This window comes from Episyrphus balteatus, chromosome 4 (genome assembly GCF_945859705.1).
Source record: "Episyrphus balteatus chromosome 4, idEpiBalt1.1, whole genome shotgun sequence".
Taxonomy (NCBI): Eukaryota; Metazoa; Arthropoda; class Insecta; order Diptera; family Syrphidae; genus Episyrphus; species Episyrphus balteatus.
The window spans coordinates 76552001-76624089 of NC_079137.1; the positions used below are offsets into that span (position 1 = coordinate 76552001).

At 30.6% G+C, this 72089-nt stretch overlaps 1 protein-coding gene across 1 annotated transcript; it reads right to left on the reverse strand.

Annotated features, from left to right (window-relative positions):
• Positions 1–17614: 17614 nt before the first annotated feature.
• Positions 17615–23001, reverse strand: LOC129918967 (toll-like receptor 6). Its single transcript, XM_055999734.1, has one exon. It carries the CDS (start codon positions 22155–22157, stop codon positions 17757–17759), a length of 4401 nt encoding a protein of 1466 aa, XP_055855709.1. The 5' UTR covers positions 22158–23001; the 3' UTR covers positions 17615–17756.
• Between the last annotated feature and the right edge of the window lie 49088 nt (positions 23002–72089).

Below are 72089 nucleotides of genomic sequence, written 5' to 3' on the forward strand. Positions count from 1 at the left end.
AAAATAAACTATTAGAGATACAAAGATCTTCTATAGCTTATTTGAAAGATAATTACCTAAAAATAAATAAATTTGAAGGATTTTTAAAAATTCTATCTTTTATTAGGGTAAAAAGGGGTAAAACATTATTTCAAAAAATTGGATATTTTCTAAACGCGACAATGTAAAGAGTTGAATTTTTTTAATCAATAGGTTCTATCTTTTGATCTGAAGCAAATACAAGTTTGATTTAACTTTATTGAGCATCCTGATGATGTTACCTTTCATTTAGTATATCACACATAACTGTACATTCACTACAAGCAACACAATGTTAAATTAAAAAACTTGCGAAATACCTCAAAACACCTGTGGAGATGTGTTGATCATGAACAGCCACCAGTGTGGGAAGTACCGTAATCTCAGTTTGGAATTTCGACATGGTTGGCTTTAAAAAATTCTAACTTTTTTTCTAGGCATCGCAGAAATAAGATTGAAACATCATATGAAAGGTGAAGTTATAAGCTTTTACATGACATAAAATTTTTTATGGGTTGTCTAAAAAAAATTGATTCAATAGCGTGAGAACATAAAATTATATGTTTTTTTTTGCTTTTTTTGATGAAAATTGATCGAGTTCAAAAAATTCTAGCTCTTTTTGGAGATGCCTAATAGACATGATCGATATACCTATATATTTTGAGCTGAAGCAATAAGCTTTTAGGTGGTATAAAATTTATTATAGGTTGTTATATCAAAAAAATGAATTTTTTGTGATGGAAATGATTTTTTCACTTTTTTCACAAGAAATGATTGTTTTTAATAAATTATTTTAATACTTTTTGCGCATTGTAAAAATTTAAAGATGGTTTTATTATTTAGGCTTTTTAATGGTAGGTATAATTTTTTGTGAGCTTTTAAAATAAAAAAATTAATATAAAAAAAAGAATAGAAAAGAAAAAAGGTAATTTTTTTTAGCTTTTTCTTGTAAATTATGATTGTTTGAAATAAATAAACGCTTCAATTGTCTCATTTTAAAAGCACACAACCTGTTTTCTTACGACGTTATCACGTAAAATCATCGTCCGTAAACCGGCCTTACAGACAACCTCTTTTTAGCTGCGTATGGGGTTCTCTATGAAAAAAACATAAGTTGTCAGAAATTCCATTTTTACGTCCAATTAAGAAATTTCTTAACATCATTTCCTTTATTTATTTTGTACCTACTGATTCAAAAGAACGATAAGCTGTGTAGTGTGTACTTCTTCTTCAGCGATGTAGATATGGTTCATGTCGAGGAGTAAACATTTCTAACTTTTCTGTATTCTATCTAGTAATTAACTTTCTAATAACGGCAAATTCCTGTATTTCAATCCAATTTTAATTCATCAAGTTTCCTTTTTAAGAGTCAATGCAGGCATTTAAATGTCCTAGAATATTTTAAAATTTTAAATAGATTTTTCTCCTCTAAAAATCTCTGATAAAACCCTCATATCTTTAAATTTAAAGGCTTAATAATAATTATGCGTTTGACACTGCATATAATTATCTCAAAAACTCATATTATTTCCTATTGTATTTCTGTATAGGCAGGGTAATCATCTCTCGTTTATGATGAAGAGAAATCTATAATTTCAACTATCAAAAACCAATTACTCGGAATGACACGAAGAGAACTAAAGCGTCCCGCTGATTCTTTAGATTACAAAGCTATACAACAAAGTTCCCCCATATATAACTCGGTTAAAGGTATTTAATACCAAAAATAACAATAACCCCCACCGTTTACCATCATCACTTATATGCTATTAACTGTCACAAAAAGAAATAATAATTCTGAAATATAATTTCGAAAATTCTCAATTTTAATATCCTTTTTTGTAATAATTCTATCGATTTACTAATTGTTCACCCTATAAGACAGACTAGAGACCATACATTCCAACAATAACAACAATAAAATAGAAGAAACATAAATAAAAAGGGTTGCCCTTTGCTAGATTTCTTTCTATTGTCACGCGTTCAACATTGACACTTTCTCATTTTTGTTGAAAAAAAAAAAAAAAAAAAAATAGAAGAATTATTATTATTTTACGATGATGGTGATGGTGGCGGTGACAGAGTGACAGTGTGACGGTGATAATGGTTATTTTTGTCACATTCATGCTTTTAGAACATTGCGCCGTTTTATATTGTTGTTGTTATTGTTAGCCCTTCCCTCCAATCCATCCATGGGGACAACCCTGTTTTAATGAATTGAATTGGTTTCGGTCGCGTTTGGTCGGTGTATATTTTCTTATGTTAGCACAGAGGGGTTCCCTTTTTTTCTATTGTTAATGCAGGATGAAAAGGATTTTCCATTTTCGGAAACAAATAAAAGGGTTTTTTTTTCTCCTTCTTCCTCCAGCATATTGATTGATAAACGAGTACATCTACTATATGGGTTTGCCTATGTTATATTAATGACGGCGATGATGGTTGCGATGAAAAGACCAAATGGATACTCTTTTTGTCATTTTCTTTGCATAAGAATTAACAGAATATTTAGATTTTCATAAATGATTGATTGATTGCATTTAGAGGGTTCAAAGGGATCTTCATTTGTCTGCGGAGTTTGATTTGAAAGAATTCTCAAGATGAAAAGGAAGGAAACGGAAAAGAAGACTTGTGCTTCCTTCTAAATGTCTTCTTTGTAGAAATGGTTGCTTTTGAAGAATAAAAAAACCGTCAATAGCTATTTCACATAATAGGTACCGTATATAATTCTTGATGCAATGACATCATCACAGACTTTGGTTTGAAAATATCAATGATTTTTTGGAGAATTTTATTTTTTAATATCTTATTTTTAAAGAATATCTACCATACAACGTTTTCAAGGTATTGCAATTTTTCTTGAAAACGGCTCTAACGATTTTGATTAATTTGGTATACCTGCAGAATAATGTTGGGTGTTTTCATAAACGTCGGAAATCTGCGTCAGTCCAATCGTCTTTCTGCTTTGCTGCATTAATGAACACACCAATTCTGCAGAATGTTTGCAGGCCTGCGTTGCACTGTGGGGCAACTTGTATGGGAGACCGGAAAAAACTCAATTAAAACTAAACTACTGAACCAATTTTCATGAAATTTGCAGGAAAGGTAGCTAATAGCAAGACAAATCTACACCAATGACCACCCATTGCCACGCGCACTCAGAAAAAAATTATATTAAAAAATCAGAAATCAAGTTTTTGCAGCTGTAAATGACTTACTTCCAATCGCTTTTTTAGAAAAATCAAATTTTTTTGAGTTTATTTGAACATTTTATTAATAAATACTGTTTAAATTTTACATAAATCAAAAAAAAAAATCAAAAATTTTCAAAAAACGAAAAATGTCCAAAAACGGTAGGTATGGCATTTTTTTTCAAAATTTAACTTTCTTGCAAAACTTTTTTTTCCTTGGTTAGTTCTAAAATTTTAAAGCCTAAAGCCAAGCCTAAACTTTTCCTTCAATTAGCGGAACATTCCATCAAATCATTCCATCCTTTTTTTGGAAACAAGTGGAACTAAAGATAAGAGAATCTTCAAATAACCAGTTTTACTGTATTCCGATTCCGATAGTTATAAATAAAGTCAAAAAAGTGGCTTAGTGAAAAAAACATTTGTTTTAATAAGTAAATGTGCAATGCAGGTTTCATTAACACAAACTCCTGATCCCAACAGCGACTAAATTGGGAAAAACTTTAAAATTGTGGGTTTAAAATTTTTTTTTGCAATCTTATCAAAAATTTTGGGCTGTTTAGCAAAACGGACTTCACAATCAGATTCAGCATACCAAAATACATTTAGAAAGATTTGTCTGGCGAAAATAGCTGCATATTTCTTTTTTGACTTATTTTTTTTTTTTTTTTTGGTTTTTTGAATGACTTTTTCAGATTGAAATTGCTATAAAAACCGAATACGGACGTCTTCGGGTAAGATTTTTTTTTTAAACTAATGCTGAGATTCAATACTATCTAGGAAAACCTATCCGCCAACAGAGGCAGACGGAGGCAGTAGTTAAAACCTAATTTGAACCTAAAAAGTCACTAAAATTGAATGTTTTTTTGTCAAAAAAATTGTATTCAATTCTTTTTCGCTAAACTAATGTACCATATAGTTTGTCAATTTATTTTAAGCCTATTTACAAAAAAAATTGGTTCAAACCTTTAAATTTTAAGGAAAATAGATCATTTTGAAACTACTTGTATTTTTATCAGTTTTCACTGTTTTTCAACTTTGAGCGATAATCTACTGGACCACAATTTTTTTTTTGAAAAACAGTTTTCATTTTCTGATTCTTCAACTAATTTACTGTTAGAAACACGTGCAGTATCAAAATAAATCGTACTTCCGAAAGTTGGGTTTTTTCCGCCTTTTCCCCACTGTGCGTTGGTACAATTTTCAGCAGTCACTGAGTGTTCATAAACGTCAGAAAAAAAAAATATAAATTACCACAAAATGAGTTTTGTTTAAGCAAAAAAATATTTCTTTTTCAGTTCCCGAAAATATTGATTTTAATAACACGAAAAATTTGTAAACCGTGTTACATTAGGGTGGCTAAAAAAAAAATACTTTCTTCTAAAAAAAAAATTAATAAAAACACCGAGTAGTTCACATTTAAAACAAATTATCTATGGAAAAAATATTTTCAATTAGGGTGTCCAAGAAAGTTTTTTTATGCTTTTGAAAAAAAAAAAATGATTTTTAGTGCACAGAAAGTTTTCTAAGTGCGTTTTTATTAAATTCATGCCAAATTAATTAAATTGAATTTGGTTGAATTAAAAGCGTAAATGTTAAATATACCATTTTTCTGAGCCCCCTAATTCGAAAATACGTATCCAATTTCACATTATATTTCATAAACCATGTTTTACAAACTTTCTCTGCAGTGACAAATAATTTTTTTTTGTAATTAATAAAAAAAAAAATTTGAACCACCCTAATGGAAATTTTTTTTGTCTTCGATAATTTGGTCAAAACAATATCCACGTTGATTTTTTTGGAATTCTTCAAGCAACTGTAGAAGATAACATTTTTTAGAGCCACCCTAATATGAAAAAAATTAATATAGGTAAACTCACTATCTCAAAAAACACGACTTCGAAATTTTGTGTGTCATTAAAATTTAAATTTTTCGAAAAATGAAACCACCCTAATCAATATGTTTGCTTTTCATTTTTACTTGCGATATAGGTACTATAGGGCAAGTTTAGGATTCGTAAAAAAAATCGAACTCGAGATAACAATTTTACATGACATTACGATGATGGAGAATGCCAAAAAAGTGGGTCCGGCAATTCTGTCTGTCTGTCTGTCTGTCTGTCTGTCTGTCTGTCTGTCTGTCTGTCTGTCTGTCTGTCTGTCTGTCTGTCTGTCTGTCTGTCTGTCTGTCTGTCTGTCTGTCTGTCTGTCTGTCTGTCTGTCTGTCTGTCTGTCTGTCTGTCTGTCTGTCTGTCTGTCTGTCTGTCTGTCTGTCTGTCTGTCTGTCTGTCTGTCTGTCTGTCTGTCTGTCTGTCTGTCTGTCTGTCTGTCTGTCTGTCTGTCTGTCTGTCTGTCTGTCTGTCTGTCTGTCTGTCTGTCTGTCTGTCTGTCTGTCTGTCTGTCTGTCTGTCTGTCTGTCTGTCTGTCTGTCTGTCTGTCTGTCTGTCTGTCTGTCTGTCTGTCTGTCTGTCTGTCTGTCTGTCTGTCTGTCTGTCTGTCTGTCTGTCTGTCTGTCTGTCTGTCTGTCTGTCTGTCTGTCTGTCTGTCTGTCTGTCTGTCCGTCTGTCTCTATCTGGAGCTGCAGCCTAAACGAGTGAAGTGATTTTCTTCAAACTTGGTAGTTAGCAGTTTTTGGTGAAATTGAAATTTTTTTTTTATGACCAAAACTAACGGTACCTGCTATATAACGGAAATAGAGAAGTTAATTTTTTTCAAAAACGGCTCTAACGATTTTGATTAAAATTGTTGTGTGTAATACTACACATAAGGGCCAACTTTTTAAATAAAAAAAATATTTTTTGTACCGTTATTAACGGTACCTGTCATGGAACGGTTTTTTTCGTTTCTGAATATCTCGTACAAAATTAACCCGATTTAAATGAAAATTTTTATACAAAAGTGTGAAAGTAAAGATAATATTAAAATTTTAGAAAATTTTCAAAAAACGCATTTTTGGTTTTTTAAAAAATATTTCAAAATTTTTTTTTGAAAAATCAATTTTTTGAAAACGGATCAATGAAAAATTTTGAAATTTAGTTTTTATGTGTAAATTAATTATTTCTTCAAAATGGCATACCAACTTTTTTTTTTTGAAAAATGTTAAAAAAATTTTATATACCTATAAAAAATTATTTTTTTAAAAAACGGCTCCTACAATTTTCAAAATTTTTTTTCTAAAAATACCTTTTTATACGAGAAATAAAATGGCATATTTGTTTTTTTTTTTAAATATTTTAAAACGGAGTTTTATTAATTAGGTATAAAAACAGATTTAATTTTTTTATACTACTTCTGAAATTTCTTCAAAATATCGAATTTTAAATTTCTTGAATAAAAAGCTTTAACATTATAGTTACTTTAAGCATAAGAGCAAGTACGTGCGACCCCAGTCGTGCAATTTATTTTTAAAAACATTTACATTTATTAACAAAAAAAAATCGAATCAAGAGTCAAATTTTCATTGGTGTAACAATTTTTTCCCAGTTTTTGTGGTACTAATTCCGAATTTCATCATTTCTTGAAAAAAAAAAAACACCCTTTCACTCAAAATAATTATTTAATTTTTATAGATTCTTAATTCTTATACCAACCAAAACTATTTTACCAAGTTTTAAAAATTAATAAAATATAAGTTAGCTGTTATGATACCTTTCTCACACACAACTTAACCTATCAAAAAAACACCCTTTCACCCAAAATATTTTTAAAAACTTTATGAATCCTTTGTCATTGTTTTATCTTAAACCTTCATCCCAAATTTTGTCAGTGTAGCATGTTTTTCACATGGGTTTCAGTTATATTTAACCTGTTGAGGTAAAAAAAAACAAGCACCCTGGTTTTTAATCGGAAATAACTTTTCTTAGAGCAATCGTATTGACTTTATTTTTATGTCATTAGATTCAGCATCAAAAAATACCTTGAAAACATGTGTCATTGATGATATTCAACAAACAATTTTTTTCAGTATATTTTTGACCCCCCTCCCCCCTCCCTCTTGTCCGCGAAAAAAACACCCTTCCACCCAACTTTTTTTTATAGACTTTTTTTGTACTTGGTTCTTATCCCAAAAGCAAACTTTTTGCCAAGTTTCATGAGTGGAACAATTTTTTTTTATTTCTTGATTTTATGTACTATTTACCTGTACTATAAGCTTTTATTTTTTGGAATACATTTGCAATTAATTGAACAATTTGAAATCAATTATAAAACAAAAAATAAGAAATTTGGAGATTTTTTCCTGATATAATTCCTGATTTATATAATAAATATAGGCTGCTATTGTTTAATATTCCACAAAAAACCTTTGACTTATTTTTGACAGCCTTTATACAAAAAAAAAATATATCATGATTACTATAATTCGCAAGGAGTAGTTTATTGCTTTTTATCTTAAAAAGCGTTTTTTTTTTTGTTGCAGTACATTTTTGAAAATACTTACCTATAAAAGAACAATCGCATCTCCGTTTAGCAAATTTAATAAAAACTTTTTTTTCTTTTTTGTAACGTTCACGAAATGACAATTTTCCCTCAAAAAACTTTTATTTGAGTACCTATACATAACTATTTTTTTTTTTTTAATTAAAAATTCAATATAGTGAATTATTGTTGAGTTATTATAAACATTATGTTTTTGGATAGTGTCGATTTCGAATTCATTCCCAGAATGACGTTTGGAACATGTCTGATTGAACAAATTTTAAATAATATCCTTCAAAGTAAAAGTTATTAAATAATAATAATGCTAATCGATTTTATTAAAATTTGTAATTAAAAATTGATTTCTTTTGAATTTATCTTTATCAGATTTTCCTATATATGGAAAATCCTCTTCTAGGCTTTTATTCCTTTTTTTTTTTATTTATATATATTTTTTTAATTTATTATAAAAAAAATAATATTCCCTTTTGCTTTTATTAATAATAAAGTAACTCTGAGTTACATATTTATTTGATCCAAATTATTTTATATAAAGAAAATATAAAATTGTTCAAATATTTCATAAAATGTTCTGTGCACTCTGGCGTATACTTACTTTTTTTTCGTGTATATGGACAAAAATGAACCACAGCTTGCGGAACCAATATTTTCAATACAAATTACTTATTTGTTTTTATATTTAAAATTTTATAAGTCATCAACCAACGTATTTTATATTGGTTCGTCAACTTTCGAAAAAAAAAAATACGGAAACAGTGTTCAAAAATTTTAATAAAAAAAGTAAAACATCTCTCTGCCCTAGTAACGGTTTGTCACTCACAAAAATGTCGTCCTCGTTTATCCCATTTCATTTAATCATCAGGATGACAGCACGTTTCTACGTTTAAAAAAAAAATCGATAGCGGCTCATTGAACTCCATACAAACCACACACACGTGCGCCACATGTCCATGTCCACCCTCCAGTCTATATTATCCGAAGGATTGGGATAATTCTCTGCCCTATAGCCAAAGTATGCCATATTCACCGAAACATAAAATGATGAAATTTTAATTTTATTTATTTTAAAATTTAAATTGCACAAACATATGGAAATATTGTTAAACACAAGCCATTTGCAAATGGTGACGGTGAATGGGTAACGTGTATATAAATAGCAGCAATGGCAGCCAGCGGTGGCGGATATCCTTCAAAACAATGCCGCCATGTGGAATATTTTATTATTTGACAAAGGTGAACTATTTAAACATGTTTGTGGAATTATTTGTAATTTTTTTTCATTCAATATAAATAAATTGGTATATATTTTTTATTTTTGTAAATTGTTTGTATTTTTTTTGAAGTTATACTTCTTATGGGAGGGTGGGTATGAAAATTTACTTTTTGACAAGAATGTCAAAGGGATTATGACGCGATCACCCTGGGTAGCAGGGCTGTCGTTTCACCTTTAGAGTACGCAGTACTTTAGTATTTAAAAATGCAGTACGCCACAGTACGGCAAACATAAAACACACAACACGTAGCAAGTTACATGTTTCATGTGGCAAGTTGCATGTGGCAAGTTGTATGTGGCAAGTTGCATGTGGCAAGTTGCATGTGGCAAGTTGTATGTGGCAAGTTGCGTGTGGCAAGTTGCATGTGGCAAATTGCGTGTGGCAAGTTGCATGTGGCAAGTTACATGTGGCAAGTTGCCAGGGTTGCAAAAAGCTAACATTTCAGCTCAGTTCACAGCTCAGCTCAAATTTGAGCTAGGTACCATAGCTTAGCTCATTTGAGCTGAGCTGAAAGTGAGCTGAGCTGAAAGTGAGCGCCCCAACTTCCAACGCCTATATCTCGGAATTTTGAAAAAAATGAAAAAAAATGTTTTGATGCCAAAAGGTAGCGGGGACTCTAACCTACATTTGGGTACAACTTCCATCCCTGTAGGTACACGCGTTCTCAAACCAGGAGAACTTAAAGGTAAAAAAAAAGTTAAGCCCGATTCTGAAAAAATAGGCATGATGTGGCGGTTTAACATGCAAAGCGATTTTTTAAAAATCTGACAATGTGCAAAGCGTAACCCATGACACAAGCTATCATTTGGCATCACTCCCAAAAATTGCTCTCAAGCGGCTTAGCTTCCAGGAGCGTTCAAAGATTCGGGGATTTTTCGAAAAAAAAAATTTACCCCAACTTTCAAACACGATTTTCTCGGAATTTTGAAAAAAATCGAAAAACCGGATTATACCACTTTCGGGTAGCTGAGAATATAAGCTTTCATATGGCACCACTCCCCTGTCTCTAGATCATCTCGGAATTTTGAAAAAAATGAAAAAAATTTTTTTTATGCCAAAAGGTAGCGGGGACTCTAACCTACATTTGGGTACAACTTCCATCCCTGTAGGTACACGCGTTCTCAAACCAGGAGAACTTAAAGGTAAAAAAAAAGTTAAGCCCGATTCTGAAAAAAAAGGCATGATGTGGCGGTTTAACATGCAAAGCGATTTTTTAAAAATCTGATAATGTGCAAAGCGTAGGCCCATGACACAAGCTATCATTTGGCACCACTCCCAAAAATTGCTCTCAAGCAGTTTAGCTTCCAGGAGCGTTCAAAGATTCGGGGATTTTTCGAAAAAAAAATTTACCCCAACTTTCAAACGCGATTTTCTCGGAATTTTGAAAAAAGTCGTAAAACCGGATTGTACCTGATTTTTTTTATGATTAAAAAAGAAATATTTTACTAAAAAAATAGAAATATATTTACTATTAACCCTAGAAAGATAATCTACGTCTGTAAGACGTATGGCGTGTAAAGAACTGTTTTATCTAATTCAATTCAAATTTCTGGGTTTTTGTTAAATTGATTTGATTTATTATATCACTTCTTTAAAATAATCTAAGTAATGAGTTAAATAAATATGACAAAAAGTGTTAACATAAGACCAAAAATCTTTTTTAGAATCATACGTCTCTGAGACGTATATTATGATTATCTTTCTAGGGTTAAAAAAACAAGAGAAAGATCACGAAAAATTATCTGTTTTATTTATAAAAATATCCATGTGTTAAAATAATTCCATTAATAACTAGAACCAAACATCTTGAGCTATGGTGTTTTATAAAAGTTCAAAATATCTTCATATTTCATTATACTTTCCAAATAAAAATCAATGTATCCTCTCACCCATCACAGCTCAGCTCAGCTCACTTTACTTTAGCTCACCCAACAGCTCAGCTCAACCATCAGCTCAGCTCACTTTCAGCTCAGCTCAAATGAGCTGAGCTATGGTACATAGCTCAAAAGTCAGCTAGCTCAAAATTTGAGCTGAGCTGTGAGCTGAGCTCAGCTCACTTTTGAGCTTTGTAGCAACTCTGCAAGTTCCATATTGCTACTACTAGTGCTGAAGCACACACAATTCTCATAAAATAACCATATCGCACATTTTATGCTCAATTCATTTAGTTTCGTTAAGCGTATACCGTACGTTCTTAACCGCACAACATGTGTAAATTTCACAGAATAAATTGAAAACTACATGGACGCAAGGAGGATGAAAGAATTAATTTATTGTTCACTTGATAAAAATGTAAAAAAACGATGTGTGGATTAATTAATTTAATAATAGAAATTAAAAATATCAAATGAAATTCATTTACATATACTGAATGAGAAGTATAACTTCAGTCGCGTGTACATGTGTACACACACTCTTTTTTTTTTTTTGTATTTAATTTATTATCAAAATTATTTTGAGATAATTATTTATTTGATATAATTTATTTGTAGGGACAAAATTTATTAGTAAAACAATGTTTATTTTTTTTTTCTAGGAAAAAGGATTAAATAACAATTTTAAAAGGAGTAGAGGGAATTTTGAATTATTTAGAGGAGGAACACATCATAAATAATATTTGTTTTAGGTTTGAATAATTTATTTGGTTAATTATTTGGGGTTAAACATAATATTGCCGCATTTATTTATTATTATAGTCATGTTGTTTAGTTTGAATATATTGAAGAGGTGTTCGATTTAAGGATTTGCCGCATATTTTATGTGGGTACATGTTTTTTTGGTATATAAAATAGAGATAAGGTTCTAGAGGGATTTTAAATTGATTTAATAGCCATGGTTTAGCATAGTTTTAGAATTTATTTTTTTTTTTTTTGTAGGTATTGATTGTGGGTGTTTTGCGCTAAATTGCAGTTGATTTAGTAGATCTGAAACGTTTTATAACTGCAGATTTTGAAATTAATTAAAGAGTGGAAATTGGATTTACCGCATCGAAATTGTTCGATTTCCAATGAGACCCAATTTTATTATCAAAATAGTGATTTAATATTATGCTAGCTTTGTTCTACTGTGACAATTTTTTGAACTAAATTCAACGAAAAAGTATTTCCAATTTAATTGCATTTTAAAAATTTTGAAAAAAAAGTAGGTACACCAATTACATTTTTATGTGTCAACTATTTCTCAGAATCTGAAAGTCATTAGAGTGTCAAAACTAGATGGATTAGGATATTCACGTTTACCCATAAAATGTGGCTACCCTTATATCAAGCTTTGATTTTTTAACGAATGGTAATTAAAAAGTATAAATCTGAAATTCTACCAAAATAACCAAAAATGAATAGAAAAATTTGGTTTTCCAGAGAAAATGAAAAAAAAACTGTCAAACTTTAATTTACTGAAACTTAATTTTTGAATAAAAGAGTTATTTGGCAAATAGATATTTCTCCTTAAAAAAAATCCTTTCATCAGATGGATTAAACATGTTATTTCTATATGGGTTATTTTTTATACTTGATTCTAATGTTAAATGTGACATTTTTTTAAGGATTAGGATTTTTTCGCATTGCAATTTTTTTGGAGCATTTCTACCGAAATGATTTTAATATGTGTTTGAATGAAAAAAAAATTATTATTAAATTTCCTAGAAAATCTTAAGGACACATTTTATTAATTTTCAAGGAATTTCTCCTCTGGAGTTAGTCTGAGTTAATTTGAATTGTGGATTGAGATTTGATTATTTTAATATTGGAGCAATAATTAAAGCAATTCTTTTAAATCACTGTTCAAGTATAATATTTAATACTGGAACAGTGATTTAAGGTTCATACGTGAAAATCAATGAAATCAATACTTTTATTTTTTAATAACAATCGAATATATAAAAAACCAGACCCATTTTAATGTGATGTCACTATATTTCAGTCCTTAAAAATGTTGTAGTTATTTTTTTTTAAATTGTTATGAAAATATTTTTTTTTCTGAAAATGATTCATGAATACAATACCTACCAATAAATAATATCGTTTCAAAAATAACAGAATATTATATATAATTATATTAGATTTAGCTTTATCTAGCAAAAACTTGCTTAAATAGAAGATTTTGGTCACAAATAGAATGATTTTCAGGTCACTCTGGTGTATGAGTAATATAATATAAAATTTCTATCGCTGACCAAAAATAATCTAAGCAATTTAATTTGTATGGTTGTTTTCTAATTTCCTTAGTAATCTTTATAGCTCACCATGATTCATGACTTGTTTCTCAAAAACCCTTGAAAAATGTATTTTTTTAGACCATTAAATTTTATTTTGAAAAAATAATAGTTGTGTTTTTTGCATGAAATATTACTTGAGCCATTGTTTTGTATGTAAAATAATAACAACGATAGGACGATAGCCTTGTTGAACTCATTTGTGCTTTAATCAACCAAGGTTTTGATTTTGAGTTGACATTTAATGGGAAAATAAATACATACATTATTGTTATTTCTAATATTAGCATTAAAGTTTAACAACGACATCTCAGTACCTCACTTCAGAACTGAGGGATTTAAGAAAAATATGCTAAAAAGTACTATTAAATGAACGAATCAAGTTTTAAGATTTCAAAAATTAGCTGTAAATAGTTCTACAAAGTAAATATCAGTGAAAATTCGAAAAAATAATTGAAAAAAAAAAACTGAATGATTGATACTTTCTATTCGATAATTTATTCGATAATATTTATCCGAACGAATGGGTGAATTTATTATAGTTTGAATTATTCGATATTTTAAATTTTTATTTTATTTTATTTTATTTTATTTTATTTTATTTTATTTTATTTTATTTTATTTTATTTTATTTTATTTTATTTTATTTTATTTTATTTTATTTTATTTTATTTTATTTTATTTTATTTTATTTTATTTTATTTTATTTTATTTTATTTTATTTTATTTTATTTTAAATTAAGATTTCGAGGAACAATACATTTTTAGTAACCATTTTTTTAAATTTTTATGCTTTGAAAAGAAAATGTAGAGGATAATTTTGGATTGATGGATCTATAGTTCACAAATTCAGTTCAAGAAAAAATATATTTGAACATAATGGCAGCAAAATACCATGATGTACATTTTCGAAGAGCTTAAAGCTTATTCTTGTTTGTATTTATTCAAAATAATGTTGGTTTTTATACTCAACATTTTGACGAAAAAAAGGTTAGCTACATCATTTTTTCGTAATAAAATGAAGTATGTATTTCATTATTTCAAATTTATCAAGAACTCTCACTTTGCTCTATACTTTTTTTCAAAAGTTGCTCCAAAAAATTGCTAAAAATAAAAAACCACTCAAAAATACGCCCAAAACAGTAGGAAGGAGTTTTTCAAAAATTCATATTTCGAAACGCAGAGCATTTCATCAGGGGAATTTTAACTTTTGATATTAAAATTTACACTATTAAAAGAATTTTTTTAACTTACATGAAAATATTTTTTTTTGTTATATTTAATAAAATTATAAGTGTTGACAAATGATTTTGTCAACTTTGTAATTTTCAAAAATAAAATATAAATTATTGACATTAAATAAATAAAAATTAAAGAAAAAACATACATAGATACATCACAGCACTTAAGAAAAACTAAATAAAAAAAAAAAACAATTTGAATTATACAATTTATAATAATATTATTATTAAATGTAACAAAAAAAAATATTTTCATGTACATAAGTTTGAAAAATTCTTGTAATAGTGTATACAAAATATACACTTTTCGCAATTCTGTTTCACCCCCATAAACCCTATTTAATGAATGAATTTTTCAAAATCCTTCATTACTATTCATCTTTAGCTTTTTATAAATAAGCTATAGAAAATCTTTGTTTTTTTAATCTTATTTATTTTTAATTGAAATTTATTCCACACAGCTAAAAATTTCAGGTGGAACATTAGAAAATGGCGTCACTTTTTCGTGGATGCTGCCATGATTCATCGATTTTTAAGACGTTATCACGTCAAAAAAATTTAAATCTTCAAATTGGCTAAGTTAATTCACAAAATTTGTCTCTACATTTCATACTTCTTTTCAAGCCTTCTATTTTAAAAATAAAAACAAAAAAGAAAGAAAAAAATTCTTTCCTGATGTGAGTAAATTCTTGATATTGAACCCCAAATCCGAAAAAACATTCTCTATTTCAACATGAATAAAATATTTGAAAAAAAAAAATGTTCAATGTCATTTGTGCGGCTTTAATATTAGTACTGAGAACTTACCTAGGTACACCTACAACTATGAAAAATAAATATTAGCTACCGAGAAATTCAAACTAGAAAAGCCGTTTTTTCATTGGAATTATGGATTTTAAAATGCTTTGCATGTGTTTAGTTCACTGTTGTAAGGTCAAAGGTCTTCCAAAGTATTAACCTCAACACAAAACGCTGGAAAAAAGGTAAAGTAATTCCCAGCAAATGTTTTATTTCTGCATAATGTTTGTTAGATTTTGTTTATAGTTGGAATTTTTTTCAAGGTCTATGTTTTTCCATGAATTCTAAGTTTTGCTTTTTTTTATAATTCATTATTGCAAGCACTTTCTCAGAAATAAAAAATCATTTAGTTTTTATTGCCTGATCCTCTACCATCACAAATATCAAATGGCATGCGGTAACACTATTGAACTCCCAAATAATATGAATAAAATTAATAATTTTTTCAATATTAAATCCTTCTACTTTTATTAAAAGCCTCAAAGTATGTGATTTTCCAACTGTTTTCATGTTAAAGTGTATTTCATTTCTAAAGTAGAACAACTTCCCAAATTGTCAAAATCTCATCAGTCCTCGTCCGTATCTCAATTCAAAAGAAAAACAAAAATCAAAATTTTAAATATTTTATAATTTTTTATCATTTTATTTTCATCCTTTTTGTTTTTTTTTATTTATATTAGGTAACTTTTTCTCATTTGTTTGCTTTTTTTTTTCTTTTATTTAATGCTATCCTTATAGTAGAATAATAATAATATTAATTTATATACAAAATAAAATACAAATTTACAATTATTACAAAAAAAAAGGAAATAATAACTTAATTCTATATTTTTTTTATGTATAATATTTATATATATTAAATTTAATAATAAAAACTGTTTTTTTTTTATACAAATAATAAATAAATATCTGAACAATTAAAAATTTTATTTTTAAAATAATATAATATAACTTTTTATACAAATTATACACAAGAAAAAAAAATAAAGAAATATAAAAACAAGAAAAAATAAAATTTGTTGTTTGTGGAACCATTTTTTTGTTTATATTTTTTTGTTTTTGTATTTTAATATCTCTATTGGTTTGTTTTTTTGTTTCTTCTTCTTCTTTATTTTCACTCTATAATACCATATCATTCTTTTGAGAGTAATAAATTGGAATATGAGTAATTGTTGTTTTGTTTTTTATTTTCTTTCGTTTTTCATCGAATATTTTTTTTTTTATTAAATGCAATATCTTTTTTTTATTATTATTATTATTTATAATACAATTTTTATTAGTTTTTTTATTTAATATAAAGTTTTTAAATTATTTTACAAGTATAAAGTAGGTTTTTGTGTCTTTTTTAAAATTTTTTATAATTTTTTTTCAGTTAGAATTTCTGTCTTTTTTTTTTGTTTAATTTTTTTTTTTTTATTAAATTAATAAATTCGTTCATTCTTCCATAATTTTTTTTACTTCATCAATTTTTTGTTTTTAGTTAATTTTTTATTTAAGTAGTAAGAATTAATTTTTTTAATGGAAATAGTTGAATATAAGTTTTTGTTTGTTTTTTTTTTTATTTTTATTTTTTTATTTAGTTTGTGTACATTGGCAATTTCTATAGTTTTAAATAATTTTATTTTTTTTTTCTTCTAGCTATATCCTTGATCCTTTGATGTGTTCTTTTGTGTGTTTATTTTTTTTCTTCAATAATAATAATATTTCGAATTTGTATGTATTTGTGTGATAGATGAGTTGGGTGCATTCAGGCAGAAAAATACCATAATAAAACGTGAGCGATTGATAAATGGTGTTGGTTTATGTTGTTGTTGTATGAATATGTGTTATTAAATAAGAAGCAACCGTGAATAATGAGATATGAAAATTGTGAATACCAAAAAAAAAAAAATGGAATTAAGTGTAAGTATAGGAAAATCCCTTCTCGCGCATAGAATGTGTAATCGAACGGAACTGCTGCTATCAATTTTTTTTTTATTATTATTTTTTTTTTATTCAAAAAAGGATAATTGAGAATTGATTGCACGCGATTGATATCTTTTTGGATATTTTATGTATGAATAAAAAAAAAAATATACCATTGTTTGTTGGCAACAGTACAGAACAGTGCCTTTTGTTGAATGGAAATGAGGTGGCAAAATGATTGCAAAGAGACAGACAGGAGAATTACAGAAAGAGAGACAGTTTAATATTTATATAGATTCAAAAATAATAATAATAAAAAAAAAAAAAACACAACAAAGGATATAATTTAAATTGAATCCTGGATCAATTTTGCTTGCTTGCTATGTGTCTGCTGTGTTGCAACGATGGACACAAAAGAGGATGGAAAAAAAGGATATACGACAATTTTTTTTTTTTAATTTTTCCCTGTACACATAAAAATTAAAATTTTAAAAATAAAAATAAATAAAAAATTTAAATTAAAAAATAAATTAACTAGTTTTCGTTCAGTCTGTTGTGGTTTCGTTAATAATTTTTTTTTATATGGAATAATTTTTTTTTTTATTTTTTTAATTTTTTTGTTAAAAAATACAAGAAAAATTTTATTTTTTTATATTTAAATATAAATAATTTTTTTTTAACCTTACGCCCAAATGTCCTTATTTGAAGTCGGTCGACTATCCAAACTATTGCTAATATCATTTAACGAAAGATTCGACTCATATAAATTTGAATGAGTCACTGTAGAAGGATGTTGTTGTTGTTGTTGTTGTCTCAAAGTACCACCATTAGCACTACAACTACAAGTTTTCTTACAATTAAAACTGTGGAATGTATTGGTGGCATTATTAACAGCATTCGTAACCGAAGGAGGCGGAGGATTTGTGAAATTCGTTGAAAAACTAGCATTTATACTGCCAGCAGCTGAATTCACTGTCGCCGTTGTACCCGACTGAGGCGATGACGAGGATCCACTTTTCTTACCGCATTCACAATTTTTTTCACTACCACCACGTTCGTACTCACCAGGAGATGGCGCTGAGGAATAATGTGATGGCACAGCATATTCATGTTGTCTGTCGTGACCTTTCTCGTTCATCGAATTGAATTTGCAAGGAGGTCCTGTCGCCGCAGGATATGTTCGACTGCAATCGTTAATAGTGGCATAATTATTGCAGTCACCATAACGTTTCGATGGACAATCTGGTGCTGCTGGTCGGGGTAGAGTCCCAACACCGTAATCATGAGCGGTAGCATAAATATTTACCGCTGATGGTGGCGGTCCAGAACAATGACGTTTGTTATTACCCCGAGGCAAATGGGGTAAAGCCATTCGAAGTTTTTGCCAGAATTTCTTGTCATCCCATTCGATGCAGGTACTGGTCCGAAGGTAGTGTCTCATGTCCATATCGATATCTCGTTGTGGGAGATCTCCATACAAGATGAATACGAGCCTCTTCCTGCGTTTGACCATCTCATGGAAGGCACTTTTATACTCAAATCGTGACCATTCGTTATAAAGGAAGTTCTTGGAGAGCACCAAAACGACCATTTTTGAACCTTCAGCAGCTTCCAAGATGGCATCAGCGATATAAGCATTTAAGTTTGTATCACGATAGTGTAAATTAAGTCTGTATCCAATATCAGCTTCGAGAGCATGGGCAAGAATCTGGCTTACAAAATGTTCATCTTGAAGACTATACGCAAAATAGGCATCACAAAGTCTATGGTCTTTATTTTCGACAAAGTTATCGATAAAAGCTGGTGATCGATAACACATTGTGAAGAAACAATTCGAATGGGCCCACATTTTCAATTCATGACGATAACAGAAAAGACCCATAATGAGGCCGAAAAATCCAACAAAAGCACAAGTTGCAGCTAGGAGCAATGGAAGAAGATTTTCAATTTCACTTGATCTCACATAAGCACTCAAGTCATCTCGGAGAGTACATTTGGTACCGTTTTTCTCTCGCAGGATACTCGTAAGATTGTTATAGACACAGGCTACTCTATTGGCATCGACGATTTTCTCAGAAGACTGTCCCAAATACCCTCGGAACTTACTCAAATAACTGCACTCGCAAGACCATGGATTATCGGCCAGACTAATTTCGACAAGATAAGGGCTTAAAGCAAGTTGCCATACCTCGAAATGGATTAAACGATTTCCATCTAAACGAAGAACTTCGAGTTTTCTCAGCCCCTGGAAGGTACCATTTCCAATATAAGCCAGTTTATTATTGTGAAGATAAAGTTCCCGGAGGCTTTCGAGCATTGAAAATTCATCACCCACCAAGCTTACCATATGATTTTCTTCCAGATGTAAAATACTTAGTTTTTTAAGACCGACAAAAGTCGTATTGTGCATTAGGTGAACATTGGAGTTGTTGAGATAAAGAACGATAAGATTCTTCCTTCCAGCAAAAGTGTGTGGAGCCAAATCGGGGAAATTGCTTCCATCAATATACAACTCGGTGGTATCCATGGGAACTTTTTTGGGCATTTCACTATAACCGACTCCAGAGCACTCGACGATATTTGTCGACCAGGTTTGGTCATGGAAACAGGTACAATTATTCGGGCAAGTCATCTCACAATCACATGATTCCGAAGCACAGCAGTGACACACAGCAAAACAGTGGTTTTTATAGGTGCAGAGGAAATGTTTAGCTTCAGCTTCCATCAAAGGGATATAAGCTCGTTCGCGAGTATGCAAAAGCTTGCAGTAGATTGTCTCAAGATCCATGATTCTGGGATATTGTCGGGAAGTCATATGGTTGATTTTTTGCAGCCAGTCGATGTTACAATCACAGAGGAATGGATTTCCACCGATATAGAATTCTGGAAGAGGTCTGTGATCTGGGATTGGCAGGATTCTTAGGCTTTTCACATCGAGAGTTGTAACCTGGTTAGCATAAAGATCGACTCGTGTCAAGTTGGTTTTGTGGAGGAACGAATGTGGTTCGATAGATCCGATGAGGTTATCATTCAAAAACAAAAGTTCGATGGAATTTGGAATCGAGCTTGGAGTGACTTTGACAAGCTGGTTGAAACTTGCATCGAGGGTTTGCAAACGAAGCTGGGAATCCAAGTTAAAACGGTTTGAAAGCTCTGAGAGACGATTTTTATGAAGATCTAGCCATTGTAAGGTGCTTGGGACATGGGCATAGTCAAAGTGTTCAAGATGGTTATCGGAGATATTGAGCCATAAAAGTGATGGCATATTACTGAAGAGTCCATTAATTTCTGTCAAGTCGTTCCCATCCAGACGAATAGCTTGAATGCTTGATGTCATCTCGAATGCACCAGGTTCGATAACTTGAATACGATTTCTTGCCAAGTTCAAAATTTGCAAGCTTGGCAAGTCTTTGAAGGAGTTCATTGTGATATTTTCGAGGTAATTTCCAATAAGACGAAGTCCATAAAGGTTACCAAGACCTTTAAAAGCTGTCTCTTCCAATTGGCTAATCATATTTTCACCCAAATCAACGGTTCTCAAGAGTCTCATATTTCGCAGAGCTAATGGAACGGTTTTAAGCTGGTTACCATTCAAGTTTAAGTCTTGGAGGGAACTGCAGTTACGGAAAGCTTCAGGATGGACACCAATTAGAGCATTGTTATCAAGAGACAGCAGCGAGAGGACATAAAGACCGTTCAAGGCATAAGCATCGAGATACTTCAGCTTATTGTGGGACATCAAAAGTGTATGCAGGTTATTCATTGGAGCAAAAGTATCAGCAGCAATATTTTCGAGTTGATTATGTCGAAGATTCAGGATCTGAAGAGTATAAAGGTCCGAAAATATTTCAGGTTCAAGCTTGGTAAGTTTGTTATGTGACAAATTCAGCAAAACCAAACGAATAAGACCGGTAAATGTAGCTCGATCTATCCAAGTCGAAGTGATTTGATTAAACGACAAATCCAAAGCTTGAAGTTGTTCCAAATTCGAGAACAATTTCGGCGAAAGCACACTTATTGAATTATTTTGGAGATAAACCTCCTGAATTGACTTTGATTGCTCGGAAAATAATTCCGATGGCAGTGCTACGATTTTATTTGAACTCAAGTTAAGAATTTGCAAGTTCTTTAAGCCACTTAGGGCTTTATCAGCGACCATCGATATTTCGTTGTTATTCACTTGAAGGTATTTGAGTCTTCGAAGATTGCCAAATCCATTGGCTGGGAGAAGGACGAAATGGTTGAAGGATACGTCTAGGATTTCTAAATCAAGTGAGCATGGAGCTGAGGAAGGCTTTTTGGGTGTTAGGGCAGCAGCTGGAGAATCTTGACTACTCACGGTGCTCGATGGTAACTCGACCTCTTTGGACCGTTCTCTAAAACCCAATTCATTAACATCTTGTAGACGATTTTCGCTCATATTCAACGATGCCAAACCAGTTAAATGACAAAAAAGATTCTCTGGCAACGACCATATATTATTCTGACTCAAATCCAATCGTTCAAGATTTTTCGTTGGCCCAAAAGCCTCCGATTCAATATCGAAATTCAACGTTGGCCAATTAATATTATGTGTTTTAATTGTTAAATTTCTCAAATCCGTTAATCCTTCAAGGACTTCTCGATTAAATTTTGCAATTTTACAAAATCCAATTGACAATTCCCTTAACCGTGTTAAATGGACAAACGAACGCGGTTCCAACGAACTACGTGCCATTATTTCATCATTACACAGCACATGTAATGCAACTGTATTTTCCGATGGAATAACACTAAAATTCGTCGTATCAAATTCACTATTGACCGTTCGCAAATTGCACGTCAATGCAATATCATCAGATACACCCGGTTCAGCTAAACCGAAATGACAATCATCGGGTGCATCATAACGTGATTGTGTTGCACCACCCGATGCAGCATCACTGCCATCTAAAGCTGAATTTAAATGTTGTTGTTGTTGTTGTTGTTGTGTGTCAACCATCATTTTTTGATTGGCAGCATATTGTTGTTGTGTTTGTTGATCGGCTGATGCAGTTAATACAATCAGTAATATTAAAAATATGAAATTATTTGTTAAATCCATATTTGAATTTTTTTATGATTTTTTTTATTTTTTCGCTCAGTTATTTTGTATCCTTTCTACTGTATGAATACAATTTTTTAAAATTTTTCTTCACGAATTTAATTTGTCATAGTTTTTTACACGTATCCATAGTTTTTAAACCGGTCTAGGACGCGAATTTCAACAAGTTCTAACGACTTAGCGAAAAATTACACATATTTTCAGCGAAATTGATTTAAATCACTTTGAATGCAGATATTTGTTCGATTTTTTTTTGGGTATTCTGGTTTAAATTTAAATAAATTTAATGGGATATACAGAAATACACAGTATGATGAGAAGAAAGGACCAAAGGATACCACCAAAAAAATTACGAGAAGACAAAAACGAACAAAATACAAAAAAAAAGGAAGAATTGTGCGTGAGTTCGCGCAGTCCGAATATGGTATGATTTTTTTTTTTGTATTATTTTTCTTTTTCCTATTTCGTTTCACTTCCTTGCTTTAAAATTTTGTATTTTTTCTCTTTAAGGATATTTTTTTCTATAATAGCAAGGATGTTTTTTTTCACTTGTATTTCTTTTGCTTTTTTAATTAATTTTTATTTTTTTTTTTTTTGAAATAGGAACACTTCACACAGTCACAACACATTTATTTTTCGGTTGGCGAAAAATTAAAAAAAGGATCCTTCGAACGCAAAAAAATAAAAAAAGGATTCACATATAAATTTCGAAAGGATATTGTTTTTTTTTCTTTGACTATGATTTTCATAGATTTTTTTTTGGGTGGTGGAAAAAAAATATATTTTTATCCGTTATTTAACCGTACGCGTAGGTAGCAGTGTATGTCCTTGCTTGGTTCGTATCGTAGCTGAGACTGAATTAGAAAGAGCATAGGAGATGGCTTTTATAGAGTAGTTGAATCGGGATGATGGGAGAATGTAGGAAAGAGAGTGATTTTTTGTTGTTGTTGTAGTTTGTTAGATATTTCCCGCATTCGTTTCTAGTTGGATTTGGATTTTTAGGGATATTTTTATTTTTCGCTCTCTCTCTCTGGTTGAAAGTGTGTGGAGGAATTTTCTTTTCGCTATGATTTTTTCTCTTTTTTTTGTCTTCATTCGTATTGATGGGAATTTTGAGGGAATTTTGAAAATTTTCAGTCAAAAGTGTGGTGAATTTTTTAAATTTTATTCTCTCTCTCGGAATGAGATGGATTTTTTTGATGGGAAATTCCTTTTTCCCTCATCATCACAGCAGGATGTCCTTTTTGGAATTTTTTTCTTCAATTTTTGTAACAAAAAATATATTCTCACTTTGATGATCAGCTGGGAGCAGAAAAATCCTTTCAAAAAAATAAAAAAAAAAAAAATAGAATCCTTGCTGAGAAAGGGATATTTCGCTATTGTGCGTAGGTTTGGTATCGGTATGGTATAAGAGAAAGCGAGTATCCTTTTTTTCGTTTGTCTCATGCAGAGAGGATATTTTAAAGTAGTCCAGAGCAGTGAGTGAGTGGGTCGATAGAGGGATACTGAGTGGTAATTAAATTTTAACTTACTTGATGTCATGGTGTTCGGGTGATTTATTTTAAACGTAAGGCAATAAAGGGATTTATTGTTTGGGAAATTGGAAAGTATTATTTAGATTGCGAGCAACAACGATGAGGAACTTTTTTGGTTTTTTAAAAAATTAGGGAATGGGAGCTTAGTTGAAATTTATTTACCAAAATTATTGGCCGGGCTTTGATATGGAAATAGATTGATAATTTGGAAGAAAAGTTTTTGGTAGACGGATTTAATCCTTGCCATTATCGGTTTTCTAGAATGTCGTCATTTAATGCTTCGATGTTGAGAATTTGATATCGATTTTGGGGGTCCTTTTGAGAAGGATAAAAAAAGTGTCAGATATCAGGAGAGTTCCCATCTACACTATTGACCTGACACAAGTAATAAAATATATTTTATTAATCCCACAACAAATACACCTTAATCGATTTGAAACATCAAAAATATCGCATCACACCATCATCATCAAGAATAAGACGAAGTGTCATCATGTTACCATCAAAAATTGGGCGCACGATATCGATACAAACGGAGGATATATACAAAAAAAATTAACCAAAAAAAAAAGAAAAAAAAGGAATCTTCTCATTTCTCAATCATCTGTCATTCATTGTGGCAACTTTGAAAACGTTCACCACACTCATGTGTGTCATTCAATTGATTTTGATATCAAATATCACACAAGGATCACGTATAGGTTGGCTATATAAAGAGAGTATAGTTGTATAGAAAAGCGACTTTTCACACGATAGACGGTGCAAAATATAAAAATCGAATCTGATGTCCTGTATGAATGTGTGAGTGTCAAAAAAAAAGAAAAAGTCCTTAATTGAGTGCTTGATATAGAAAAAAAAAAAAAATCACTTTATATCTTGATGATGAATATATTGGAAATGGAAAAATCGGAAGCAGTTTATGTATTCATATACAAAAAAAAAAAAAACCAAAAAATTGTGGATGAATGAATTCCAGGAAGAGAAATTCCTATAGAAATCACACCGTGTATCTTTTTGTACTTTTATTTTTTTTTTTTTTTGTATCAAATTTAATTAATGGTTTGAATGAATAAAGAGGAAAATATTGACAAATGATTTGCAAAATGTTGGATGGAGGTGAAATGAGACAAATTAAGTTTAACATCACGGTGGTGTGATGGTGTTTTTTGACTTGATGGTTTCGATTATATTATTAAAAGTCAAGAAGTCAAATGATTTTTGAAAAACAACTAGCGGCACCATATTATTGCAACTGGAATACTAATTAAAATATTCGACTGGGTAATACGTTTCTATAAAAATATTAAGGCCTTACAAAAGTTCTCAACTTAATAAATTTTATAAAAATGATAAGAACTTAACTCATACAGTAGCTGAAAGTATTTTTTAGGTACAATTAATTTAAGAACTAAGGCTTTAACTCTTTCCGGGACAGTGGTAAGAAAATCGTCAAACCAATTTTAGCATTTTTTTAAGCTTTAATGTGCAAGAGTATTAAATTAATACCATAGGTATTTCTATAAAATGTACATAGAAATGTTGTAGATATTAATTTAATACTATTGCACATTAAAGCTTGCAACAATGCTTAAAAAAGATGGTACAGTTTTCATACCACTACTGCCCCGAAAAAAGTACAAAATATTTCGAATCGATTAGGTATTTTATCGATGTAATGATGTTTTTGAATAAGAAATAGTTTTATAGCTATATTTTTTACATATTGTAAGTGCTCTTATGAAATTTGGCAAAAATGTTTCATTTGCAACCAAAGTGAAGAATGAAAATGGTCCAAAAAATATTTAAAAAGAAAATTTAATTTTTTGAAACGAGAAAGGGAAAAGGAAGGTCGACAAAATACAGAAAAAACAAAAATGTTTGTTTTTTTCATGACATCTCAAAACCATGTCAATACAACTTGCATGAAAAGTTATAGTTCATTTAAAACACATTTTAGTACAATAGAACCAAATCTAATGTGGGTGTTTTGGCATGCTATTTTTTTTGAAAATTGGTAAAAGAAATTATTCATAGATTAGTAGAGAAAAGAGTGATTTTTGGAGAAGCAGCGAATTTGATGGAACTTTTACTGCATTCAATTTGACAAACTAAGAGCAATAAGAGTCCATAAAAACTATTAAAAGATTTTTTTACTAAGAGAGTTAAAATTTAGGATAAGTACTCTTGTATTTGATTTTTTAGGCAAATGTTAACGAGACTCGGGAGTTCCTTTAGGAACATGGGGACTGCTACATCTTAGCTAACTAGAAAAAACTTAAACGAAAAATTTGGTAGCAATGTTTCATTTGCCATAAGAATTTTTTATCTAAGGTTCCATTAAAACATTTTAAGTGATAGTGATCCTTTTTTTCGGGAGAGTATTAAAAAAGGATCTTATAAATATTTAAAAACCAGGTACCAAGTATGGTACATTTGAGAATTTTGGCATAAATGTTAATCTCTCCTTAATATCGTGGCACAAAGCCAAAACCAAGAATCTGCAAATAGTAGTTTTGAGAAAAACGGCTTCAAAGTTTTAGAAACTCGTGCAACAGACATTGATAGCATAGGCTGCTACGGAACAGATGGAGAATTGAGGTCGACGCAGTGATAGAGTGTGATAACAAGTTGTATGACGCATTAAAGTGAAAATATCCAAAAATGCAGATTCTTGGTACATAGCCTTAATGATATAGTGTGACCAAATTTCATTAGGGTAAAGTTTTTGAAGCACAGGTTTCAGCAATAATCTCTTTAACAAATCCAAAACGCCATTAATCAAACCTAAACATTTTTAAAAGCCATTCACATATCTTGTTTTGTTGTAATTTGGAGTTAATTTTTCAAATTGATATTCCTTATTTTAGCAAAGGATGGATTTGAAAATATTTTTAAACTTTGAGGCCAGAATTTTAAAAACAATTCTTGAATTTGATCCGGAGTAAACTTAAGAAAATAGTTTAGTTAACTCTTGGGTAATTTCAATCTCGCATTGAAAAATTGAGCCTCAGTTAAACAACATAAGATGATCACTTCGACACTGGTCGATCATCCGAATGAGAGAAGCCAAAAATCTTCGATAAAACCAACACTTGGTAGCCTTATCATACTTTATTTTTGTCTAAAGGGAAATTAAACCATAAACTTTGAACTTCTTGATTTTTTCAAACTCTCTTTGGAATTTTAAGGTTTTTTTTTTAAATTTTATTTCAGTTCGATGTCAAAATATGTAGATACCTATCTACTTGTCGAAAAATATTGACTGTTAATTGTTATGAAAATTTCCATGCGTAGGACTAGCATAAATTCTCCTTGCAATATTATTTCCAAAGTTTGAAATTGTGGAACTAATAAGAATTTTCAATGAAACACTTGTTCTACAAGAATAATTTTCAAAGGTTTCCTTCTTCGTTTCTTTTCATTGTTTGAGTTTCATAAATGAATTCTTTAAACCCCCATAGTTGAAAATATTGAAAGAGGAAAATTCAAGAAAACCCTTAAATACGTCAAGTTATTCAATGAACCACAAATTAACTTCAATCAATACCATTAAAATCATCAATACCTTAAAGACGTGACTGTAACAATTGCTTTAAATAAATTGTTCATTTTTGTTCATAATTTTTAATCCCCCTTTTTCTATAGTCTGTTTGAAGTATCAGTGTGGTTTGTTGTCTATAATATTTCCCACAATATACAAAAAAAAAAAACCCATAACTTTAATAATGATGCTCTTATGAGCACACATCACACAGAATACAATATATCCTCATAGGTGGGCAATCTATTGAATATTTTTTCCATCATTCCACCAAAAAAAATAAATATGTGGAAAAGTTTTTTATTATTGATTTCTTATTTTCATCATCAATATTGAAGATTTTTTCTAATGAAGTCCTTTTGTGTGTTGTCCTTTTCCTGTTTCCATCGTCATCATCAGCAGCAGCATCAACGACGACATCACACAACTCTGACAGGACATTGATTGATTTTATTGAATCAGACTCACTACATAGAGAAGAGTGTTGTTCTTCTTTTTCTAATTTTTTTTTTATATGTGTGTATGTCAGATTTTTGTTATATGATGGTGGTGGTATATGTAAGTATGTCAGATTGTCATAGAATAGAAAAAAAAATAGGAAACAAACACGAAAACAAAGTCAAAGTTTTAATTGTTGTTTCATAATTTTCTATTATTTTGTTGTTGTTGTTGTTGTTTGTTGCTGTCGATTCTTTTGTTCTTCCTTTATTCTGTCTTCTTCATTCTTCCTTTGATTGTTCCGTTAATGGTTTTATATTGTTATAAATTCTTGTGTCTTATTGTTCTTCTGCTTTTATATAAGACTTATGGCACTAAAAGTCAATGGCAGTCATTTTGATTTGTCGTTTTCTTGTTTTGTTGTTGCTGTTGTTGTTGGTCTTTTTCCTTTTTCGTGGTTTTTGAGTAAGTATTGAATTTATATAAATTTATGATTATTTTAGAAAATGTGAATGTATTAGTGTGGGTGTACCTTACCTATGAATAAAGTTATAAAATTTTAGCCTCTAAGATGGATTCATGTCAATCATATTTTATGTTGTTAAGTTGTATAGAAAATAATTAATCATTTTGTAAAGGAATGGAAGAGAGAGAGACAGACACAAGGATCAATATATTATATTGGCATAACAATGGAAATGTTACGGTGTTGATTTTTAGTAAATAGGTAAAACTTTTCCGGGAATATTGTCTTAGGAGTTACACGACACGGCGTTCACGTTGGATGTTGAATAGAAGATTTATAGGTCTTTTGAGGGATTGGGTATACTGTCGCATGTTGTCGATATTTTTATACATCAAAGGAAGTTTTTTGTTTGTTCTTGTCTTTGTTTAAGGATAGAAAACTTGAGACACAATTCAGGGTAAGGTTTACATAGAAATGCTCTATGTTAAATGTATCTATTTTGTTTAAAGTTAGTTCAGGTAGGTTATAGCAAGCATGGAAAGGTAAATACAAACTAATTTGAGTCTTTAATCAATATTACCTAGAATTTTGAGATTTTAAAGAAAATCTTGGACATTAAATCTAAAATCTGCTTTAAAGTCAAAATTCTTAATACCATGTCAAAAATTATATCCTCTTTGAAATAAAAAAAATTAAAAACTTATAAACAAAAGTCTTTTAATTATTCCCTTTGGAAGGTACCTACATTAACATTCCTTAGGTAAGTCTTTAACAACGCCTTTATTTCAAAGTAAAGATGTCTAAATAAGTGAATCTAGGTACCTACCTATAAAGATCAAAATAGCACAACTTTTTCACTTGTGTTTGGGCACCAAATTTTTAGTTCATCTAAATTGATCCTGCCACCACTAAACCTACTAACACATGATATGAAATCTGGATTTATTTTCTGTGATAGATAAATTGTAGGTAGGTAATTTTTTTATTTGGCAAGGTTTTGGAAGCTTTTGTGGAAATTTTATTCAAGGTTTTATCATAAAAGATATAGTAAAATGACGGACTTCAAAAACCGCTGTTATGCCTGACAGTACCAATAGGTACAAAAAATTCTAATACAAGCGTCTTTGGACCTATCAAAACTGTTAAGTTGAAAAAAAAAAAAAAAAAAAATACTTCAATGGTTTAGTTAACCCTTTCTGACCCAGTGTTACTCTCATGTAACATACATATGTACCTATATTTAAAAATTCGTAAAAAATATTCCATTAAATAATTTTTTAGGTTTCGATGGCTTAATTGAAAGATAATAATGCCTAGTTACTGGATTAGTATATAAAGTTATTCAAATATCATACTTTTTAATTATTTTCATCGAAAAAGGAACTGAAATTCAAATTTTTTTTTATATAGGTATTGTAATAAAAAATTAAAAAAAAAAAGAAAGTGTTTTGTTTTTTGGCTTAGAAGAAGTAGCATACATAATAGAAACACATTAGTTTTGCTATTTAATATTTTGGAAAATAATTTTTTGCTATTCATATTTCTTAGTTGAGATGTTTTTAACACGATAGTACTAAAAAAACATTTTTGAATTTTTATAGCTTGGGTTCGAAAAGGTTAACTTTTGATATTAGTTTTCAGATTGACTGAAACTTAACATTGCTATGAACTTGAACATTACAATCTTAAAAAGTGTGCCATTGACTTTATCCACATCGAAAATTAAACTCATAATATAGTTCTGATGGTACCGATTTTTAAGCTTCTGATTGGTTAACTAATTTGTTGGCCCTCTAATTTAAAGAAATACCTAACATTATCATTTTTGTATCTATATAAACTTCTGCTGGCAAATAATACAAGTAAAAGAGCTACATAATACAGCAGGTTTATAACAATTTACTATGACCACTGAGACCGAACTTAATTTCTGATGAACACCATAAATATTTTGTGTTGAAATACCTCAGTTGAAATGTCTATAAAAATCCAATTTCTATGTGGAAATCCTGCCATTCATTTTTTATACATATATTGCAGAAGAAATGTCTTATTGAAGCATGTTTAACAAATTTTCATATGTACCTACTATAAATTTAATGATAGTTTAGTTTTATTGACTTAAAAATTTTAATTCTATTCACAATTTCATTTTTAAGTTTAACTTAAGTCTTAAATTGGTTTGGCCGATGGCCATCTACCAGACTGACATTTACATTTTAATTTTTACAGAAATATCTTACTAAAGAAAAAAAAACTAATATAATGCTTTCAAAAATTTAATTTTACAGTTATTTAAACAATTTTGTATACGTTAAAAACTTTCTTTGATTATGCACATGTTCTGTATCGCAAAGCATTCAGACAATATTGGTATAAAGGATTCCAACCGCGTTCTCCATTTATTAGTTTTATGGTTTCTTCTAAACTGAGCATATCAACTCCAAAGTATCTTTTGCGGAATTCTTTAAGAATTCGGACAAACTTCGAGAAAATGGAACACGTCTTCACGTTCTCTTCGATTGCATAAATCGCACAATATCGGAAGATCAGGACGGTGAGGGACGAAATTTAAGTTAAGGAGGTAACCTCTAACTTTAAGGATCATACTGATGTTGTGTATACCTAGTGTTATCCGTTGCTCTAAAAAGTGGTTAACTTTACTGTTGTAAGCTCTATATAGTGATGATTCCGCTTCCTCAATAAACTTGTCGTACATCCTGTTACCTAGTTCCATCAATAAATCATCAAATTTCGTTTTAACTTTAATGTTATTAAAATATATTTTAGATCGAGACCAAATCGGTAAAGCCTATTTTAAAAAGGAAACAATTTCAATGAAATTCTGTAACACCAAAGATGAGTTATACTCCCACTTATATTTCTGAATTAATAAAAAACTTTATCGAGTGAAAAACAATAACAAGTAAAAAGCAATAGTTAATCGGTTAAAATAACCTTCTAATATGGTGATTTTAAACAATTTAACTTAACTGAGGCGACTACGTTGATTTTAGCAACGAGAACTAAGTAGTTTTTAACCAAGATTGCGTTGTTTTTAACACATTTTCTTTAATCCACCGAAAAAAACTTCTCGGTAGGTCTATTATTTTTCTGCGTGTTCCTATGATGATGCCTTAAAGATAGATACTGGAAACCAATCAGCGTTGTTGCGTTTTGAAATAGCATTCAGCCACAAAACCTTTTTTTCTTTAACTATGATAAAACAAGGAAGCTTGTTCCATTAATTAAAAGAACAAAACGACACGTTTAACTGTGCTAAATTCTAGGTCTTCGCACTAGACCATGACAATTTCTCAAACCAATCTTGACTTTCTCGGATATAGAAGATCTTCTATGCATCCATTTGTCCATTTTATTTGTAGGTAAATAATTCTCAAAACTCTAAGGTCTAAGCCGACTTTTTTTTAAATCTGACTATTTTGGTTAAAACTCCTTTGGCGTATCGAGTATTGAGTGCGACAAAGTGATTGCTATACTTTTTTTTAAACGGTTCATTTTAACGGCAGTCGCAGAAGTCCAAAGACCGGCAGTTAAATTTTCTGCAAAATTCAGGTTCTTAAACTTTTCTCTCGCGAAATCACAATCATTCAAAAAGTTATTTTTTCCCACTGTTGACCATTGCATCGCTTAAAAATCTGATCAAGTCGAGAATAACAACTCATTTTACACATCAACAAATGGATGCGGTATATGTTACCTACATTACAATCATCCGAGATCTTAATCCAAGATCAGCTTCGAAGCAAAGGTTTCATTATGTTTTCAGATAAGTAAGAAGACAGAACAGTCGCCGGTTTATATCTTTCTTGAAATGTAAGACCGTTTAAGATTTTGGGTTCTTACGCTAGTATATTCGACTTCATCAGTACCTACAAAAAATTATCGAGGCTCTTTGATCTTGGTATTGTTTGACTAATTTCAAAATGCTAACTTCTTCATGCTTAACACTCGTTAGATTCGAAAATCGGATCAGAATTGCCTGCTTTCAAAAGTTCTTTCACAAAGTAACAATTAATTAATTTATTTGATTCCAAACAAAAGATGAATAAAGACCAACTACATGAGTTCTATATAACCTGCAACTGGTATCCATCCTGCCTACAGAAATTCAATAACCAAATCAAATCAATACAAAACAGCAATTTCTTTTAAATCAAAGACCGTTCAGTTCAGTCCATCTGTCCATCCAACTCTCATCAAGTTCATCCTAATATAATCGATTATTCCCGAAACGAATTTCCTTACAAAAGACCACAATGTCCAGTCCATCCCTTTTCAAATTATCACTCCTTCACAATAGATCTAGTTTATCATCCTTATTATCATCAATGTGAACCGCAATAATGTGAATCGAATTTCAAAACTATTGTAGCTTCGAAACACTATTTAGCTGAGGTAACACTGACTATTAGCACCGGCGCGCAACAAATTTCCAATTTCCCGCCATAGTAGCCAGTGTGTCATATATCTCATAGATTCATAATAACTATGATGATGACGAAAAGGACCAACGATGTCCCTTCTGGAGCGTATATAATCAAGTTAGCACCTAAATAATCTTGTCTCCTACTAAACAACAGGACAACCAACGTAACTTAAATGACAATGCAATGAGCTTCCAATATCCCATTTTGACTTGGCAAAACTAATGCGATTTGTTAAGGATATCCGATCGTCATCCATCAGGATGAATACAAGACCAGTAGAAGTCAGTAGAAGCTGAACCAGCAGCTCTTAATTATTAGACACTGATGTATGCAAGAAGTAGGTAGATGAGTAAATCGATCTTCTCTAGAAAGGACACTTGTGAGTTCATATTACAAAGGACATAGTGTCCTTTCTCACATAATATTCCTTCACCATTCAGTCAGTCACATGTCTTGGCCTGGCGGGATGTCTTACTTATTTTTCGCACCTCGAGACGACTTACTTAAGAAAAATAACAGCAGGCAGGCTACAAAAAGTCCTACTCTCTCTCTCCCCCTCTCACTCTCTCTCAATCAGTAGAACGGTTTTTCCATATTTTTTTTCGACCCATGCTGTTATCTATTGATGCAATTTTAACTCCTGGAGGTCCATCTTCTTTATTTTTTTTTTTTTTTTATTTCAATAAGTGTGCTCTGTCAGAATTCTGTCAAGATATTTCCATTCCATCAAGTTAGGTTATGGAGAATAAAAGAGCGTAACAAATGTTTTGTTCTTCTTTCTTTTCTTCTCTTCTTTTGTTTTTTGCAAAAGAATTAAAAATTTGAAGAAAACTGTAAAAGAAGAAGAAAAAGAAGAAGAAGATGGAAAAATTTCCCATTGTTCCTCATACGCCCTTTTGTTTATGCGGTGATGCTCTGTTGACTCCTTATAATATTGACATTATTCTCACATCCTGTTAGAAAATTTTTGATGTAGTCCTTTATCCTTTTTCTGATGGCGAAAAAATGAGAGAGAGAAGATAGATGAGATGCTGTGTTTTTTTGGGAAATTTCCCAAACGCAAACTCACCACAAAACTCTTTTAACTCCGAATTTACTCCGAAAATTAGGGAAATTTTCTCTTTTAAAGGGAATTTCTCTATTCTCAGAGAAATTCGAGAGAATTTATCATCTGTCTGATGGGAATTTAAGGAGAGGCTTCTGTAAAAAAAAGGAACGAACTTTAAATTCATACACACAAATTAAATATTATATTGAGTTTAATTTTCATCTTTATAGGAGTCTTTAAGGACCCCTAGGGCCTATATAATAATAATTTTGCTTTGGAATCAAGGATGAGACTCTTATAAATGGTTTGAGATGAGTATTTTCTGTCTATTTTCACACATTGACAAGGGTTTTTTTATATTTCAAAATTGTGGGGGGGGGATGTGGGTGGAAGGTCGTATTAGGTGAAGAGGAGGCCTATAGGGTAGATAAGTCTCCCCAAAACAGCGGTGGTACAAAAGAAGAAAAACGAGGATTTTTCGAAAGAAACGCCAACAGGCATAAAACAACTGTCAAATCATTTTATTTTTTTTTTTTTTGAAAAAGAGTCAAAAAGTGACTTGAGAAAATTCTTATGGAAACGCGAGCCGGCAAAAGAGGTTAACTGCAGGACGACTACGATGAACGAAGATGTGAAAAATGACTCCTAAAGCGCTTTGCTGATGCTGTTATAGGAATTTTTTTTTTTTGTATTTCATCTTCGTCTTCCAGTTTTTGGTTGTTTCATTTGAAATGAGGGGGGGGGGGGGGGGTAGGTTTTTTCAAATAGATGGCAAACAATAACAAAAATATTGTATATATCCTGATGCTCGCGTATAGAAAACAGTGAAAGGATTCTTGGCGGAGTTTGGAGATGGTTTCTGTCGAATGGGGTCGTGACCTTGTCATAATCATAGCAATTTCTCATTCTGACAGCACAAGAAAATAATATAGAAAAAATCTATAAATTTTATCCTTATGTTTTTGGGGTCTTTCGGGGGCTAAAAACGAGCTTGGGCTATACCAATACCTATGAGTTTGTATTATTGCGGGAGTAAAAGTTGGCGTGATGGAAAAGATGCTGCACGCTATTTTTGCCATTGGCATCCTTTATAGCACCGCGCTAAGCTCAAAACATGGTCTGTACACAGTACGAATGGACTTTTTAATAGTTTTTTCTTCCGATCAATTCGGTTTTTTTTATACAGGGTGTCCCGAAATGAGATAAGAACATTTTGGGGGATGTTTCGTGGGTATATTCAAAGAAAAAATTTGATGTAGAGTAACTCTCTATCTGCAAAATTGATACCCTTTAGCGATGATTTAAGAAAACGCTTACTTTGGTATACCTTTAATCATGTTAATGTTAATTTCTCCGTTAATACTTATGACAGAAACTTCATTTGTGTCTTAATTTTTAGATGAAATGCTATTCTTTGTAATTGCATTTACGAAATATTGGAATCTTTTTTAATTGTTTAGATATTAATTTTTAAAAACATTCATTTTTTCTTACCCATGATAATTTTCAACTTTAAGGCCGATTTTCTTCGATAAATGTATTTTAAACATAGTGTTGAATAAATTTATTCTTATAAAGAAAACAATAATGAACAAAAAAGTTATTTACTAGTTTGTCAGGAAACTCATAGGTAAAAGGTAAAATCTTTAACAAATGCGTTTTTTTGCTTAAGTCAAAAATTGGTAAGAATCAAAAATTAATTTTTGTAATTTAAGTATATTTCTATTTAAGACCTAGTTATTACTATTATTTAAAGTGTGCTCCTTCATTTTGTATGCTTGATAGAGCCCGTTTACCGATGACGATAGGAAGTACCGTAATCTCAGTTTAAAATTTCTACAGGCTTGGCTTTAAAAAATTCTTACTTTTTTTTGTAGGTATAGTAAAAATATGATTGAAGCGTTATATAAAAGGGGAAATAATAAGCTTTCAGATGATATAAAATTTATTATAGGTTGTCTTATAAAAAAATATATTTAATGGTGTTAAAAGAGAAAACAGATTGATTTTTTTTCCTTTTTTGATGAAAAGTGATTGGGTTCAAAAAATTCTAGCTTTAATGTTGTACAGACATGGTCGATATTAATATTTTGAGTTGAAACAATAAGCTTTTAGATAATATAAAATTTTCTATAGGTTGTAAAAAATGTTCTTATCTCATTCCGGGACAACCTGTATTTTTTCGTTTTCTCGCGTGAGAAATAAGCTTTGGGAATATTGTGGGTATACTTTAAAAATTGTTGGGATATTGGACTTCCTTAAGAAGAAAGGATATTTTGTGACAGGATTTTGCCCTACATTTTTCGTGTGACCATAATGAAGATAATCCCAGACATATCGTGCAGGACACCATCATCATCAACAACAACAAACTCCCACAGACAATAAATTCTCAAAAAAAAAAACAAGGAAAAACTGTAATAGTGTGAAAAATGTGTAAAAGGACGAAAAAATCTCAGCGATTTAGTTGGAAATCCCATAGAGTGTCGAAAGTTGCTGTGTGTGGTTTTTCTGGTGTCCTTGAACTTTGTTTCATATCCTTGTTTTACCTATCAAATCCAGTATCCATATCCACCCAACAGGTTAAAGTTTTTTTTTTTTTTTTGGAAATCACGTCATTTAAAAAATATCTACCCACACTCGTGTTATCCTTCTTCCTTTTTCTGATAGGTATGCTAAGGTGGTATGGTTTTATGAGAATTTAGGTATAGAAATATGACATTGTGTTTAGTAGGATGTGAAAAAATATAGTGTGAAGGTCATTGGATTTTGGTTTACCTAAAAACTCATTCTAATTCGAGTGCACATTTTTCCCAAAATGTTTTATGGTTTCCTTTTTTTCGAAAGAAAAAAAAATTTAAGGAAACATTTAAATAGGATTCATTCATTTTGAACCACATAGTAGTATAGTAGATATATATACCTATAAAAAGTCCTTGAAACTAACGGATGTGAGAGTAGTAGTTTTCTATGAGCATCAGAGATAAATTTAGTTTAATTGCTCTGCAGTTCTCCATAAATGGTGCAAGCGTGCAAGGCTTTTTTTCTTTTTTGTTATTTGTTGAAATTCACTTTGGTTTTTATTTTTTTGGAATAAGGTATAATCATACTAGAGTATAGCAATAAAGTTGACAATGAAAATAGATTATTACCTCATTAGAAAGTGGTTTATGTTCACAGAGGCTTGGGAATTAGAGATGGTTTAATTTTTTTTTATGTTTTATGGGGGGATTTGAAAAAGAGATTGACCTTGTTCGGGAAAAAGATAAATTACTTTTTGGTTATTTGTTGGTTTTTCGTTTGGACACTTTAAAGCTAGAGAAATAATTTCTTTTTTTTTTTATTCAAGAGAATTAAAATAAGAACTGAAAGAAAAATCAGTTACGGTTCTTATGTTGGGCGCCAGTGAAGAGTTTTAATTTTTTAATTTGTCTACTTTTGGTAAACTAAACAAGGAAGCGGGTCAAAATTCTGGCTTCAAATCCCCGATTTATAAAATTCAGCTTCTTTAACGAAAATTTTGTTTTTCAAAATTCTACTTTTTAAAATGTTTTCCAGTTTATTTTTGAATAAAAAATTTCTGCTAATTTTTTTTTATAATGAATATACTGACTTTCTTACAATTCACATCACTAATTGGAAACTTTGTCGTGTGATACAAAATATTCCATTTTGTATTCAATTTCTTGTAGGTATAATCATTTTTATTTGATAAACTAATAAATTTTTGATTATTTTTGGAAATATTTAACATTAAAAACCTTTTCTTAATATTTTTAATTTGATTTATCAAACTCACAATGTACATAAAAGAAATTCGAAAAGTTATATCAAATAAGCAGTGAGGAGAAACAAATTTAAGAAATTCTGCAAAAAAATAAAAAAGGTTTTGGAAAATGTTAAAAAAAGTTTTCCAAACGGTTTTTTATTTTTTTGCAGAATTTTGAAAAACAGAATTATGAAAATTAGAATTTTGAAAAGCAGAATTTTAACCCCGGCAAAATTTTGACCCCAACATACTAAGCAACTGTAAATAAAAATTAAATAAAAGTTTCATGATAATCATATAAAAAACACCAGGATTAAAGAACTTACTTTTTTCATTTCAAAAACTTAATAAGAGCAAAAGATTTTCAAATTGAAGAAATTTTGACCCACATCAAAAATGTTGGAACTTAAAATAATGGACTTGTTTACCTTACGCTATGTGTATTACAACACAAGAATTGTTGTTAATTATGAGAGTTATTTGAGGACAAGGCGGAGGCGGCTGTTCAAAAACAAAAGTTTTTACTATTCTGTTTGAAAAAAGTTCAAAAGAAATTAGGTGTTGAAAAGAAACCTCGTTCCTATATGAGTTGATATGCAAAGGTAGGACTTTTATTGTAAATGGTCTAAACGTCGTCAAAAAAATATTAATTTTCTGGAAAAATGTACTTGAATGGTCGTAATAAAATTAGTCGCAAATACAAATACAACTTTTTTCATTTAGAAAATTTAAGGTTTTTAAAAATATCTTTTACTTGCACAATTGAGAATTCTGTCGTTTTTTTAATACAACCTTTGCAATTAGGCCTTTTTTAAAACAAAAATTTTATTAGTTTTTATTTTTGTACTAATTTCAAATACAAAAAATTAAAATCAATTACAGTACCTTGCCATATTATTAGACCCAAGCAAAAAAAAAAATACAATTTTTTTTTGTTTATGTTGCTGAATTTTTAAAGTTTTTGTCGAAATATCTTAAATTTTGTTTTGTCGCATTTACTTACCTACACTTATCATAGATACGAATTGACTTTAAAAAAGTTAAAGGATTCATAAGTTTTTATAAAATATAACGTGCAAAAAAGAATAAGCTCCAAAAGACAATTATGGGTTTTGAAAAATGCATTTGGTAAGCTTTATTCTGATAAAAAAATTAAAATATAAAAATATAAAAATATAAAAATATAAAAATATAAAAATATAAAAATATAAAAATATAAAAATATAAAAATATAAAAATATAAAAATATAAAAATATAAAAATATAAAAATATAAAAAAATATAAAAATATAAAAATATAAAAATATAAAAATATAAAAATATAAAAATATAATAATATATAAAAATATAAAAATATAAAAATATAAAAAATATAAAAATATAAAAATATAAAAATATAAAAATATAAAAATATAAAAATATAAAAATATAAAAATATAAAAATATAAAAATATAAAAATATAAAAATATAAAAATATAAAAATATAAAAATATAAAAAATCAAAATCTGAATGTGCAATATATTTAAGGCGCTTTTCGTTTTTCGAAGTAAAAGTGTGAATTACTGAAAAAATTTGCTCGGCAGTAATATTTGACTTCACATAGTATATGAAAAAAAAATAAAATAATATTAATTTCACCATAATTTATTATATTTATGATAATTAATCAGTAATCACTTTCAGAAATGTTTTGTTTCATTTTAAAATAGTAAATAAGAAAAAAATTAAAATAATAAAAAAAGAAAAAGAAAGAAATATCATCGATTTCATAATAAACTAAAACTTTAAATACAGGAAAACGTCCTTGATTTTTAATATAAAAAAATTTTAATTTCAACAAATTTTGTATTGGACTTAAAAATGAAATACATTCAATGTATTAAATTTAAAAAATCCCATATTTTTGTAGAATGTACAAAAAACTTCAAGTCTCTTGAAAATGAAGCGACAGCGAAAAAAGCATTAGTTTTGATTTAAAATTACCTCAGGAACTTATCGCCTTATCTGTGGCGGTGACTGTTGGTGTTGGACAACCAGAATAAATATCGCGTATAGAACGACTGTTATTTTAAAAGACGTGATTGATTTCACGTTGTTCAGAATTCATAAAAGTGAGGTGGTCTGAGTGCAAGCAAACCCTTTTCACAGTTGAAAAAAAATTCTACTTTCGGAACTTAATTCCACATGAAAAATATTGGAACTTAAAACACTGCGCATTTGAACATTAAGAAGTATATTTAAGGATTTTTTTTTTCGGTTGAAAAACAATACAAAACGCACAATGTTCAGCATCCGTAAAAACTTCAATATTTTTGCGAGATTTTGCGATTTTCCAAAGTTTCTACTTTGTTTATTCCTTTCAATAAATTGATCCTTTTTTTTCATGGAGAAAATTAAAGGTTTTTACAAATATATTTTACTTACTATCTTCAATCTTAAGCGACTCTACGTCTGGTTTGTCCTTATTTTCAATTTGTCGATGGAATTTTTTGTCAAACTCCAATCTCGAAATTCCAGGTTTTCGAAAAAAAAACTGACTAAAAAAAACTCTGAAATACATTTTTTAAAACACTTCTCATATCTAAATTTAATTTTAAGTGCCTCCAGTCGAACTACATAAATATAAGGACTCTGTCAAACAGACATCACATTTTTCTCTTTAAGTAAATCGATTGAACACGATACTCCTTTTTGGTTTCCAATAACAATACACTCAATTTACTTATCTCTCAAAAAAGGCGCTAACCAAATGGCGCTTAGCGTAAAAATATCTACACAAATTTCAATACATGATCACAACATGTCCTTTATATCTGTTATCCTTCCTCATATTCTCTGACATCTGTTTATTCTAAAATTTCAATACCATCTCTTGGTAGGCTCTCAAAAGTACCTCTTCGAAGTCACTTGATACCTTCTTGTTCTCATTTCGTTATCCTTGACATTTTGGGATCTCACATAAATATAAAATCGATGATGATGATTCTCCATCATCATCTTCTAGTAGTTTTCTAAAAATCCAAGAAACCACTTAAATTTTCTACGAATATGACACCGTTGCATGTTAAAATCCTCAACTCCACGGATAAAGGCCAGATGATTGAATGCGGCGGATCTCTCGCTTTAACTATCTAAAGCGATCGTGTTAAAATGTTAGGAAACATTTCTTTCTGATCTATGACTTGGTGTGGTTTTATTTTTATTTTTTCCTGTTTGTTGAATAGAAAATTATACTGGTTGGTATCTATTTAACATGGATACCAACTGTTGTCTGTTTTTGTTTGTGTGTATACCTGTGCGCGAACTGTACGAGTTTCGTGAAGAAAAAAGGGTCGAAATATCCTAAACCTTTTTCAGTTTTTCGGAAGATTTATTTCATTCGTTTCGGACCCAAAACACGATCGGTATTATTATTATTTTCTTGTTCTTCTTTTTTTTTTATTATTTTTTTTGTTAATTTTTATTGGTTTCTTCTGTTCAACGGCTTGGTTTTGGTTAAATGGATAAAAAATTAGTTTTCCCTTTTTTTTTTTGTTTTCATTTTATTATTTAGATTGTAAAGGTTTGACGAAGGATCCACGCCTCTAGGGAAGCATATGGCGTTCAACAGGGGATACAGTAGAAAAGTTTTGAAGAAAAAGCTCAAATTTTCGAATTTAAAAGTATGTTTGTTCCTTCTGATCTTGGAAAGTCCTTGGCTGATTTAGGTGAAATAAACTTCGGAAGATTCTTTGGTTTAAAAAAATTGCTATAAGTAACTTTTTTACAATCGCTTGCGGCTAGAAATATTGATAATTCTATGTTAATTGCTTCTATAACGCTTCCTTGATGCATTTTTTCTAAGAATACTAAAAAAGCTTTTAAGTTATTGAAAATAAGGTAGCATTTGGTTTTTCAGTAAAATTAAAAAATTATGTTATTGAAGCTTGAACTTCTATAAAGCTTCCAGTAAACTATTGAAAAGAAGTAACTTTAAAACGCGTCCTGTTAAAAAGTATTTTTTCATAAAATTAATGGGAATAATTTAATATTTTTGTGTTTAATCATAGACAAATTTTTTCGCTTACAGCTAAAAAATATTGATGATTCTATAAAGCTTCCTTAAGGAGTTTGTTTTTTTAAAGAGTTCTATTACAGTTTTAAAGTTATTAACAATGAGGTTAATGGAAGAAATCGGCCTTCGGTTTTCCAGTATAATTGAAAAAAAAAAAAATTAATGTTAACGAAGCTTGAACTTCTATAAAGCTTGCAGTAAATTATTGGACAGAAGTAACTATAAAACGCATCCTGTGAAAAACTATATCGTTTTATAGAATTTCGGTCATTAATGTAATATTTTCATCTTCAATCCTCGAGAAGTCTTATAGAAACCTTATCGAAGCTATAATTTCAAGATTTTTGTAGTTAAGACAAGAATTTTCAAGTCTTGACTACTGAATACTTATTTTGCCAAATTTTGATCTCATTTTGAATAAATTGACCCACTGTATAAAACGAATGGAAGTGGATGGCGGTGGCGGCGCAGCGGTAACGCAATCATCGCTTGGTTGGTGTAGGTCACACAGCATATGGTCTTGTTGAAGGGCTATTATCCTATTGGAATGGTATTAAGGGTACAAAATTACAGATCCTATCATCGGAGGTGCCTTGTTAGGCACGTTAACGAGTTTTTTTTTTTTTTTTTTCTTCCACATCCATCTATCGACTGTCTTCCTTTTTTCTTTGGCATTCCGTCGATCGATCTATCTTTAAAATCTCTAGAGAAAAAAAAAACAACACAAACACAACCAATTTCGTCTTGGTTTTCTATCCCTCATTCGTCTGTTTTTAGAAATTAATTTTAGAAAAATCAAGCCGAACAAAAAAAGGATCAACGAAAATCTGAAAGAGGGACTATATAGAAGACTGCCATGAAGAATAGCTATGAAAGTCATGTGTTTGATCGAAAGGGATTTGTGTCGGTCTTCTCGTTACGGTGTCGAAGTAATTTGGTGCATCCTCGATATATCACAATAAGTGATGCGTGTACAATTTTTGGGTCTTCCCTTTGCCATCAATAATTATACGTAACTCGCCCTTCAAAAAAAAACCCTATGTAGACTCGACATATCCCATCAATGATCTGTCTCTTGTTCACTTTTGTGCATTTTTAACTTTTTGAATAATCAACGAATTTAACCGCGGAAAATATATGTTCGAGAGGTGATGTTTAGGGATTAATTGTGTTTGAATAAAATATTTCTGATAAGCCTCCGATTCATGGATTTAACCCATCCTAGAACAGAGACAAATGTTTTGATGATCGGGAAAATAGATTATTATCTGTTTTTCTTTTTTTTAACGAGAGAAAAGATGATGTTTTTTTTTCAACCCCTCGCGCTTTGCAATAAGGTTATGTTGATATTGCGTCGATTAAAGGGTTTATAATGTCCCTCAGATTGGTGATGATAGAGAGGACAGATTAATTTCTATTTTTTTTTTTTTAACGTCCACAATCAGTGGGAACGCCATACATTCCAGGGATGAACTAGTTTTCGATTGAGAACTGGTTTATATTTTTTAAAGAAGAATTATAATTTTGCGGATGAAGAGTTGGGTAAATATAGTGATTTACTTTCGGCTTCGATTCTGTCTGAGAGTGAGAACCAGGTGGTGAAGATTAATATGAGTTTTTTTTTTATTTCGAGAGATAATTGAGGATTTGGTAAACATTCTTTTTTTTAATCTCATAATTGTAGCTTAGAAGGATGATGGCGATGATGGGTATGAATAAATTTATAAAAAAAGTGTTCTGATCTCTATATGAAATGAAATTTTGTTCCATTTTAGAGTGTTTATTGTCTAACCACTTTCATTCGAATAATCTGTAAGCTGGTAAAAAAAAATTTACATATCGGGAATAATTATGGGCTTATGGCAATTTTTTTTTCCGTTTCGATAAATTATTGTCTTTTGATAATTAGTTTGAGAACATTTTTACTGGAGTGTTGTGTCATAAGAGAAATTTTATTTAAAGGGCTAGGTCTTTAAAAGGCTTGTAACTTTTACTTATAGACCTACCGGCCTATCTCGTTGGAGAAGCAGTTTTTTTTTTATTGAAACATTGTGGGTCTTACCCAAATAAAAATAGAAATTGAGTTTTGAAAGATAAAAATAAAAAAAAATTTTGACCGACGCACTACAGCTGCACCACAGCTCACCGTTTGGTGGAAAAATTCGGTGCACCACGTCCGCATCATTTTATTTTGTATGAAAAATTACGGTACGAACTGGAAATTTGTTGCTTAAGTCAAAAGAACTTTAAAGACGACTTAATAATTTGTTTAAGTACGAGAATAGAATTTTTGATCATGGTGCAAAGGTGCAGACGTGGTGCGGCTATGGTGCACCAAATTTTTCATTCAAAATTAAATGGTGCGGATGTGGTGGAGTCTTGGTTCGGCGGTGGTGCACCGATTTTTTTCATACAAAATGAAATAGAGAGCATTTTCAATTAGAAGTCCAACTCCTTAACCACTCGACCTATAAGTTATGTTAGTACAAAATGGAAATTGTTTCTTAAGTCAAAATAACTTTGAAGACGACTTAATCATTTGTTTAAGTACGAGAATAGAATTTTTGATCATGGTTCAGAGGTGCAGACGTGGTGCGGCTGTGGTGCACCAAATTTTTCATTCAAAATTAACTGGTGCGGACGTGGTGCAGTCGTGAATCGGGGGTGGTGCAACGATTTTTCTTCATACAAAATGAAATGGTGCGGACGTTTTGAAACGTTCGTGAGGTGGCTTAGAAATTTTTTACTGGTGTGGCAGTGGTGTGGCGGAGTTCCATTTTTACTTGGGTAAAGTTGATGTTCAAGAAGTTTCATTAAAAACTAATTAAACTTAGCCAGATCGTACTATACATAACGAAGAATATTTAACATAAAACTTTTTTGGAAACCAACATTTATTATGATGCTCATGCTATAGTGCTGATTTTCTATATAAATTATATTTCTTTCCACATATGCATACAAAAAAAAGAAAAAAAAAAACAAAATGGATCCTTCGCTGTCTGATAGCTTCATCTTAGAAAAGCCTTTAGGTGCAATTTTTTGTTTAAATACAAAATTCATTATGTCTACCCACAGCTGTTGTAAAAACTGCCCCATCCTTACAACTTAGCACTCCAGAAAAAGCTACTTAGCTATTAAACTAACATAATATAGCGACCCACTTATCCTGTCATTGTTATATTTGTTTTAGCCTAGATTTTCTAATTACATCCAAACGGTCCATTTATTCATATGAAAACTGAAAAAAAAAAAAATATATATATTGTCCTCATGGCAGTCATTTCTTCATCAAAATGCTAAAAACTTAATGAACTTCCAAGTCACATGGAACAAGTTCCACTAGAAATAGACAGCGCCGCGCATATAAATCATCATCATATCGTCATCCAGCATTCCAACCACACAATATTCAATATCTGTTCATGCAAGAACCATGTCTACTACGTCAATTTCTAATCCTTATCATGCTCTCATTCGCGGATTAAAAAAAAAATAGAAAAAAAAAGCCCCAAACCAGCCGCCATCTATTAAAACAAGAAGAACACACAAAAAAGGAACATCCATCGCCTCATTGTCTACCGGCAATGGCAGGCACAGAGAGAGCCTATATTCGTCCTGATGATGATGATAGTTATAGGCACCTTCCATGCATGATATACCTACACCTAACCACAAAAAACCCAGTCACCAGACACACACCATATAACCAGACATATCCTCTATAGAAATTGCATTCATTGATGATGGTTTGCACGGAAGAAGAATATGTAGAATTGCAACTCCGTCATTTTTTATTTTTTTTTTCTAGTTTTGACGGTAGAATCCAGGATATAGGATATTCACCCGACCAGAAGTTGGAGTTGATGACACCAGGAAAAAGCTCTCTATACCTTCTATCTATCCATCACCAAAGGACTCGTTCGTTCTAAGAGAAAATGATCCGAATCGATCGTCGAACTTTTCGCCTGGAAGAAGAATTTTTATATATTTTTTTGTTGGTGGATTTTTTTTTAAATAGAATTTTTTCCCTTCCATAACAATTTTCCACTCAACTTGCAATAGCATAGCTCCTTGATGCATGCTTCTGGCTGCCAATAAAAACAGGATTTTTGTTTGGTTGTTTTTTTTTTTTTTTTTTTTCAATTCCGTTTCTTGTCATAACGATACCGCATGACCTAGATCTTTGTCTTTTCTCAAGTAGCGAGAGAGAACGAGAGAGAGAGAGACTTCATCCTTCATATCCTTCAAGCCATAAGATTTAATTTTGAAAATTTTTTCATTTCCTTCTCCTATAATAAAACTCGTATACAATTCCCATCATAGAAGAATTTCACTCCAGTTTGCTTGAGCTATGCTCAATTGGTTTGGTTATATAGCTTTGGGGTAGGTAAGGAAGTTAGGTATGACGGAAAAGACATTGTTTTGAAATTAAATGTGTCTCAGATGTCCTTTCGTTTGTTGGTCCCACGACGACGATGCTTATCATTCCAATCGGAGAACAAATCGATTGACTTGACCTTGATGCACATTGTTGATGATGTGAATTTGAAGAATTTTTTATGTGTATTTATTCAACAAAATCTAATATACTTTGGATTCGTATCTTTCATCTCATCAACAATATAGTAGTAATATTGACCTCCTGGGGATAAAGGACACTTGAATCAGATAAACTAAAATAAAATAACTTTCTCCCTTTGCAATGTACCATCTATGTGACAGGTCAAATTGGCAAATTATAATTCTTTAAGATGAAAAAATCCGTTCCCGGGCGCCAGTTTTAGATAAAAAAAAAAGAGTTTCCAAAAGATATTCAAAAGGCTTTACACCTTAGTGAAAATTGATGTTTAAAGAAACTGAAAACTAGACAATTAACAAGTTCCTAAGTCCAAGACATTTCCAGATAAGTTCTATTTGAATTTTGACTTGAACAAACTGGGAAAATCTACGAAAGCTAGGAAAAGAAAATATTGAATTTACAATTTAGTTATCATTAAAAGACCCCTCATTGGGCGCCAGTTGTTCATACATCTTCATTCCATATCATTTCATATCTATCAATACCAATTAATCAGTATCCCAGCCCGGGCGCCATTTAGATATAACTTAATAGAACATGCAATATAAATAAGGAAACGCACGATCGGTAAAGCTATGAAAGTGACAAATTTGGATTTTTTTGCAATGGTTAATGCAATGGACTATAATGCCAGATATCTAGGTTCAAAACCAGCCACTACAATCAAAACGTGTTTTTCATAGGTTTTTCCTCTTTGAGGAATCGACAAAACCTCGAAGAGTTGTATTGTCATGAAAAATTCCATATCTGCTTCTTAGCTGTTCTTATGGTTTTACCATTTTCTTTTGACCCACTTCTTCAGAAACTGGTCTTATGGCCCGTTAAATGTTGTGGAACATAATAACCTTAAACTGAAATGTGATTACTAGGCTTAACAAAAATAAAGTTTCCCGGGCGCCATTTTGTATGTATCTTATAATCCACACTTAACTAAAAGTTGTTCTTTTAATGTGAAGTACCGAATGTGAAATAAGAAATCAACACGTTCCACAATTAGTTTGTGATCATTTAACTAGTTTTTGATGATTTATGTATATTTAAAAAATAAAGTGCTTTGGATTTCAACTGAAATTGAATCGACTACATAAATTACTTTAGATCCAAATGAAGTCTGTGAAATTTGAGGGTGTACATTGTACAAGTACACCAAGAGTTAAATAGCTAAACTACTAGTATATAAAGTCGGGCGCCTGGCAGTTTTTAAAACTGTATGTCAGATAACGTACCAAGCAAATGATTAAAATTACAAAAAGAAATTGTTCTTAAAATATTTTTTAAACAAGAAAATATTATGTTCCACAATCCACACTGTTAAACAATTTACTTCACACCTCAAAAGGTATTTCAAAGTTTAATTATGACGTGCAATGAAACAAAAATTACGTTCCACAGAGTGTTTGGGCCGCTAAATCAGATCTGAGTATATGAATTTAACAGAAATCGACCAATGTAATGCATAGAAACTAAATGTTTTTCATTTATGAAAATCAATTTAAATTAGAAGCCGTGGAAGTTGAAATATCGAATGTGGAACATAATGTTAATTTTCACAATAATCTTCCTAAAATTCACAAATAAAATAATCTTCTAAAAATTCACATATAAATTCTGGTTCCTTGTAATAAAACAAATAATAAAAACAACCAAATGCTCAAAGAAAATCTTTTCCCGGGCGCCATTTCTAAATAAAATTTGATTTTATTAATGATGATCAGAAACTGTGATAAGTTGAAATACAATCCACATTTGGTAAAAATGATATTTGTCAACAGTTTTTAAGAACAAAAAATTATAGAAGTCAAGAAAATGTTTGAAGAATAAAAATATGGCAACGAAAAGGAGCAGTTGATAAAAAATGAACTCTAACATAATATCTCCTTTAAGTTATTCTACAAAAAATCAGCTTGCCTCGCAAATCAACAAAACAGTTCAAGTTCTAACTTGGGTGGTATTTTCCTGGTGCTCCACGTGTTCACTCACACAAACACAGAGAGAATCCTCCTTCTTCATTATTTGACAATTTGTTTGATTAATTAAAAAATAAATCAACACAATTGCTTGCCTCAAAAAAAATGCTGGACATCACAAAACCCCCCAAAAAAATAAAAATTACAAAAAAAGAATAAAAAAACTGAATTGTGTGCACACATGTTCTGGCTTTCTGAAAGAGTCCACAGGCATTTTTGATTGATTTGTCTGCTATCCTCAATGGAGTTGTTATTTTTACATTTGAACAGAACCTACCAACTCATTCCATAATATTTTAAATATTTCAATCAGTCATCATACCAGAAGACCGACGATACGTCCCTGTGGACGGTATTGCTGACTCATGGAATTGGTACATCCTCACTAAAGGAATATAGTATCATATCACTGATGAAGTAATGGGTAAAGGTTTAATAGACAGACAGAGGATAGGGGTCTCAACCCATGATCTCTTCAAACCAATCCAAGTTTTTTGATTACTTTACACCTTTTCAGTTATTACATTTTTATTCCAACTCTCTCTCTCTCTCTCTCTCTTTACCCCATCACAGACAGAGAGAAAAATGCGAATTTATATTAGGTCCTCGCATTAAAATCCTGCCGCAGGATACCGAAATCAATTATGAAATACGTATTTAAATTTGATGTTTTCTTTATGGGATTCCGTTATACCACAATCACGTAAATTGAACAAAAACAGTATTTACCCATTATGCAAAACACAGAAAATCAAAATGAAGTCTCCTCTCTCTCTATCTCTCTCTCTCTCTAGCGTTACGGTAGGTACTTAAAGCTTTTTGTATTTATAGGAAAGAGGGAATTGAAGCCTTGAGGCCTTTTTAATCTGAATAGGTCCCTATTTACATTTTATTTTTTTCGCTAACAATCGACAATGGTGAGAGATTCGTTTTGCTTTTTCTTGTTTTTATTTGCAAAAGATTAATTTTTCTCCCAAAAGTTTTTTGTTGTCTTTCTCATATTTTTTACCCCCCCCCCCCCCCCCTCTACTTTTCATTCGCAGCCGAAGGAGTTTCAAGAATTCCAATTGCAAAAAGATGGCATCCTTGTTGGACTTTTTTTGTATATTTTTTGTTGTATTTTTCTTTTATCCAAAAAACAATAAACACGTAAACAGTTTATTTTAAAATATCTGTGTTTTTTTGCAGGAAATACAATAAAAATAAAATAAAAGAGTGGGTGGTTGGGAATGGAGGGAATATGACGAGGATTAAGGAAAATCGAAGGATTTCCTTTTTAATTCCTTATTCGATTTTATTTTGTGTATTTTTTTTTTTTTCTTCTTTTTTTTTTTTTGCATTTCAAATCGGAAATCGTTTTCGCGAATGATTTTTCTTACCTCAGACTCAGCCACTAGGTATAGCAAACACAGAGAGAGTAGCGTATAAAAGGGATCATTTCTGAGAGAAGAAGGTTCCTTTTTTTCGCGATTTATTGTGATTTTCTTGTTTGGCTTTTTTTTTTCTTCTTTTGTTAAACAACTTGAACCATCATCAGCAAAGTGGAGGCTTAAAATGTTTTAAATAAATATTACGTGGGTTAATCGGGAGCACTTGGAAAATTTGCCAATGAATAACTTAATTTTCAATTAAAGATGAAAAAAAAAAAAAAAAATGAAAGGGTTTTTTTTGGGGGGTATTAATCACAGGTAAATGGATATTAAGGATTTGTTGATTTATAGAAGGGGTGCTGCTATAGTCCTTTAAAGAAGATCATTAAATTTGAACATGGGACATTTGCAGGGAGAGTTGAGAGATGTGAGGTCTCAATATTCGCAGTGAAAATCATCCATCTAATAGTTTTGCTACGAGAGGATTCCAAAAAGTTGTATTCCAATAAAGTTGTAAGCACATACAATAACATAAGGACCGATATTTCACTAATAAGGTCACATAATGCCAGAACCAATATACAAACAAAAATTTGTAAGCACCTTAATTCTATCATTTTTTATGCGAAGAAATCTTACGGTGATTAGCATTTTTCAGCTTATTTTGGATATTAGTTCCTATAACTTTGAAAGAAAGTGTTATGAATGGCACGGCCATTCAGAAAAAAAAAAATTGAAATTTTTTCTAACAACTTATAAATGAATAAAGTTGTAAGCACATACAAAAACACAAAGAACGATAAGCACTTTACTTCTGCCATTTTATGCGAAGAAATTGTACCATGATTAGCATATTTAAGCAAATTTTGTCATATTAGTTCCTTTAACTTTGACAGAGAGCGTTATAGAAGTCTCTTGCTGCCATTTTGTAAGTCGATTAAAAACTGTCAAGAATGCTACTACTTTCTTCCATCAAACTGACAATGAATACCCTTAAGCATCGTTTAACTAAGTAGCTTAGCTAGCACGAATGCCTTGAAGCAGACCTTTATAATTCTCTCACAATAACGCAACGTAATGTCATCATTTTAAATCCACCACTCCCCTCTATTACATAAAAACATTCACATAAGTGTCCTTTTCATAACACACTAGATTACTGTTATTATTTTAATTTTTCTCGTTAAAAGAATATGTCCACCTCCTGCTGGCTTAAAGATTAAACAAAAAAAAAAACTTCATAAAAGAAAAAGAATAAAGATGAAGAAAAAATTGCACGCGCACCTAGAAAAAGTCTTCAAATTCCTCTCAGACAGCGTTTCCATAGCCCATAACAGCTCGTCGTTTATATTTTTTGCCCTTAGCCCTGTCGTCATTCACTTTGCAATTTGTGCACTCTCCATTATCTCGATCTATTGTTCCGCATTTAGTTCGTACATTTTAAGGACCTTTTTTATTTTTTTGTATATTTTCTTGAACAATAAACTAGACACTAAACAACAACAACAAAAGTTGAGAACAAAACAAAACAAAGCAAAAAATCTTAGCTAATTTTCTAAGAAAGGATATGGATGGCTTTAAGGATGAAGAAGGAAAAAAACCGAAATGCAGCTGTCATCATAGCTCAAGAGGTGTTTTTGTGTCATTCGATTTTAATTTTTTTTTTCTAACAAGAGTCCTTTTTTTTTTTGTATTCTTCTCAAATTGTCATTTGGTCCTTTTTTTATCCCTATTGTTGAGTCGAGTTTTTAATTCATCGCATGTTTTCTAATAGCTAAAGAATATCCTAGCTCTTCTTCAATCTTGATGATGATGAAGGAAGAAAGAAAAAAGTCCTGCTTCTGTAAAAAAAAATACTGAAGTAGGTGCCTTTAGATTGGAATTAAGATTCAATTGAAAGGATAACAAATCGAAAGTGAAACAAAAAATCGAAGAGAAAAAGGATTTTTTTGTGTAAATTCTTATATATAAAAAAGTCGATGGAAATTTATCAGAAGAAAGTAAAAACAAATAAAAAAGAAGAAAAACAAAAACGTGTTTTAAGGATGTGCATTGATTAAATCACAACGAGTCCTGGATAGGGTATCAGAGTGTAAAAAAATACATCCGTGTAACAGCAAATAACAAAATAAAAAAACTTTACATATACGGAACCGTGTGTGTGGATTTTTTTTTTTTTTGTATCCAGATCCTACTTCTGTCAGTCAATCAGGATGTTTCTTCCTTGTATGTAAATCACATCCTTATTTGTTTTGTTTTCTTTTTTTCTCATTTTTTATCTCATTCTTTTCGTTAGAGAGACAATGAACGTTTAATTAGAGTTTTATTCCCCATCTTCTACTCCTTTTTAACGATTTTATGAATAACAAACGGGATTTTGGGGACACAAAAAGGATTTCAAAAAAGGAAGAAACAAAAAAATATATAGGTATCGAAAAGAGATCAAGAAGCGAAAAATGGATTCTTTCCCTGATGGAATTAATTGAATTTGATAGACAACACGTTGTTCAAGGACTTTTTCCTATATCCTGCAACATGCTATGAACAAAACAAAAAATTCTTTTTTTATCCTTAATCTTCTTCGATTACCATTTGTAGAATATTTTTTGTTTTTTTTGTTTTTTTATTGTCCTTAAATCTCACATCCTGTACCTACCATCATCATCATCAACAATTTCTATCTGCATGTCCTGATTGAATATTTATTCGATTTTCAAGTACCTTATATACTCTCAGCAGGATATGCAGGAGATCTACCATCAGGATGTGGGTGGTGGTAGCTTAATCGTAACTCGAGTTATAAACTCTAAGGATTCACATTTTCATTTAGTTTAACTTTTCCACATCTACACGTGGAATTTTCCACTTGTAACTGTGATTTCTAATATATACCAAAAAAGGATACCCTCCCGCATGATGATTTTGTGAAATCCCCAGTTCAGAGTTAGATTCAACGCGAAACCACATTTAAATTAATCAAATGATTGTGTGATTAGTTTTCAGCGAGCTAGCAAAATGTGAGGGAGAAAAGACACACAGTATTCCAATTCGCAAACCAAAACCAAAAAGGATTTATAATGGAATCTTAGTGCGCTTACTTGCCAGGATGTTTGTTACTGTGTGTGATGGTGGATATACACCACCGCCGCCCTTTTGCTTGTTAATTACAGAATAGAAATGTGTGTTTTTGGATGAAGTAATTGAATGAAAATTGTGCTGACACCTTTCGTTTTTTGGAAAATAGCATAACGTTGCTGTTATATGACGTTTTGTGTATAAATATGGGAATCCCTACAGAGTGAAGGATATGACGTGTTTTTGGTTTGATGATGGTTGTCACTATATGATGGTGATGGGTTGATATGACGCTGCTGCTGATGATGAAATCTTCCATCATTTTGAATTTGAATGTGTGTTGTATGCAGCTGCAGAGAGAGCTGAATGGTTTTTGTGAGCGCAGACACCGCAGCAGGATGCACATTATATGTTACAATTTCCAATTTTCCACAACAAAATGAGAAAATCTCTACCTTTTCGCTTTATAACAACCATGCGACTTGTGACAAGAACCAACCCCAACGACGAACGACGGAAAAGAGGCTGTCTGTGAAAGGTTTTAAATTATTGTTCACCATCTCATCGGATTAGACAACTAATTCAGATGCGCGATGATGGGTTCGGTTCGGAGGATATTACAATACCTATACCTTTTACTTACCTTTGCCTATATGGATGGTGGAAAAGGCTTCTAGGGATTTAAAGCACTTTAGCTGGATTTTGATTAAAATTGCATATAGAGGAAATTTATATTAAATTATAAGGACTTTGTTTTGAGTGGATACTTATAGAAACTAGATGAGGTTGCGCTTTAATATATTTGAAAGGGTGCGTGTTATTGTCTTGGTTATGGGGATTTCATATATAAGCATCTTGAGATCAAAGACTTTGAGTCGTGTATAGAGATTCTAAGGAACGAAATTTCTAATTATTTAAAGAGATAATTGAATTATTTCTGACATATAGTTTTAGGGATATGTAAGATTTTTGGGGACTAATTTAATATTACCAATATCTACATACATTGAATTTGAACCATCTTAATTGTTAAGTTGTTATTATTTTATTAAGGACAAAGTTAATTTTTTTGGTAACATTCTTCAGAAAGTATACCAAGTTAAAAATATTCTTGGCGACTAGAGTAACTGTAAAGATTTTGATAGCAAACAATTTTTTAAACTATTAGGGTATTCGGTATCGGCTATAAATCTTGCAAACCACTGTTTTTTTGGGATAACAACGAATTCCAGCTGCTAAGCCCAGTCTTTAAGGAATTTTGCCTGCGGTATGTGGGAAAATATAAACATTGGCCATTGCATTGAAAAAGGCCGAAATTGACAATAAGTACACTGGTCAACAAAAAAAAGTCGGGAGCAATTAGGTTTACACATTTATTCCATTACGTCTAGTTTTTGAGCTCTGCTCATAACTATCTTCGCTATAAAGTCTCAAAAACTAATTTTCAATAAAAAATATTTTTTGATGTTTGATCTAAAATATATATTTTAAAGTAATATTTTACTTTTTTCATCCGAATTTGGAGTCGAAAACTAGAATTGATTTCAAGTCTGCTTCAAAAAAACAATACGTTAATTTTTAGATATCAGATATTTATCAAATAACATCTTTTAGAAAAAAATTATTTTGAAACAAAAAATTGTATGTACCTACAAATTTAAGACGATAAAATATGGCTTTTGGAGATTGTTGTTGTTTTCAATTTAATGCCAAATGTACCAAAAGTAAAAAAATGCGTTTTTGACCTTTTAATATTAAAATATTTCAAAAACGTGACGTACCAGTGAAATTTTGACTTCGAAAAAAATGGTTTGGTTCAAGCTATATTTTCGTTTCCGACCAGTGTTAATTAAGTTAATTGTCTTTTGCTAAGATTTGCATAAGTTGAAAGCCCCTGAGTAAACAAAAAATGGATTTCACCGCAACGCTACCGCACCGAATTTGCACTGCGGAAATACAGGTGAAATGTAGTTAATATTACAAACACCGAAAAGAAGCGCCTCAATGCTTGATAAGAAATTCTTTCAGAGATTTAATATTTTGTACGGTTGCGTTGCGGTGGTGTTGCGGCTGTCTTGCAGGGCTACATTGGAATCTTATTTTGTTTAATTCATTTTTGTTAAATCTAGATTTCAATGTGCTCTGTCGCATATTTTGTGCTATTGCGATATTGTAGCTATGCTGGTAGGAAAGACAAACTTCGGTTGGGGCAGTTTCTTTCTTGTTCTGCGGAAATGGATAATATTTAATTTTTGTTTAAAATTCATTTTCATTTTTACTCGAGCCTTCCCAGTTATTGCTCTTCTTAGCGTAACTAGAGCTTATGAAATTTCTAGAATAGCTACCCATTTTCGCAAATAGCCTTATATTCCAAATTCAAAACTAGAAAATAGACCTTAAATTTTAAAAAGAGCTTAGACTTGAAAGGACTCTGAAAAAAACCCATCTGTTTTTTGGGGGACTCATAAAAACCCGTAAATTCAAATTGGTTACAGTAAGCTTCACTAAAAGTATAGGTATACGGTTCTTCTGCTGTAGAAGAAAGCATTTTAGTGTTGATTTTTTACCTCGAGGCTTAAATTTTTAAGGGCTCCGCGGTTGAATAGTGGTATAATCTTCTGGTACTAATGCTTTTAAGCACAGTAGCGTCATTCTCAGAGTTGTTCAAGCCCTCTAAATTCAACCTCAAGAAATATATTTGGTGAGAATATTTTTTCACCTTGAAGGGACCTCCAGAATCTGGATTTTCTACCCAAAGCAGTTCGTTTAAAGCACAATGATACTACTCTAGCTCTATCGTCTAGAATACCAGTAAATATTGAGGGATCAAAAGTTCATTTTGAAATTTACACTATTATACATATCGTCGCTGTAGTTCTAAATTCTAATACCTCGTAACCCAGAAAAGTTGATTTTTCAGGAGAGGCAAAAAAATAAGTATGAAATGTATGAGGAGCAATACAAATGATCTGGCTTTGACTAAGCGAAGCTCTGAAAATATCGATTTTAGGCAAACGGGGTCTTTTTTTATTACACCCGGATTTTTTTTTTCAGCAATATAGGTAATTAGATAATTAGCCCAAAGTCGGCTTTTTCTGGGTTACGAGTTTTTAGAACTACAGCAACGATATATAAAGTCTTAAAAAAGAAATAAATCGCTTAAACCTCATCTGAAAAATAAGGATTCTTGAGGAGTTACATTTAAGAACACTCTAACAGTTCTTCGTTTGGTTATAATCTGTGATAATAATTTCATATGGGTACCGATTTTAGAAGGGTTTGATATGAAATTTTTTACTGATATGATTTTTCCCTATATCACAATGTCAAAGTTGTTTTGAAGTGAAAACTTCTTTAGTATCGTAGTGATTTGAAACAAAATCAAACGAAAAAGCGACACGAAAAATCCATTGGTCATAACATTTTTGTTTTAATAGATAGATGAATGAAATCGTCGCCCGAGAGTTGTTTTGTCGTAAACGCCAAAATGCACTTTTTTAAACTGGATATGTAGTAATAGGTTTTAGAACATTCTCTTTTCATTTCTGTTATCAGATTTGTCCTATCGTTTACCGTTTCTGAGATAATTAGTGTACATTTTGTCGTATATCCACAAAATAAGCATCGGATTAGCGTTGGTTTGTCGTAAGCGCCAACTTTTGGCGTTTACGACAAAAATTCTATGTATTTTTCAGATTTTGTTTCTTCAGTATTGGTTTGTCGTACGTCGTACAAAACAGATAGGGTAGAAAATTTCGAACTTGTTTTGTCTTACATGTATGTAGGTATATGACCCAAATAGAATATAAACAAATATAATAAACCTACTAGAAAAGTATTTATTGAAAATAAGGACTTCATGTGCTACAAGGACAACGAATTTAAAAACTAAGGGCTGCATTAAGCTTTGCGCTACTTGAGGTTTTGCACTATTCCTAGAGGTGCAAGGAAGAAAAAAGTGCATCTGAGAGACATCTCAAATGTTGTACCTATTTAATTTTGTCATGGTTCTTGTCGTTTGTTCCTGCCGCTAGATACTTGACCTCATCCTCGGTCGCAATTACCGCTTATACATATGTACACTTGTTGATCTTCTATCGAACACAAGATCAAGAAGTCGACCGTCGGACGCGGGCGCCGCTTCGTTCAAGCGCGTTGTCTTGAGCGAAGTGAAAAAAGGTCGCAGTTTTATTGTTTTATTGTTGTACACTTATTGAACTTGTCACTTCTTTCGCGCGCGCTGTCTTCAACGAAGTAAAGTGAAAAAAAGGTTGCTGTTTTATTGCTGTATACTTATTGATCTTGTATCGAACACACAAGATCAACAAGTCGACTGTAGTCGTGGGCGCCGAGCCCGTGGCGCCTCTTCGTTCACGCGCGTTGTCGTGAACGAAGCGAAAAAGGGTTGCTGTGAGTTTTGTTATTGCACCCGCTCGCAAAAAACACCTGCTGGTCGAAAATTATTTTTTTAAGGCGCCATTGTTCTTCGCTAAATTTGCGTTATTGTTTTGCAAATTGATGATACTGATGATACTTTTACACTATTTTATAAAGCGAGCGGTAGAAAAGTGGAATATAAAAGCTCATCAATATTTAAAACATATAAAAAGTCTACCAAAGCAACTCCTGTAAATTTGTTTAGCCAATGTCTTCAAATTACTAAAAAATCTAACTCGATAACTAAGGATAAGATTATTGATATTAAAAGCCTTTTCATATTTATGCCTAAATCAGACCAAGAATATTATGAAGCGTTATTCAAATCAAAAAATTAGAATAAATTCTTTAGTTTGATGTTTATTTAATTTACTTTTATTTATGACCATATATTAATTTATTAATTTAACCAAACTTGGTTTATTTTTATTTTATTTCTTTCATATTTCATAGCCATAGGATGACTTTTATTTTTTGTTAAAACATTTTTTAAATTTTTTTTATGTTTTCTTTATTTTAAATCTATTTATTTTAATAATTGAGCCTCTAAGTCAAACCAATACTGCTTCTATGTAATAAGAAACTATTTTTTAAATGTTTAATTAATAAATAAAAACGAACTGTGAAAATTTTTTATTTATTTTTTAGTATTGGAATGTTGTACGTGCGCCTACTTTGTCGTACGTGTACGGGATGGAAGAAAAAGTTGATTTTGGTGGCGTTTACGACAAACTGATTTTGGATAAAAACCTTGATAATTTGAAAACTAAAATAGATGTGACAATTTTGACAACATAAATATGAAGAAGATATCGCACAAAATATTCTATTAAAAATTGAAAAAAATCTATCAGCCAGTTTTTTTTTTATAAAAGCTCAAAGCTTAAAATGCGATTTCCCAAAATTCCAAAATTGGCGTATACGACAAAACAATTCTCAGGCGACGAAATGTATACAGTAGATAGATAGATTAAATAAATTATGATTGTGCAAAATTTTAATTAATTTCTTATTCAAAATTCTGAGATAACGGTGAAAAGATGTTCTTTTTCTAAACACGTTATATCTTTTGATCTAGAGCACATAACAAATTTATTTAACTTTAAGGGGGGAAATCCCTCCAGACGACACCTTTTTCACTATTTTTTTATGAAAAACTGAAAGCACTTATTGAAATTTGGAAAAAGACAAGATATTACTGACATTATCAAGAATTGAAAAAAAAATTTTGAAATGAAAAAATAACAAAATGGCGGCTCTGGAGCCTTTCAAAGTTGACGCCTCTAGTTTGCGCCGTGCAATGTACAGGTCCAGGAAATAATCTTAAATTAAAAAGGAAATTTTTTTCCGTTAGATGATATTAGTACGCATTGCATGAACCTAAATTTATTTTTTTTTAATGAAAAATAAAAATTAGAAATAAAAAAAAAACGAAAAAAAAACCTGTTTTTTTTTTACAATGAAGTAGTTAAAAAAATATTTACTGTACAAATTGAATTCAACTTTTAGGTTCATGCAATGGCCAATGATTTAAGGAGTAATTTGCTTCAAATTTCAAGTCGATAGCTTTATTAGTTTTTGAGTTACATTGCACGGCGCACACTGGGGAAATTTGTATGGGAGTGCGGAAAAAATTAAATAAAAACTGAACCACTGAATAGATTTGGATGAAATTTTCAGGGATGACAGTTTTCGTCGTAAGAAATTATTATTATTCATTTGCGCCCACTGCCACGGCCTTTTAAAAAAATTTGTGAAAGTAATAAAGAATTCCGATTCTCAATTTACTTGTACCTACTTATAGCATTTTTTTTTTAATTTTTTTGTATTATTGGAACCACCTCCCCGATTTTAAATACATTAAATGGAAAAGAATAACTCATAGTAGGTACTGTTGTCGAGGTCCACGTCCACGCAAAATAAAAAACCCAAATTATAGTTAAAAATTATTAAAAAAAAAAACACTTTTTTCATTTTTTATACAAATTTTTCAAAAGTTTATTCTTTTAAGAGAGCCATTTTTTCCTCAATTAAATGACTCTGATTCTTCTTAATAAAGGAAGGGGTCAGATGATCTGTATTTTTCAATAATAATTTCAATTTCTGCTTGGATCTTCGCATGAAATGCTTAAAATTCCCAATATTAATAAAATGTATAATAATAAGACGCATAATCCCTTTTCACTCGTTTTTAATTTGAATAGTTTTCAATAGGTATATACATACATTTCAGTTACATATAACGAAAATTAATTTTTCTGAGCCAAGTTCAAAAAATCAAATGTAATTTTATTGTAGTACATAGATTTGTTAAAAAAATGTGTTACGAATTAATTTTATTTTCTATATTTGTCTTTTTGTCTTTCGGATAAGAATTTCAAGCTTGCAGCCAAAAAAACAAAAATCTGACAAAAAGGAGATTTTTTACTTTTCAATTTTCTCGAAAACTAGAAGGCAGAGAAACATATGGTTTTCAGTGTTTGGTAAGGAATTAATTAAAGCAGTGTTCTTTATCATTCAAATTGAATTCAAATCCCCAGCCTTGTCAAAAATAGTATTGGATATGTTTTTTTTATTTTTTTTTTTTCAAAATTTTGACTTTGAAATCGATTATTTTAAAAACAATTCACTTAAAGATCTTAACTTAAAAACTCAAATTAAGCCTAATATTTTGGCTTTTAAAAAAAGTATCATTTATAACTGTAAGTGTTACCATTGATTTTTAATATTTTTTTTTGTTATTTTAAGTAATTTTTAAGAAAATGATTTTTGCGACCAAATGAAGTTTTCAATTGCCAATAAAAAACGCAGTGGCACCTGGTGGCACCCAAATTTGGCCTTTATCGAAAGGGAATTTCATAAGGAAAAAGTTTTTAATAGTCTCTAACTGTAAGCAAGTGTAGCTAAAATAATATATACAAAAATATGAAAAAATCAAGCCATTTTTTTCTCTTTTCTTTAAATAATTATATAAAATAATTAACATCTTTAAAATTAATAATTTCTTCGATTTACAATAGACAAACGATGGCTTCTTTACGGAAAAATAAAAGTGTATGAGTCGGCTCAAGCTAAAAAAAATTACACAGCTTTAATTTGAGGGTATTTTCACTTCGTTTTTTATACTTTCAACAACTTGTCCCTTTACAAAGCTCTAAAAAGTAAACTACAAGTCCGATTTTAGTAATTCTTTCTGATTTTGATTCAGATTTTATTCTAGAATTTAGAAATACTATTGAAATATTCTCCGAGGAACTTTAAATTTTGGACTTTTTTCCGCAAAATCCCCAGTGTGCGGCGCGGAAAAAAACTAGTTTCGAAAAAAATGCGTTTAAAGTTTTCGTTTTCGTACTATGGTAGGTTCGGAGCGCATTGGTTTCGGGACTATCTAGGCACTTTTGAGGCTTCATTTAAGGCTAAGACCACTGAAAATAGTTTCTTCGGTTGATAAATAAATTTATTACGCAAAAAAAAAAATAATGCAAAAATAAAAAATTCCGGAGGGATTTCCCCCCTTAATACGCATGCTGATAATATTACCTTTAATTTAATATATCACACATAATGGTACGTGCACTACAAGTTAAATAAATCTTAAATTGAAAAACTTGAAAAATACCTCAAAATACTTGTGATGACTAATCTCAGTTTGAAATTTCGACATGGTTGTCTTTAAAAAATTCTTACTTTTTTTGTAGGCATGGTAGAAATATGATTGCAGCGTCATATAAAAGGTGAAATTATAATGATATAAAATTTATTATAGGTTGTCATTTAAAAAAATGGCGTTAGAAGAGAAAAGAGATTGATTGTTTTACTTTTTTTATGAAAACTAATTGGGTTCAAAAAATTCTAGCTCTTTTTGTAGATGTTGTATAGACATGGTCCATATAAATATTTTGAGCTGAAACAATAAGCTTTCAGATGGTATAAAATTTATTTTAGGTTGTCATATAAAAAAAAATTATGAAATAAAAAAAAGTTATATTTTTTCAATTTTTTTTTTAGCAAGAAAAATGATTTTTAAGATTTCATTACACATGATTTTGTTTTGTTATGCCAAAGCGAAATGTGTTTTCTAATTTTGGAACTTCTATTCTTGATAGTCAAAATCAACATTACCTATCAGAAAAAAAGACAATATTTTAATACGTTTTTTAATCATTTACCCGACTTTGTCTATTTTTAAAACAACTAAAAACTTTCCCTATCAATAATTTCTTCAAAACTTTCTATTTTCTTTGATAACTTTAAAAATACAGACCTAATGTATTTTTAGCATTTCAAAATAGACCACAAGTTTTAAGTCCCTGACATTGAAGTTCCACACACAACACAACCTTTGTTTGTTTTTTTTTTTTGTCTTCAAAGTTGAAAACATTGTCTTTTCTGTCAAGGTAAATAAATATTCTGTAGTGTATTCTGTATTCCCTATATTCAAGATCAATCATCCAACCTGCCTAATTATGTTTCCAATTGCACCTCTTAAAAGTTCCTATGTCTTTGTATGACAATTAATAATTGTCTTTGACACTTTGTGTTGCTCCCGACTAGTTTTGTGTATTTATATTTTTTTGTAATGTTTTTTCATTGTTGAAAGAGAAAACCCATCATTTGGAACATGACATTTTAAATTTGAGGTTGGGGGACGACGACGACATTGACAAAAACCTAAACAGATGGTTTGGGCCTCACTGTCTGAAACATATAATGCCCTTTAATAATGATTACTTGAGGGACAAGTTGCTAGTTTATAAACCGACACATTTCTTTATCGAAGCTATATTCTGATAAAATTAAGTGTCAAAATGGGATGTGTCACGTGTTATGGATAATTTTTCTAAAAATTTTCATTTTGAATCTTGATTGTTTTTTTCAGATAAAAATTGTATTCATTTGGCTTTGGAGATGGAGGAATTTTGATAAGAATTTTGCTACTTTTCTTCTTTATTTAAAATATTTTTGAAAAATGGTCAAATGATTAATTGTTTTTATGTAGTTCATGAAAATTTAATGACTGACAGTTTATATAGAGAAAATGGCCCTGTCCTAAAATTTTGGAAAATGTATTTATTTAGTTCAAAACTGACTGATAAATTATGGACAAAGTAACAAAAATGGAAGAAATGTTTGAGAACATCGTTTGAAAACCCTCAATCAGTCTAGAGAATTTCCTAATTCTTTAATTTCAATACTTTCGAAAGCTCAAAATTTTCAAAATGCTTGTTTGAGTTCTGGAAGTAATTTCAAAGTAACGCGTTACAGCGTTACCACCAGTCTGAGTTAGCAGTCATAAATATTTCTTTCCAACAACCAAAAACGACGACCGACAGCAATGAAGCAAAGTTCCTTAACGCCTTCATCAGGACTCTGGTAATCCTTTTGAAATCCCAATTCCCTAATAGCTTAACTGAACTTTACTCCAAGATTAAGCTGCATTCGCTCGCAAAACAGGATTTTGTCATTTCTCTTCTGTTTCCGTATATGGTCGTTGTTGTGCCTTTGCAATCCTTTACTACAATTTTTCTATTTTTTTTTTTTTTTTTTGTATCCTTCGATGATGTGGATTTCCCAGCTTTGTTTATCCCTAAAACCATTGATTTGCCGTATTGATAGTTGGCTCTCGATTTAACGGCAGTATGATGGCGGCAATCCATGTGGAATTCTCTTCCCTTTTTTTTTGTTGTCCTTTTATCCTTTTATTCGAAAAGTAATGGGGGTGCATTTCTGCATTTACCAAAAGACTTTAGGTCCTCAAATACCAAACCATTCCATATCCATAGAATGGTCCTTTCTCGCTTCTTGAAAAATACCAAAGGCGAACTGGAGCTCCAGCGGCGTTAAGTGATATAAATGGCTTGCCGGTTGCATTCTTCCAAAAAATCTCTCCCTTTCAGCCAAAAAAAAAAAAAAAAATAAGCCCTCTCGAATATTTTTTTTGGGGAAAATCCGGTGAAAATGAAACCAAAGTCCCCCATAGTACCTTCATCGGGAGTAAGCAAAAATTGCAGACACAACACAACACAGAATTCGTTCGATTGTTTCGCGAAAGCATAGCCGGAACGAGTTCCTCTCGCTAGTTCAAGGTGTGAGAGAGTTTTGGGATCGTTATAAACCGGCACAGAGACTCTCTACAACTGTATTCTATAGTTATAGCGGTACCCGTAGAGAATTAGGAACTGATTCTGAATTTTATACACTTCGCACTGTGCACACAATAATCCAGCCGAATCCAATGTCGGTTTGCTAGGGGCGACGAGTTTTTTTTTTCCTTTTTCAAAAAAATACGAAAAACTAGAAAAAAACAACGATATACCCAAAACTCAAGAGAACGACGATGGCGACGACGACGATGACTAGCTGGTGGAGGAATATAAAGGTATAAACGTGAAAAATGGTTTTGCAAAAGGCTCTGTAAGGACCCCTCTAATCTATTGTGTAGTTAAGGGTAACGAAATACAAAAAAAGAAAAAAAAAAACATAGGAAAAACCCTGTATTTTTGTATAAACAAAATTTATACAAAACGAAAAAATAAAGAAAAACCGTTGCAATCACCCTAGGGAAATCGTTTTCTGCGCCATTTTATTTGGCGTTTGCTCCCATGAAAAATAAGAAAAATATAAAAAAAAAATACAGAAAAATTGGCATATTGCATTGTTTTGTTGGGAGAGTAGATGGCTTTTTTGGCGGGTTTGGGTATAATGCTTTTCAATATTTATCTGTGCTTAAAAGATTCGCCAGAGAGAATATTGTTTCAAATTGAATATGTTTTAAAAGGAGAATGGTTGTTGTTTTGATGCTTGGTTGGTATGGAGTTTCTTTTTTTTTTTTTGTGTTTTGAAAGATATCGAATAAAGTACCATAAGGTTGTTATTTAGGGTCGATATTGTTTTATGTTTTCTTGTAAGTTATTTTATGATTACATTTTAAGAAATCATATTCAAAAAGATATTTAAGGATTTTAGGGACTTTAGAGTAGGAAAACAAATTTTTTTAAATTGGGAAATTTTGTACCGAAACAGATAGCTTTAAGGGAACTTTTAAGATTTTTGGGTGCCAATTGTTTTATACGTTATTGAAAAGGTCTAAATGTCTTCTTTTTAAAACAGTCGAAAAATTTAAAAATGGTGAAAATTTAACGAAGCTAAATTTTTTTTTCAATGTATGAAGATATTGAAGATCTATAAAAAACCGTTTTTTGGCCCTAAGTCTAAATTTTGGTGTTGTTACGGAATTTTCAAATGTCGTTTTGTAATCAGTGTAACAATCTCTACAAAACGTGATAGATCACCGCTATCACTTAAAAGAGTAATAGTCGATAAATAAAATGCACGACTGGGTCGCACGAACTTGCTCTTAGAGTTGAAGTTGCTTAAATTTTTAAGACTTTTTATATAGAAACTTGGGAAATGTAGGTACATAAAAACAAAACAAAAAAAAAAAAAAAACAAAACAAAAAAAAAATAAAATTCATTTTTCAAAAAAATAAAACAATATCTGAAATTAAATCGCCCCACAAAACAAGTATGCAGTTTTATTTGATATATTAAGGTGCATTTTTAGAAAAAAAATTTCAAAATCGTTAGAGCCGTTTTTTAAAAAACTAATTTTTTATAAATAATTTTTTGAAAAAAAAGTTTAAAAATAAAATTGGTATGCCATTTTGTAGAAATAACTAATCAACATCTAAAAACAAAATTTCAAAAAAATTCAATGTCCCGTTTTCGAAAATTTGATTTTTCAAAAAAAAATTTTCAAAATTTTTTTAAAAATCCAAAAATTATTTTTTTTCAAAATTTTATTTTTGGCTTATATTTAAATTATATAAATGCTTTTGTATAAAAATTTTCGTTGAAATACAATAAGTAGTTTGGCAGAAAATCCGATTTGAAAAAAGCGGTCCTTTGGCAGGTACCGTTAATAACGATTTTCAAAAAAAAATATTTTCTTCAAAAGATAGACCTTGTTTAAAAACTAACATTTAAATTTTTTTAACAAAATCGTTGGAGCCGTTTTCGTGAAATTAAACTTTTCCGAAATGTTTGTATGGTCCAAAAAAATTAATTCCAAAAACCCCTCTGGAGAGTCTCCAAAAACTACTACATATCAAGTTTGGAGTCAATCGGTCCATCCGTTTAGGCTCTAGTTCCTTATACAGACAGACGGACAGACGGACTTCCGGGACCTACTTTTTTGGCATTGTCTATCATCGTAATGTCATGGAAAAATGTTATCTCAACTTTTTTTTTTTTGTACGAATGTATAACTTGATATATAGTACCTATATCGCAAGTAAAAAATTTTAGCAGAGCAACAAACTTTTTAAAAAAATAAACCATAATAAGGAAAAGTGAGAACTGTTCAACAGATTTAATTTGTTTTGATTGCCAGAAGTAATTTAAGTGTGTATTACGGACAGAATTGGAAAAAATATCAATTTAAAAAAAAATGCATTTGAAAAAAAAAATATTTAGGTATTGCAAATAAAAAAAATATTGCATTAAAAAAAATGTTATTGCAACGGAAAAATATTTGCATTAAAAAAAAAATTATTGCAACTGAAAAATATTTGCATTGAAAAAAAAAACATAAAATATTTTGCATTGAAGAACATTTTTTATTGCAAATAAAAAAAATATGCTTTGAAAATAAAATTTTTATTGCAAATACAAATATTTTTCATTAAAAAAAAATTTTATTGCGAATAAAAAATTTTCTACATTGAAAAACAAATTCAATGTAAAATGTATGCATTAAATATTTTTTTTTTTAATATTCGTCGAATTTCTTACAATTTTTACTACTGCACAATATAAAAGCTATTTCAACTATAAAATTGAACCTTAGGTACATAATGTACATATGATCAAATATTCAAAATTGTAGGAAATTCGACGAATATTAAAAAAAAATATTTAATGCACACGCACACATTTTGCATTGAGATTTTTTTTTTTTCAATTCAGAAAATTTTTCATTTACAATACAAATTTTGTTTTGACTGATTTTTTTTATTTGCAATAAATATTTTTGAAGTTATACTTCTTATGGGAGGGTGGGTATGAAAATTTACTTTTTGACAAGAATGTCAAAGGGATTATGACGCGATCACCCTGGGTAGCAGGGCTGTCGTTTCACCTTTAGAGTAGGCAGTACTTTAGTATTTAAAAATGCAGTTCGCCGCAGTACGGCAAACATAAAACACACAACACGTGTCAAGTTACATGTTTCATGTGGCAAGTTGTATGTGGCAAGTTGCGTGTGGCAAGTTGCATGTGGCAAGCTGCATGTGGCAAGTTGCATGTGGCAAGTTGCATGTGTTAATTTCCATGTGGCAAGTTGCCAGGGTTGCAAAAAGCTCACATTTTAGCTCAGCTCACAGCTCAGCTCAAATTTGAGCTAGGTACCATAGCTTAGCTCATTTGAGCTGAGCTGAAAGTGAGCGCCCCAACTTCCAACGCCTATATCTCGGAATTTTGAAGACAATGAAAAAAAAATGTTTGATGTCAAAAGGTAGCGGGGACTCTAACCTACATTTGGGTACAACTCTCATCCCTGTAGGTCCACGCGTTCTCAAACCGGGAGAACTTAAAAGCAAAAAAAAAAATAGGCACGATTCTGAAAAAACAGGCATGATGTGGCGGTTTAACATGGAAGGCGATTTTTTAAAAATCTGACAATGTGCAAAGCGAAGGCCCATGACACAAGCTATCATTTGGCATCACTCCCAAAAATTGCTCTCAAGCGGTTTAGCTTCCAGGAGCATTCAAAGATTCGGGGATTTTTCGAAAAAAAATTTTACCCCAACTTTCAAACGCGATTTTCTCAGAATTTTGAAAAAAATCGAAAAACCGGATTATACCACTATCGGGTAGCTGAGAATATAAGCTTTCATATGGCACCACTCCCCTGTCTCTAGATCAGAGCGTTCCAACGCCTATATCACGGAATTTTGAAGAAAATGAAAATAAAATTTTTGTTGCCAAAAGGTAGCAAGGACTCTAACCTACATTTGGGTACAAATCCCATCCCTGTAGGTCCACGCGTTCTCAAACCGGGAGAACTTAAAAGTAAAAAAAAAAATAGGCACGATTCTGAAAAAATAGGCATGATGTGGCGGTTTAACATGGAAGGCGATTTTTTAAAAATCTGACAATGTTCAAAGCGTAGGCCCATGACACAAGCTATCATTTGGCATCACTCCCAAAAATTGCTCTCAAGCGGTTTAGCTTCCAGGAGCGTTCAAAGATTCAGGTATTTTTCGAAAAAAAATTTTACCCCAACTTTCAAACGCGAATTTCTCGGAATTTTGAAAAAAAGTCGAAAAACCGGATTGTACCGGAATTTTTTTTTATGATAAAAAAAGAAATATTTTACTAAAAAAATAGAAATATATTTACTATTAAAAAAACCAAGAGAAAAGATCACGAAAAATTATCTGTTTTATTTATAAAAATATTCATGTGTTAAAATAATTACATTAATATAATTATTAGTTATAACTAGAACCAAACATCTTAAGCTATGGTGTTTTATAAAAGTTTAAAATATCTTCATATTTCATTATACTTTCCAAATAAAAATCAATGTATCCTCTCACCCATCACAGCTCAGCTCAGCTCACTTTACCTTAGCTCACCCAACAGCTCAGCTCAGCTCACCGACAACTCAGCTCACCCAACAGCCTAGCTCAACCATCAGCTCAGCTCACTTTCAGCTCAGCTCAAATGAGCTGAGCTATGGTACATAGCTCAAAAGTGAGCTAGCTCAAAATTTGAGCTGAGCTGTGAGCTGAGCTGAGCTCACTTTTGAGCTTTGTAGCAACCCTGCAAATTGCCTATTGCTACTACTAGTGCTGAATCATAAAATTACCATATCGCACATTTTATGCGCAATTCATTTACTTTCGTTAAGCATATACTGTACGTTCTGAACCGCACAACATGAGTAAATTTCACAGAATAAATTGAAAACTACATGGACGCAAGAGGATGAAAGAATTAATTTATTGTTCACTTGATAAAAATGTAAAAAACGGATTAATTAATTTAATATTAGAAATTAAAAATATCAAATGAAATTCATTTACATATACTGAATGAGAAGTATAACTTCAGTCGCGTGTACATGTGTACACACACTCATTTTTTTTTTTTAATTTGTAATATAGAGCAAATGCATTAATAATAAAATGATTTTTTACAACCCTGATTACGGTGCAAAAACCGTTCATATTTTGTATTTTTCGAAGATTTATGATTTTTTTTTTTTTATTAGACAATAAATTAGTTACTATCACTTTTGTTGTCTTACATGACAAAGGTAAGACGAAGACAAATTCTAAAACGAAATCATCGTTCAATTGAAAAAAAATGTACAATAAATTCAATTTTACTTATTTTTTAAACTTAGTATATTTTATTTAATAATATCGACTGGATCGCACATATGTACATGCTCTTTTAAAAATGCATAAGTTATTTTTTTACAAAATTAAAAAATAAAAAAACATAAAAAATAACATAACATTTTGTTAAAAGTTACAAAAACATCACCTTAAATGGTTTTGGCGTACGAAGGAAGTATGCATTTAAATTTCTTGTTAAACAAAGAATTTTTAGACAAAAAGTTTTAAAATCGTTTGAGCCATTTCTTTTTTCAGTTTTTTTTTTATTAAAAAAATTCCATCCAAAATTAACAAAAAATAAACAACATGGATATGCCACTTAAAAAAAATATTAATCGACACATAAAAACAAAGTTTCAACGAATTTCATTCATCCATGATTTAAAAAAAAATTGAATGTTCAAAAAAAAAATTTTACTTATATTTAACAAAAATTTACATTGAAATCGATGGTATCACTTAGGAGAAAGTCAAACATCAAGAAAAGGGTTCTATGATAAGTTAGGAACATTAATAACGGTCCAAAAAATATGTTTTTTTATTTCTAAAGAATGACCTTATTATAAAAAAATTTAATTTTTTTTTTTTTGGAAAATCAAATTATGAAAATGAGAACATTGAATTTTTTTTTGAAATTTTGGTTTTAAATGTTGATTAGTAGCTTTGTATATGAATTTGTATGGAATTGATATACAATGTTAATAGATAATTACTTCAAAATGGTAACCAATCCATTATAATTTTTTTTTTTTTCAAAAATTATTTATAAAAAATTAATTTAAAAAAAAAAAAACGGATTTAACGATTTGGAAAAAATTTTTAAACATGTTTCTTAGTAACGAAGAAAAAATATAATAACAAATTATTTTTAAAATTAAATTATGTTTCTTAGGGCCAATTTTTCAATAGTCAGTTAAACAGTCAGTTAGTACTTATTCCTAAGGATAGAGAAAAAATCAATTTTTGAAAGAATTTTGAAAAAAATACAGTGGAAAACAAGAAAACAAAAACAATCATGAATAAAAATGACGTTTAATTTTAAATATTTTTGAATTTGACAATTTTTTTTTGTTATTCTGTAGAATAAATTATTCTTGATTGAAAAATTCAATGTTTTTATCTGATTGTTTATGAGCCTAATAACTTTATTCGTCGAACAGTTTGACTGTTTATTAGAAGATTGAAAAATTGGCTCTTAGTAAAATAAATGAAATTATATCCTTTTTTTGGAGCTCAATTTGATTTCACATGTTGTTTTTTTTTCCTTTGAAAAATTGGTGAATTTGTTTTTTATACATTTTTTTAAGTTTCTATATTAAAATTCTTAAAACTCTTGAACCCTTTAAGAGCAAATTCGTGTCCCAATCGTACATTTTATTTTTTTAATCCCTGTAATTTGATAATAATGCTATAAGTGAACAATGGTTATGTTTTACATTCGAAGGATTTTTTTTTTTTCAAATTACAATCAATAAACCCATATCATTCTGAAAACCAATCACGAAAATTTACCAAAAAAAAAACTCAATCGTGCATTTTATTTGATTTTATTATTAAAAGTTGTCTGAATTTTAATCCATTTATTTTTATTTACCTATTTGTCTACTCTAGAACCCATAAAAAAAACAAGCTGAAAAAAAAAAAAAAACAAAATTCTTAATAAAATATTAAAAATGTCTGATTCCCGCATTTATTTATTTATTTTTATCGTTTTAATCCTTTCATTTTGCTCTCTGCAAATAATGACAACCAAAAAAAAAAAATCTCATTAAAAAAAAAAACAGAAAAAAAAAACAAACAAACCACAGAATCTATTTATACCTCTCTCCATTATATGGTACATTAGCTGTTAATGTAATACAAGCTCATTTTAAATAAATATTAAACCTTTTTTAGGCCATCGCCAGACACAGACAAACAGACAGACAAACTTAAAAAGAAAAAAAAAAATCCTAAAATTTCCTTCTGACAAAAAAAAAACGTGCCAGACATTTTCTTTTTTTATATTCATTTCATTTAATTTAAAAAAAATCAATTGAAAAAAAAATGAGATTGAATTAATGATTCTATAAGAGCTGATGGCATTTATATATTATAACAAACATTTTTTTTTGTATTCACTTTTTTTTTTTTTGTTATTTATTGTTCACAACACAAAATAGCTTCAACCATTGTGTTTAAACAAGGATTCCTAAGTGAATTAGCCCGTTGGCAGTGTGTTAAAAAAATTTAAAATTTATTGAAATCGAGAGCGCGCGAAGCTACCACATGGACCAACACTATACGAAACGGCAGCCAGAATGTTGAGGCTTCGGAAGCTGCAGTAGAAACAACAACAACAACAACAAAAACTGTCCTCTCATTCAATAGAAACACCCTGAAGCTGAATAAATATTTATGCAATAATAATGCCAGAGAGTTTTCAATTAGATTTTACAGGCAAATACACACAAAATACACACCCCCTTTCCACCCACCCCCTCGTCACATTGATACACATAGAAATGATGATGTGATTCGATTCTAATAAACAGGACCCAATAGAGTTTTGGCTTGAGGGTAATTTCGGTATCACCCCCACACTCCTATTGAATAAACGCCCGCCACTGTCACAAGTGCGGACTCTGTTCGAAAATTTTAAAATAAGGGATGAGTTGGGGGGATGAAATGGCTTTAATTGCAGAACGACTTTCAAATTGAATTTAACATTTATAAGCGAAAATGCAATTGATATACTCCCAGAGTGCATTTGTATTTGTGAGAGGGTGAAAATGATGGAGGGATGCACTATATTACGCGTGAATGCGGCTTGAATGGGAAGTGAAAATTGGGTAATCAATATTTGTAATGTGATTTGTTAATCCAATTAATTTAAATTGAAAATGTCTACGAAACAATGATAGAGGACACTTTGGCCAGGACGATAAATCATTTGGACTGCGGTAGTTGGTAGGCACCTTTTCATTCGTCCTCCTCCACAGAAAAGAGGGAGATGAAAGAAGGAGAAGGGGAGCAATGTGTAAGCGATAAATCACTGACACTCATCATGCCAACAAAGTAGGTACAAAAAAGAGAGGGGGTTGGTTTGGAAAATGGAAAACAAGAAAATTCATTAAAAATGTGTTTTCATTTCTTATCCTTTTTAATTGGTAGCATATGGCCAAGAAGAGCCAAGAGCGGTTCGTATATCCTGCTGGCTTGTACCAATCCTGTGTAGGATGATGATGATGATGCTGATGGCGACTAACAGGTACATGCTCTTGACTCCTGCTGACAGCCAGTTTAAAGGAGAAAATTCAGTGTCCTTCTTCGTCGTGTGACGTGTGACTCCTTGTCCATATGGTGTAAAATAATTATTCAAGAGTAGGTATACCTGCTGTTTTTTGAGATGAGTAGACTCCTGCAGAGGTCTATTTGAATGAAAAAAAACAAAAGGACCAAACACAACAGAATGTAACAGATTTTTGAAAAGTTCCTCGAACCTTGGCAAAGCGTCAGTTGTTATTCTGGCAGAAAAACGATGCCGCTGTCGCTGCTGTCAAAGAAATGTCAAGAGGTCCTCTCAACAACGGCGGCAGTAGCAGAGATTATTTCGAGTTCTGAAAAAAAGGTATAATAGTCCTTTCAGGTAGATATACAAAAACGTATGTCGCCAAAATTTTATCACTTTCCATTTTAAACTGATTTAAAGGATATTTTTCTTTCTGGCAAAATTGGATAGCACGATAGCAGTCAATTGGGATTTAGAAAATCATAAAGAGTGAGAATGAATGTATACTGTGTTTGATG

Coding starts and splice junctions, on each gene's coding strand:
- LOC129918967 (XM_055999734.1), bottom strand. CDS start 22,157: ATGGATTTAACAAATAATTTCATATTTTTAATATTACTGATTGTATTA.